Source organism: Sceloporus undulatus, chromosome 6 (genome assembly GCF_019175285.1).
Source record: "Sceloporus undulatus isolate JIND9_A2432 ecotype Alabama chromosome 6, SceUnd_v1.1, whole genome shotgun sequence".
NCBI classification, from domain to species: domain Eukaryota; kingdom Metazoa; phylum Chordata; class Lepidosauria; order Squamata; family Phrynosomatidae; genus Sceloporus; species Sceloporus undulatus.
This window is the reverse complement of record NC_056527.1, coordinates 99865300-99927160: the sequence shown is the minus strand read 5'-3', so window position 1 is coordinate 99927160 and position 61861 is coordinate 99865300. Positions and strand designations below refer to the sequence as shown.

General features: G+C 38.6%; 5 protein-coding genes across 5 annotated transcripts; 1 reads left to right on the top strand and 4 right to left on the bottom strand.

The window, feature by feature from the left end:
* Positions 1 to 2737: 2737 nt before the first annotated feature.
* On the bottom strand, positions 2738 to 3673 carry LOC121934591 (olfactory receptor 5V1-like). Its single transcript, XM_042475195.1, has one exon. It carries the CDS (start codon positions 3671 to 3673, stop codon positions 2738 to 2740), a length of 936 nt encoding a protein of 311 aa, XP_042331129.1.
* A 9480-nt stretch (positions 3674 to 13153) lies between these two features.
* On the top strand, positions 13154 to 14086 carry LOC121933678 (olfactory receptor 2AP1-like). Its single transcript, XM_042473661.1, has one exon. It carries the CDS (start codon positions 13154 to 13156, stop codon positions 14084 to 14086), a length of 933 nt encoding a protein of 310 aa, XP_042329595.1.
* Positions 14087 to 17597: 3511 nt separating this feature from the next.
* Positions 17598 to 43305, bottom strand: LOC121935124 (cytosolic phospholipase A2 gamma-like). Its single transcript, XM_042476276.1, has 16 exons — positions 43200 to 43305; positions 41788 to 41840; positions 40269 to 40312; positions 38148 to 38259; positions 36539 to 36681; positions 36076 to 36274; positions 34800 to 34917; positions 33742 to 33882; positions 32871 to 32912; positions 30906 to 30944; positions 28427 to 28555; positions 23672 to 23713; positions 22067 to 22159; positions 21586 to 21740; positions 20472 to 20643; positions 17598 to 18921 (listed from the first exon to the last, which is right to left on the bottom strand). The coding sequence occupies exons 2-16, from the start codon at positions 41788 to 41790 to the stop codon at positions 18770 to 18772; spliced, it is 1584 nt and encodes a 527-aa protein (XP_042332210.1). The 5' UTR covers positions 41791 to 41840; positions 43200 to 43305; the 3' UTR covers positions 17598 to 18769.
* Positions 43076 to 46769, bottom strand: LOC121933677 (olfactory receptor 6B1-like). The gene is made up of 3 exons (XM_042473660.1): positions 45851 to 46769; positions 43745 to 43848; positions 43076 to 43156 (listed from the first exon to the last, which is right to left on the bottom strand). Exons 1-3 carry the CDS (start codon positions 46767 to 46769, stop codon positions 43076 to 43078), a joined length of 1104 nt encoding a protein of 367 aa, XP_042329594.1.
* An 8001-nt stretch (positions 46770 to 54770) lies between these two features.
* Positions 54771 to 57136, bottom strand: LOC121934176 (olfactory receptor 6B1-like). Its single transcript, XM_042474403.1, has one exon. The coding sequence runs from the start codon at positions 56553 to 56555 to the stop codon at positions 55554 to 55556; it is 1002 nt and encodes a 333-aa protein (XP_042330337.1). The 5' UTR covers positions 56556 to 57136; the 3' UTR covers positions 54771 to 55553.
* Positions 57137 to 61861: the final 4725 nt, after the last annotated feature.

Below are 61861 nucleotides of genomic sequence, written 5' to 3'. Positions count from 1 at the left end.
TAAATTGAAAGTAAAAATCTATCAGATCCATTGGATCTTGGGTCAGCTCTGATGAGAGATTGCCAACAAATACCAGGTGCTGTAGGATAAATTTCAGAGGAAGGAACTGGCAAAACCACCTTGAGTTTTCCTCACACACTAAGTAGAACAAAAGTAATGTCATCCTACCTGGCCAGTGAATGAAGAGATGTACTTCAGCATTTTAGACTGACTTCCTACAAGAATGCATTTCTCTGTTGTCTCTATTCTCTTGTTCTCAATGCTATAAGGAAACTCTCATTCTGAAAGTACTTACTACCAGCAGCCACTCACATATTTGCATGCACTGAACAGAGCTTGCTCAGCTTACTCCCAAGGGGTGATATGTAAGAAGAATATAATTGTTAAAATAAATGTAGGTAATGACATATTTGTATACAAATATATATTTCCAATACAATGCTTGTCATTCTCCAGGGAGGTTGTCTCAGGAGTAATGGTCTTTTCTTTCCAGTCTTTTCCTCATCATTACCCTTTGACAATAGACAGCAATTTCTTCAGACAACTATCTCTGCAGCTTTACTCTGATGGTATGAGCAGCAACTAAAATGGGCACCCCAAAATAAGGTGCCCAGAGTTAGCATTAAGGAACCATTTTAGGTTGGTAGATGAGTGATCACTGATTCCTACAGAGCTCCCTAGTCTTTCTCAAAAAAACAGGGATGTGTATTCCACAAAGTCCATCCTACACCTTTAAAACATCTTGCTTCCTTTAATGATCTGACAGGCCATTCAGTTATATATGTAGAACAGAGGGAAAGCATGGCATTTTGTCCTTCATCTCAAGCAATGCTGTTTCCTTTCCTACGCTGCATTTTTAAAATTGCCTTCCTAGTCAGCTTCAGTATATTGAATGGAGGTGAGCACCAACATACCTTTTGACTCAGGTAGCAAAATATATTGGATTAGGCCTAAATGTGACTTTAATCTATTTACCAAAAAATCATCCCAACCCTTTATGAATGGTTCTAGACATGCATGCAGTGTAAGTATCTAGTCCAAACTGAGTGAGAGTATGTTATCCTGCTAAAGCAGAGGGGAACTCTTTCTTGTTCAGTCCACAAGCTGCAAGCATATCCTGGTTTGTAGATATTTGTACAAATGGGCCTTTGTATCTCCTGGGATTTGTCTGCCAGACCCCTTCCCTCATGGATACTAAAATCTGTGGATGTTCAAGTCCCAGTTTATATAAAGTAAAATGGTGTCCCTTATATAAAATGGCAAAATCAAGGCTTACTTTGAGATTTTTAAAAAATATTTTCAAGCTGTGGGTGGTTGAATCTGTGGATACAAAATCAATGGATACAGAGGCATGACTGTATAGACTGAGCCACTAGGGTGAAACTTTAGAACTTAATAAATAAATACAAAAAGGAATGGAGATGTGAAAAGATTGAGCAAAAGAGTATATTTTTATACAAAACAGCCCCCCAAATCCATCATGTTTATTACATTTTTACAAAAAACAAGTTTATTATGACGTAGGTTTTGCTGGGCCCAATCCACTTCAACACATGCAAACTGGAATTCTGTTATGTGTGCAAAATGGATGCCCTTTCTCAGGTGCTGGCACACAATGCAATCAGTGCTGAGATCCACTGCAGACCTCCAGGAGTGTCAGTGCTGCTCTAATCATTGTGTGTCTGGCTATAGGGATGTAGCTGCAGAAGGAGGATCAAATCATAGGATGAAATCCTATACAGAAGGCAAGAACAACTCTCTGTTCCAAGACTGTTTTTCTGGTGTCCATTATCCAACATGCTTAGATGTCTCTATTGCCGCAACCACTCCTACTGAAGCTCTGGATGGGAAAAACTGGGCAGGAAAGGGAGATTTCTGACGCCATAGATCCTCTCTCCCCCTTCTGCTCTAGCTTCCTTCTCTTGAGGTTGAAATGGGTTTGAAGTGCAGTCAACCAGAATATCCACTCAATCTTCTCATGTGGATAAGAAGATGAACTCCAGGTGATGTTTCAGCCAGACAATAGTGACAACACCATTAATAACATATGGCCCATAGAGAGGGTGTTAGGAAGACTCTGGCCTACCACTGAAAACTGATTCCCCACCACTGCTATACATTTTTATGTGTGAGCAAGTCCTGCTTGAACTCTCTGAGGGTTTGGGAATATCCTTTAAACTGCTTTTCAGTTACACAGAAGTGCTGGTATCAATGCATACATAACAGAAAATGCATTAACATTTATTAAACTCAATATTAATTTTTTAAAAAGTATAGCTCAGCAGAACTAACTTTACATTAATAACCTGACAAAATGAATACATTTCTACCCAGTACTGCTGCAATGCAGATAACCTCAGACAACATATTCATTAGTTTAATTTCCCTTACTGGAATGGCTATAAAGTTAAGAAGAGAAAGGCAGCCAATTCAGACAACAGATGCAGGGGGGTGGCAAGCGGAGCCAACAGGAGCTGGTAGAAACTGCTGCATAAGCCACATATAGCTGGTTGTTTCCTCTAAGCTAACCTGCTGCCCTTGAAATGCTTTCCTTCTGCCACTGTTGAAAAAATATTCCATTGTTAGTTTGCAAGAACCAATCAAACAACTTTAACAATACTGAGATTATACTTTTCTTACACCCCCCCCCCTTCCTGGCCATCTTAAAATCTCCACATATTAAATATATGTCATAGTGTAAGAAATGTCCACTTTGAAGAAGCCTAATTTCACTTAGTCAGATGTTGAAATTAAATCCTTTTGAACACATCCTTCTCAGAGCATCATTTATCTCCTTGCTTCTCAAACTGTAAATGATGGGATTGAGTGTTGGGGTGATGATGGAGTACAGCAGAGCTAGAAATTTATCATTTTCGAGACTGTAGCTAGACCGAGGTCTTAGATACATGGTACTTGCAGACCCATAGAACAAAATGATGATGATGAGGTGTGAGGAACAGGTGGAGAAGGCTTTTTGCCTGCCCTTGGAAGTTGTGATTTTCAGAATTGTGCTGATTATGTGTATATAGGAACCAAGGATCAGCAGAGATGGAATCAGAGTAATTAGCATCCCAGCCAAAAAGACAGTGATTTCATTTATGGTTATATCTCCACAAGCAAGCCCCAAAAGTGGAGGGATATCACAGAAGAAATAGTTGAGCCGGTTGTCCCCACAGAAAGGGAGAGCAAATATCAAGCTTGTCTGTCCTAGTGAGAGCACCATCCCACTGACCCATGACCCAGCCACCAGCCAAACACACAGCTGCTTACTCATGATGGACAAATAGCGCAGAGGGTTGCAGATGGCCAAGAAGCGGTCATATGCCATGGCAGCTAGAAGAAAACATTCTGTGGTTCCCAGAAAGAGAAGGAAATACAGTTGGGCAGCACAGCCAATGAAAGAGATGGCTTTGTCTTTAGAAAGAAAGTTCACCAGCATCTTAGGGGCCGTGACAGATGTATAACAAATATCTACTAAAGAGAGACTGGCAATAAAATAGCACATTGGTGTATGAAGAGCAGAATCAAGCCTGACTGTGATACTTATTAAGGCATTCCCCAGCAGAGACATAGTATACATGATGAAAAATAAAATAAAGAGCACCCCTTGCATCTCTACGTTGCCAGTAAATCCTAGAAGGATAAATCCAATGCTTCTGTTCTGACCTTCCATGAGCCTAGGATTCTTTACCTAAAAAAGCAACAGAAGCAACAACAACAACAGCAATAGAGTGAGAGATGACAGGTTTGTAAAAGTGGGTAACTTGGTTATGGATTTATATTTAAAAAATCAACTGATCGTGAACTTTATACATAATGCATAAATTATCTGCATGTGAATCATGTTTTGAATGAAATGTGGGTTATAAATTCAATAAATAAATAAATGTGGGCATGATAATGTATTTTTTGCATGTAAATTTAAAACTTGAACATACTTTTGTCATGTCCCAGAAGATGCTTCTACATAGACTCTTATCTGGTTTATTTCTAGAGACAGTAAAATCTGTCAGTTTCACATTCATTTGCATTTGAATTATCTTAAACCTCAACTTATTTCATGCAGAATATAAAGGATTTTGCAAATATTTGTACATTCTTACAAAATGAACTGGAATTTATTCTACTCCTCCCAAACACACACACTTGTATTAACCAAATTCAATACATTCAGAAGGTCATGTTGTACCTGCCTACAGTGTAGCTGTTAGTGATATCAAGTTCAACAGTGGAGAAGAAGGGCTGGAGACAGTAATTCAGCACAATATGCTGGAATATATAGTGATTCAAACCCAGACTTTTATGAGTTTGTCACTCAAAGCCCCAGTTTTAGATGAACAAATACATCAGTTTTTGTTTCAATATATTTATTTTAAAGAAAGAGAAAAAGAAAAAAATCTATCCATCTGCCTATTTATTTCTTGACTGTGAAATCCTTTGAGAATCTTGTTACTGTAAATTCCTATTTAAAAAAAACTGGCATGAATTCTTTATTTCTTCTATCTTCTATCTTCCAAAAATGCAGAATACTCTACTTGCTTCTGTCAACCTAGCAGTTCAAAAGCATTTAAAAGTGCAAGGAGATAAATAGCTACCACTTGGATGGGAAGGTAGCAGGGTTCCATGTGCCTTGGTGTTTAGTCATGCTGGCCACATGATCATGGAGTCGTCTTTGACAACACTGGCTCCCTCAGCTTAGAAATAGAGATGAACACCACCTCTTACAGTTGGCCATGACTAGACAATCTCATCAAAGGGAAAACCTTTACCTTTTTACCTATTTGATCACATATTTTCTTTCATAAAAAGAAGTATTAAGGCTAGATGTATGCAGATATAATTTCTCAGTAACTCTCCCCTATCCAGTGTCCACCAAAATCCAACGACAGCTTCCTATATTACATTTCTCCTTCTGTGTGCTTTAGTGTGCTAATACAGAGTATTTCAGCTGTGGATACACTTTAGAAAGGTTCTTTACAAAGATAAAGCCATCTTAAAGATGAAGCCACCTTTAAGACCATCATCAGAAATCTGGGTGAAAATAAAGTTTATGAAGTTCCTACTGTGGGAGCTTTGAGGAAAAGAAACCACATCCCAGCCCAAATACCAGAAATGACAGACCATCAAAAGGGGCAGATCAAGTGTTGGGAATAGAGAAGGAAAGACAACAGACCAGTAACCCATATGAGCAAAGATACCAGGAGAATTACAGGCACCAACCTATTATTATTATTATTATTATTATTATTATTATTATTATTATTTAAAAGCTTTATAAATTAAATAGTATTTTATTGGCATTTGATACAATTAATAACTTTAAATATATTAGGTTATTTCTCCTATTATCCCAAACTCCAAATTCTGGCTGTTCAAAAACAGGCCTGTGTAAACTGAAAGAAATTACAAGGAAGTCAATGCTAAGCCTTTCTCATTCTAAGCTAGAAGTGAAGGATGGGAATGAGTGAAGAATCCCTGCCATGAAAGAAGGTTTATTCATCTCATTTTTGAAGACAATGGGGGCAAGGCGGGGGGGACCCTGGAACAACCAAAATTGATTGTTCATAGTTGCCAGCTATCCTAGTCAGATACAACATGCTCCATTCCTCATTTATTAGATTATCAACCATTCACTTGTGTGTTAATTAATAGCTATAGATGGATTTTTTATCAGTAAACCTCATTTCTAAATGTTTTAATTAATGGCAAATGTCAGAAAGGATGCATGCAAAACTGATAGGCCATCTCTTTTGAAATAAACTTGGTTATCTCTTTTCGGTTTTGAGAAATTCATTTTCAGAGCACTAGAATTTATACATAGAAAACAAATGTTCAATATCTTTCAAAACTATTCCAATGAACAGACAACACTTTCCCTACCTTCTAAGCTTTAGTGGAGAATTTCCAACTACATAATCATCGACGACAGCTTGTTGTGAGGAAGTACATAAAGGGAAAAAGTGTTTCTCACAATGCTTTGCATGGTACATTTATTGCAGGCATACTTATTATCTCTGCAAATCTAAAGGGAGGTGAAATTCAGAAGAAGGAGAGGAGAATACTGTCTTGGGGATTACATCATTCTTCTCTCTTTATTGTACAATTGCTCCACTGTAGACTGCTATCAATTTATATCCTGGGTAGGCCACTACGTTACTTCCAGATGTGTTTGATTGTAGGAGGCACCACTCCTATCTGCAAGGCTGGTTGCAAAGAATGGCACTGGGGAATCCTGTTCAGCCTCTTTGATATTGTGCTGAGGGGTGCCACATGGTTCCATTTTGCCTTCCATATCTACTTCTATATCAAGCCATGAGGAGAGGTTATTAGGAGTCTGGGCACCGAGTACTATCTTTATGCTGATGACACTCAGTTCTACTTCTCCTTGTCATCCAAGTCAGCTGGGGCTGTGAAGGCGCTGCAACAGTAGGCCTGTATGCAGTAAAGGGCTGGATGAAGCTGAATCCCAATAAAATGGAGGCAGTGTGGATTGGAAATTGGGCAGATTATCTACCTGGATGGAGTTATACTTCGACTAAGAGCAGCTGGGAGACGGGTGGTGGTTCTTTCATACAAGAATGATTCCAAGTATTTTGAGTTCCATGTTGGGAGAAAGGCAGTACATCAACTAAATAAATATCCTCCTTTGATGAAAGACATTATGATCAGTTCAGTGTAGCATAAATATCAACTGGTGGGTTTACATTAAACAACCCATGCAGAATTTGAATAAAGCATTATGTAGATGAATCAGTGGGCAATGATCATGGTTGACAATCCATTGCGCAGTTGCAATGCACAAAGGAAAGACATAGAGGCAATGCACACTGAAACACTACTGTAATGCACTATGACATGCACAATGGTCCACAAGTGCAACACAGCTTATGATGCAGTCAGATGGATGCAAACATTTCAAATTGTCAAAAAAATTCACTCCTCATACATAGCACAACTCCTATCTACATATATCATCACTAACAGGGTGCTGTCTATGTTTGAGATAATTGGTTTTGTATAGATTTTCTTGAAAAAAAAAGGTCAAATTGGGAGCTGGACAATCACAACATCAACAGTTTCCCCAGTGTGATATCTCAGTATACTGAGACACTATACTTGTGGCAGATGAGAAAATAGCTGAGTGTTTTGTAACTATCCCCAGCTTTTTATCACAGTCCCAATGAAAATTACAGCCACTTTGCTTGAGAAATGGATAACATACCCGCAAACTCTCCCAATTTGGCAGGGAGAGTGCCAATTAATAGTCTGTCATCACTCTGCTTTTAAAAGGCCGCAGTTTTTCCTTCCTCCTCCCACTTTCCACTCTGTCCTTAATTCAGGTGCTGCAAGCAGAGTTCAAAGTGCAAAAGTAGTCTGAACTCAATTAACTGGAGAGAGGGAGGAAGGGGAAGAGAAGTGGAATTTTGCCCTTCCCAGTACGCTTAGACAAAATCGACCTTCTGCGGCATCTTCATGTTTATCCATTCTTTCTCATTAAATACTTTTGCCACCCACAAAATATTCTGAAATAGCATGGCCACAAGTGTCCTGGCTTTCATTTGGGAAAAGCTAGATGGAATATGTGGGATATATCATACAATATTAGTTAAATATGCATTACAATCTCTTCTATCCTATTTCTCCTTTGGAATACATTTCATTATATGGAATACATCATTTTTGATTAGTTGGTTTTTAATCTTATACTGTTTAATCTTTTTTTAAGTGGGGGGGTACTGTGTATATATGGTTGTATTTTAACTTGTATTTTAACTTGCTGTACGCCGCTTTGATTGCTCGGCAAAAAGTGGGATAGAAATAGAAAATTTATTATTATTATTCTTTTATTTTATTATAAGTCTGGATGCAGCATTTAAACTGGTGGCAAGAACAGCAGGAGCAGCAGGAGCAGGAGCAGCAGCAGTACAAAAAGCAAAAAGATTACAAAAAGTAAAAGCATTTACTTTTTGTAAAAACAAAACAAAACACATTATTACTTCATGAATTACATTGTACTATCCAATTTCCTTCAGTCTATGCAGCAGATATCAAGAAAGGTACTCTTGGTAGTATGTTCTCATTTAGATCGCTCTGTTTACTGAACCTGAGATTTGACCATTTCTCTTTCATTTCCCATATATTTTAGAAGGTCATTGTGTGTTGGCATCCTTGGACTTTGTAGCAATGGCTATAGATAAATAATTTTAGAAGGTAGCTGTGTGTTGGTATCCTTGGACTTTGTATAATAGGCCCTTTGTGGGCTTGGAACAGAACTCATTAAATTAATGAATATGTTCTCATTAACAATGAACCCTCTCCCTTTGTATGACTTCTGAAATGTGTTTTAGCAGAAATGTTGCAATTAGCTCACTAGATTGTGGAGAAATAAATCACAAAGAATGACTATGTTGTTCACTTCAGAATTAATACCATTATATGAGGAACGGAGCCACCAAAGAACTTGTAATGGATTGAAGTGCTGCTGAAATGGAATCGTAATTAGTATTTTGCTCCTTTACTTTGACCCAGTTGTCAGTCTCATTTCTCTCACCATGGACATAACTGGACACTTAATAGCGCAGGTTTATTTTTAGCTGGTGCTCTTCCAGTTTATTTTTTGTCTGCTTCATCTCAGAGACTTAAGAAGAGTAACATTGCCTCCCCATAATGAAGCTGCCTCACACCTATCAAGATATGTCAGGATTTATGTAGCATTCCAAACATTGTTAGACTGAATCTTCTATGAATTGGCTGTGCTGGGTAGGTCTGCAGGGAGATGAAGTCCATCAACATCTGAAGTCATAGTCTCAGAACACATAGGCCAAAAGAAGTGACTTCCCACCACTTTGGGGACATGACATTTAGATGATGCATGTCCCCAAAGCAACCAGAAGCTGCGTTGAGGTTGTGACAACTTTAATTCCTTTTTAAGGGGGGGGGGGGGTAAGAAGTATTATTATGTACTGTTTATTATGTATTGTATTAGTTTTGTTCTGATGTGTAAGCCACCTATTTTAGTAGAAAAGCAAGATACCATTAAAAAATTCATTTATTTATTTATTCATTATTCTTTTCCATGATATATTTACAGCCCATGTGATGTAATGGTTTGTGTGTTGGACTACAACTTTGAAGACCAGACTTTGATTTCCCACTCAGCCATAGAAACCCACGGCATGATCTTGGGTGAGTAACACATTCTCAGCCTCAGAAACCCCATGATGGGTTCACCTTAGAGTTGCCATATATTAGAAATGACTTAAAGGCAGACAAAAACAAATAATATGTAGATTCCACATTTTGTTGAATGAACTCAAGGTGGTAAATATGACTCTGATTGTCCTGATATAACTCTCACAACAGTACAAAGATAGCACAAGATGAGGGAGAAAGAGAGAGACTGGCTGAAAATCCCCAGTGATTTTCATGGCTCAGTGGCAATTTGAACATGGCCTTCTTAGGTCCCACAGTTACACTATAGAAAAGTATCAAACTGGCTGTCACTGTCTCAAAAATAAGCATGGGTCCCTGCATCAAAGACCAATGCTAGTATGATTGATGGGAGTCTTCATAAGAATCTTTAGCGAAGACTCTCATTATGCCTTAATGACTGCCTGCAGATGCCTCCACTATATCAACCAAAATGGTTTTTACAACAAGACTCCACTCTCCATAACTGCCATCTGCCGGCCTGAGAGGGAGTTCACCAGGCAGGTCCAGCTCCATCAGGGCTAGCCTAGAAGAAGGAAGAGCCCTCCCTCCAATCCATCTGCTTTGGTCCAGGCCTTAGAGGGAGAGAAGAACCACTGGACCTCATCCCCTTTCCCTCCACCATTCCATTCTCCTTTTGTTTCATGTCTTTTAGATTGTAAGCCTGAGGGCAGGGAACTGTCTGATTAAAAATAATTGTAAGCCGCCCTGAGAGCCATTAGGGCTGAAGGGCGGGATATAAATACCTAAATAAATAAATAAATAAACCATTAAAAATAATAAATACACACACAACAACAACAACAACCACAAACCAAAACAAAATAGAAGTGGTCCATATTTTATTAAGCTAGTTGACTGAATGTCAGCCAAAATAGAAGAAAACAAAGTAGACATGATAAATCTGTTTGTTGTTGTTGTTGTTGTGCACCTCAAGTCATTTCTGAATTATAGTGACCCTAGGTGAACCCATCATGGGGCTTTCTTGGGAAGATTTGTTCAGAGCGGGCTTCCCATTACCTTGGAATTCTCAAATATAGCCTACAGCACCTAGTATTCACTGGCAGTCTCCCATCCAAGGACTAACCAGGGATGACCCTATTTAACTTCAAAGAGCATGTCCCTTTACAGTATTTAGGCCTATTATGGATGGTAAAATCTTGTGATGCATTATCTTTTTTTGGTTCCAAGGCAATGGCAAACCTACTCTGAACAAATCTAATAATCTAGTTGGAGACCGCTTTAACTACCCTGGTTTAATGCTAGGGAATCCTGGGAAATGTAGTTTATTGTGGCTCCAGAGGTCTTTGACAGAGAAGGCTAAATGCCTTCCAAAACTAAACTTCTCAGAATTCCCTACCATTGATCCAGGGTGTTAAAATGGTCTCAAACTGGATTATTTCTGCAATGTGTTTGAACCCAGATTAGTCTGGCTTTAGAGAAGCTTCTGGTTAAAGAAAGTTACCATAAGTGTTATCTACATAGATGTGTATCTACATACGACAGCACCACTTATTTACCTGTTATCTTTCCATCCTATGGAATCCTGGTCTTTCTAGTTTAGCAGGGTACTTAGAATTAAATGCTAGAGACCTTTAATTTGACCTGCAAACCCCACCCACCCCCCTTAACTACAGCACTGGGCCTTTCTAGAATTGAATTCTAAATATTTCACCAAATTACAAATTCCAAGATTCTGTAGGTAAATCTTGAAATGTATAGTTTGGTGAAATATTTAGAATAGGATGGAACCATGACACTTTGACCTTAGATTCCCTGAGTTCAGTCTGCAAAAAGAAAGTCTACCAGGATGTCTTATGGGAGTTTGTTGTTGTTGTTGTGTGCCTTCAAGTCATTTCCAACCTATGAAGACCCTAAGGCAAACCCATCATGGGATTTTCTTGGAAAGATTTGTTCAAAGGAGGTTTGCCGTTGCCTTCTCCTGAGGCTGAAAGCACGTGACTTCCCCAAGGTGACCCTGTGGGTTGCATGGCTCAGGCGGGAATTGAACCCCTGCTCTTCAGAGTCTCAGTCCAACACTGAAAACACTATGCCACAATGGCTTTCCTTATGTGGAATAGCTTATAGACAAGAGATATGTTCTGTTTGGTTGCAGAGTGCCAGAGACTACCATATAGAGGATATACTCTTTCTGTGAGTAAGAGAAGAAGAAAGAGAGAGACTCTATGTTAAATATGTAGCTTGCCATTTAATATTTCTAAGATTTTTATGCACAGGGTGCTGGGTAAGGGAAATCCATATTGGCCTTTTACATGCTGAGAGGTGCTAAAATTCCTCCCAATGCTCAGGCATGGTAGAGTGACTCAAATGGCAATTTTTCATTTCTAGACCCTTCACATACTATTTAATGTGTTGTTGCTGCTGCTGCTGTTTTCTTGTTAATGCTTGCTGAATGCTGAAGGGATGTCACACTGTTTAATGCATGGCTAAATGTCACTACTCCATAAATCAGGTCTTTGGAAGGGGGGGAGACCACCTGAAAATTATTCTGACTTGAGAAATATGAAATATGAAAAATCTTATGCTCTGAATTCTGCATGCAGATATAGAAATAAAGAGTATGTCAAGCACCTTACAGTAGTTTTTCTAGATGACAACAGAATCAGAAAATATCTCTCATGGCAGCTCGGTATTTCAGCAAAACAATTCGTCTGAGATTTTCATTTGTGGGGCTGATTGGGGTAAATTGTAGGGCTGATGATGTATAAATTCACCTCCACTATGCTATTATTGTTTATTGTATTCATATGTTTACTCATTTTATATCCTTTTTATTTAACATTTATAGAGTTCTTATACAGTGTGTTATACAGATTTTATTGCATTTGTTGTATTTTGAGATGGCTCAAGGGCTAATCAATAAATATTGTTATTGTTAGACAACAGTAAGAGTAGCTTGAAATTTAATAAATGGTTTGAAAAACAATGAAAAAAACTACAGAAGAAAGGCGGAAGGGGTCCTATGTGGACTATGTCAGCTGAGCTTAAACCTTATAGAAATTCATCGGATAAATTGATGGTAATTCAAATTTCATTTATTTCAATAGGACTGTCATGCCAGTATATTTCTCTGCATCCCAATCTAATCAGTTTTATATGATCACTACACAATGAAGCAAAAGAGTAATGGCAACATAAAGGCTGATCCTTTAAAAATGTTATTAAGTAAGAAGTATTCCCAGATTTCCATATTTCTAATATATATTTCTAAAGACATCATTTAGATGTTTATGAATGCTCCTTAGTTACAAAACTTCCATAGCATCTCCTAACCCACACACACCCACTTCTGACTTACTGGACAGCAGCTACTCCGAGTGACAGGGGTCTGTTCACCTGTCAATCAAAATGCAGCAGAAACAGGGATTGTGAATACAATTCACTTATAACTGCATAACTCCAAGTTGCACATTTATAACTGTGATTGTGAATTTCAGCCCATATTATCTGCCAAAAATACAAGCAAAGACGAATCATAAAAATATGGAAATTCTTGATTCTATATAAAAATGTGACAAGGCATTAGTGATCCTTTATCTACTAGATAGATAGATAGACAGACAGACATTTTAAATCAAATTATTTGTGGGGGGGGGATACAAAGAAGATGACATAATATAGAAATAGCCCTTCCATAAGTATGGTTGTCAATATTTGATGGTTTGAAAAGCATATGACTATACAGTAAAGGTATTGGCAATTTAGTCAGTCCAAGGATGGGGACTTCTTAATAAAATAGGCTGTACTCTCATTTGGAATCACTTTATTATTGACTGGATGGTAAACAAATAAGGAACCTTAATCAATAATTATTTATATTTTTCAAGCAGTTGAACTTTGAATGAGGATTTGAAATGAACCATGATTTTCCTATTGTTTCTGCATTACAGTTTCCCTAGCTAAAATGATGACAAACGTGGAAATGAAAAATCAAACAGTGATTACAGAATTTATTCTTCTAGGATTCGAAGATCTCCAGCTTCTACAGATACCCCTCTTCCTACTCTTCTTCTTCATTTACCTTTTGACAATGGCCGGAAATCTACTCATCATTGTACTCATCATAATTGATCGACATCTTCACATTCCAATGTATTTCTTCTTGGGGAACTTATCTTGCCTGGAGGTTTGTTCCAGTACAACCATCCTGCCCAGGTTGCTGGCTAGTTTCCTATCTAACAATAAAGTCATTTTGATTAGGGAATGCATGATACAATATTTTTTCTTTGGTAGCTTTGCTGGTATAGAATGTTATCTTCTTTCTGTAATGTCTTACGATCGATATGTAGCAATATGCAAACCCCTGCATTATGCCACACTCATGAACAACAGGTTCTGCAGAAACATGGCATTTGGATCCTGGTTAAATGGCTTACTTGCCAGTGCCATTGTAGTTTCGTTAATGTCACAACTAATTTTCTGTGGTCCAAATGAAATCAACCATTTTTTCTGTGACTCATCTCCAGTTCTAAAACTCTCCTGCAGTGATACACATCCTGTTTCTATGGCTATATTCCTTCTCTCTTCCATATTTACATTTCCCCCTTTCATTCTTACTTTGACTTCTTATGTTTGCATTATATTAAAAATCTTGAGAATCTCCTCTGTAGCAGGGAGGAAGAAGACCTTCTCTACCTGTTCTTCTCATCTCCTTGTTGTGACTATTTTCTATGGGACTCTCATGACTGTGTATGTGCTGCCTGAAACCAATAGCCTGATAAATCTGAAAAAAGTCTTCTCTGTCTTCTACACCATTTTGACACCATTGATTAATCCATTTATTTACAGTTTAAGGAACCAAGAAGTCAAATTGGCCATGAGAAGAATTTTTTATAAGCTTTGGACCAAAGGTTGAACCAAAAAATCCCCAAACAAATGGTGGTTGTGAAAAAGCCTGAACTGGTGAACAGTGTTATTCCATGTATACAGTTGGCCCTCCACATTCAAGGATTTCAGATTTGGGCTTTTGACTACTTGTGATTTTGTAGCTGCTGCTTAACAGGGTTAATCTTTTCACACACACCCTCCTCACCCTTCCTTCAAGCCAGCCAAAACCAACAAGAATCCCTTCTTTGCCAAACCTTGCATCCTCCCCATTTCCAAAGATCTTCACTTTAAATCCGATGTCTGCAGCCACCCCTGTGAAAATCCAACTTGTCCCCCCTTCTCCTCCTTCACTTCTCTCCTGGCCAGGCAAAAGCATCCCTTTGTGGGGATGGCTGCAAATATCAGATTCAGAGTAAAAAGACTTTGGAAATGAGGAGAATGCAAAGTTTTTCAAAGTGGGAAGGTACAGTGTTGCTTTTGCTTGGCCTGGAGGGAGAGAGAGGTGGACAGAAGGTGGATCCTTTCCTGCTAACATCAGATTGAAAGTGGAAGCACTTTGGGAATATGGGAGAGGTTATGTGTTTTAAGGTTGCAAAGTGAATTATGGGTGGTGCTCTTGGTGGGAGAGGACTCTTTATCATTCATACTGAAGGAGATAATATATTCATGTGGCTTTTTTTCCCCACTTTGTCCCTTAACCCCCACGAATGTGGAGGCATGACTGTATTCATATCTGATTGTAGCATTACATAACCTAAAGGAGATACTATCATTCAACTCCAGAACCTCTTAGCCTATCTGCGCAACACTAAACAAAATTAGAATTCCTAAATACTTTTCATTTTCTGTTTTTATCCGTGTCAGTTTTTCATCAGCATTGTATGTCAGGTTTAGGAAACATATAGACTTCATTGTATTGTTGAACTTCATTTACCATAATCTCAAGACAGTGTAGTATAGTGGTTTGACTGTTAGACTATGACGTTAGAGACCAGGGTTGACCATGTGAACCTACTAGATAACCTAGGGCAAGCCACACTCTCTCAGCCTCAGAGAATGGTGATAAAAAAACATCAGAAGAAACATGCCAAGAAAACCCCTAATCATGTTGCCTTAGGGTCACCATAAGTGAGAAATAACTTGAAAACACACAACAACAACCCAACATATCCAATTGAGAGTCATGAAAGGAGTTCAGTGCAGCCAACATCTGGAAGAACACAGATACCCTCATTTGTGTATATCAATCATGGATTGTATGTAATCCATTAATGTATCCTGGCTCTCCCATGGATAGGCAAAATCCTGCAAAAGGGGAATTAGCTGATGAGATGTAACTATAATGTCTCTTCATCCTACCCACAAAAAGTCTACCTTTGAAGCCTCTCATACATCCACACAAAGCCATTTCCAAGACACTGGGAAGCAGGACAGTGTCCAGCCCTGTTCTGGTCATGAGGATTGCTGGGACAGACAGCTGCAGAGACCTCTGTAGACTTCTGTCAGGATCCTATTCCAGCTACCTGTCTCAGTGTGACCTGGACCAGTTTCAGGCAACATTCGTGTCATGTAAGCAGCATGCCCCCAATGCGACCTGAAGCCAGTCATTTTGCCCATCTGTTTTGGGCCCTGGAGAGGTCTGGAAACATCGCTGCTCAGTGCTCTCTAAAATGGCTGTATTAGAAGGTGAGGCTGAGAGGGTTCAAATGTAAGATTTGGGAACACTTGTCATCATTGCAGTTCTGCAATGACTACAATTGTGAATTGGAATATCTATAATGTCACATGTGAGGCTTGCAACAATGCAATTACTGAACAGGATTCTAGCCAATGTTTCAAGGACTTAAGATTTTTGTTTATCAAAAAACCAACACGATGTGAAACAGCCACCAGTGAAGACAGAAATTAGAACATGTTAAAGAATTCTGAGTGGATCAAATCCATTTAAAAGAATCTTGCCCCTCAGTTAAATATTGCTTACACATGACTCCCATCATTAATGTTATAAAGTCCTTTTTTGATCCCAGCAAATCCACGGGATGGAAATAAAATAATAATAAATGAATGCGTTTTGGGGTTATATGTGGTGCTGACCCAAAGATTCTTCTTTAGAGTGAGTGATCCCCTATGGCAAATATTAAAATAAGATCAAAGGCTATTCTGATGTCTATTTACCAATTTTAGCTTACAACTTTCAGACCATATTTGCTGCCATCTGGTGGACAAGTTGCTGTATTTCTATATCTAAGCATATAGCAATATCCAATGAATGCATTATTTATTGTATATTTATGAAGTTCTGGACTTCTTTTACATTGATTTCTCACATGATTTAGCTGATGGACAGTAGTTCATATGACTTTAGGGAATGATCCATTGATCAGTTTCACACCCTTTCTTCTTTTGCCCTAAGAAGAAACCACACAGATTGCTTTCCTTCTTCAGCTGAAGAACACTACCAATTCTTACAATGTTTTTTTTCTTTAAAATCTTACATTTACAGAATGTTTGGCAATGGAGTCTATAGAGGGTCATCACTATGGTGGGGTGGTCAGAGGCTGCAATGGCTTCAGGACCAGGTCCCGACAAACTCAAGAACTGTACCAAAAACTGCAATTCTCTTAATGTGTTGAAAGGAAAAAATCTGATGTCATAAATGTGGAGAAGAGCAAAACTGATACATACTACTCCATCCTGATTGATAGTTGTGAGAAATCCTGAACTGGCTAAGAGTGGTATTCAGTGTATCAAAGAATTCTAGTTCATATTTGTTTGATGTTGTTGAACCTCAGTTTCCATTAGCTCAGAGCAACACAGCCAAGAAGGAAACATGAAGGGATCTGAAGTTCTCCCCGGCAACATCTGAGGGGCCACAGATCTCCCATTTTTGTATATATTATTATTATTAACCTTTATTTATGAAGCGCTGTAAATTTATATACTGTATCAATAATGGAGAAAATATGTTGCCACTTCCATGAATATTTTCAATGCTTAACCTTTTAGATAAAAGTTTACCAGAATCTTCTTAACTAGAACCAAATTCTGATAAAGATAGAAGTTAAAACACTCTAGACAGCTCTAAATGGATCGAACCTCTTTGTAAGATCCCCCCCGCCCCGAGATATTTCATATATATGAATATCTTCATTAACCCTACATCCCAATTGGGCCTCAGTGAATCCATGAAATAGAAATAATATAACAAATATTAATACAATTTTGGGGTGTATGTACTTCTGATTTGGAGGTTACATTTGGGGCAATCCTCCCCACAGTAAATATTACTTACCTATAGATCACTTTATTAACATTATAAAATATATTCTTTTCCTTGATCCCAGAAAATCCAGGAGATGGAAATAAAGTAATACATTTCAATAACCATATCTATACACTGCAGTGACCAGCCTCAGAGGAAGGCAAAGGCAGACCCCGCTTTGAACAAATCTTGCCAAGGAAGCACTGCTAGATTCAATTTATGATTGCCAGAAGTCAGAAACAATGTGAAGGCACACAATAACAGAAACACAAACACATTAATTAGGGAATATTTATTGAGTTCTAGAATACTTTTGCACTGATTTTCCATATAATTTAGCTGATGAGTAATAGATCATATGAACAGCAGAATTGGAATTCATCCATAAACTACAGTCCCTCAGCAATGGATTGAACAGGAATAATGGCTTCCTGGCTCACTACAGACATTGCAACACTATCTGACCCCATCCTCAGGAAGACATCCTACATTTATGTATTCTCCCCTTCTATAGACTAGTTTCCAAAGCCAAACTGGTCTTGCCTCTTCATTTCCATACACATTGGCCAGTTCCCAATATCTTTGTTCACTAAAAACCATCATTAAAACTGGACTTGCTATTTAATTTCCATACATAAAGGTTTTTGAATTTGAATTGACATTCTCACATATCAATGGCATATATAAGTCTGTCCCTGTTTTCCACTCTACTAAATGCATCTGAGGAAGTCGACTGAAGTCTACAAAAGCTCATGCTGCCAACTTCTTTCTTTCAATTAGTCTCAAAGGTGTTATAAGATCTCTTTATACATGACTAAAAGTTGTTCAGAAATGAATTATCTACATATTCTTCTAGTAACATCAGTTTATATGGCTTAACTTTTGTAGATGAGACATGCTCCATCTGGTGGCCAACTTGTAAGAAACAGGAAAACACTGTTGAATATGGAGTATTCCAGGGGATCTAGACTACTTAGCAAGGATTTCTCATCTGCTTTAGTTAATGATGTGCAATGGTCATTTTGCTGGCTCCTCTATGTAACAACATAAGAATAGCCCGTCGCTGAATATGGATGTTGCAAAAATGTTCTATTTCCTACAGTCATAAATCCACTTATAAAGTTGGGCCTGGACCTCCCCAAGTGAATTCTGGCCCTTGTTTGAAAATGGTTTAAGAGAAAATGTAGAATTGTCTTTGAACATTTGAAAACAAGGAGTTGCATCCAGTTTTAGTCACGGATGCACTGACAGTAAGATTGCTGACGATAAAAAGTCCCACATGATTTTTTAAAAGTATGTCCTTAATAAATATGAATAATTTTGCATCCATCTCACAATATGCCAGATGGAAAAATTAATAACATGACAAATAAAGCTGAGTTGAGCTTATAAAAGGCTTAAGAAAACTTTGGCTATAATCCCAGGATCTAACTCTGGGATAAAACACTATTAAAGAATGGATACATTTTTAATGGCCTGCAGGATTGTTCCAGCATTGTTCCTCACATTTGTTTTTGCTGCTTCTAGAAGATCTTTGATTTCCTCTTCCGTGTAAGAAAGATTAAGGGTGGAATATTTTTCTCTCCATTCATCTACTTTATCTTTCAAATAAGAGACAAAAAGAAAAGTAAGCAAGCACCTTATTATGCAGTTTGAAAAGTCTATTAGAAATCCCATTTCTAGTCCCAATTAGATATGCTGAGTCATAAGCCATCATTCATATATGTCCCACTGGCTCAGTTGGTCTACTCTAATTGAAATTAGGAAGTGGAGTCACCACTTGGTATAACATTATATTTAAATACAACATTATGTTATTAATCCCACATAAGTGTTGACAAACCAAGTTCCTTTCCTTCAAAGGTTCTAACCTGGATTTAACCTTATCTGATTAGTTTAGGTCAGAGTAGGAATTTTGTGGCTCTCCTGATGTTGTTGAACTGCAACTCCTAGCAGATCTAGACAGGATAATCAATATGTGAAATGCTAATAGTTGTAAGCCAACAATGTCTGGATGACTACACAATTCCCACCTTGACGTAGTTTAAAAGGGAAGTTCAACTTATCTGAAAAGATCACCGTTATCTTGTAAAGTATCTTTCTTAAAATTTCATAAGTCAGTTTCCCAACTTGGCAGGACCACAAAAACTTGCTTTGTACCTAAGTAGTTATGTGAATAATGGAATCATGGAATCAAAGCTAGAAACAATCCCAAGATTCATCTTGCCCATGCCTCTATCAATGCAGGAATCCACTACTAAACTGTCTCTGAAAGAGGGCCATCTATCCCCTACTTAAAACCTCCAGTGTCTGCTACCTTGAGGTAACATTGGTTCAGGTTCTCCCCTCTAAAGCAGCAAAAACCAAATTTACTCTTTCAAAATTTTAAATATGATTTCAGTATCTCCTCTCAAATTTCTCTTCTCTAGGCTAAACCTGAATAACTCCCTCAACCATTCCACATAGGACTTTTCCCCCTGAATTTTTACTATTTTGTTTGCCATCCTCTGAACATATCCCAGTTTGCTGATATCCTTCTTAAACCATGATTTCCAGAAGAGAATACATGAGGTAAGATCTGACCAAAGCTCTTTTCCACAGAGTAGATCTATCACTTCCTCCTCCTTCTCCTTGCTCTGATCACAGTTCAACCTCCTCTATGATTCATTATTTTTAGCCTCTCCTCCACAACCTCCTGGCCTTGTTCTTAGCTTTAGCCTTTCTGAATGCCTCCTACAGAGTCTGGCTATCATCTATACTCCTCCACAATTATTTGTTTCTTCTTCCACTTCTTGTATTTCCCCTTATAAAATCCTCATTGGAATTGTGATTCTGCCTTCATTATCTACCTTTACAAAATGCCCATCTACCAAGAACTCTGATTATTTTAACCATGGGATGTTATCCAATGTTCCCCTAAACTTATTGAGATCTACTTTCTTAAATTCCAGAGTGTGCATCTGTGTATGCTTAATAAAACCTGAATCTTCCGGGTTCAATCCAGAGTTAGACTGCACCAAAAACGATCCAGATTTAGCCAAGCTTAGAAAGATCCACTGAAATTAATTCAACTTAATTAGTAGTGACCATATTCAGTCACATTGATAAGTGTGTCACTTATTTAGGATATCCAAAACACTACAAAATTTACCTTTGCAGTTCACTTTATTGAAGAGTGGGAAATGCATGACAACTGGGGCATTGTTGCTTTGAAAGATGTAACAGTCAGAAGGGTTGTCTTGACTCTTGTCCAGCTCTGAGGCATCGATATCAGGAAAGGGAATCTGACTTTCCTTACAATAAAGAGCTGCTTGTTTGACAGTCTGTGGAAACAGGGAAATGTGGGAAAGTCATATTTACCTTTTTACCTTAGATGAGCTCACTTTCTAAGAAGACTACACTTCCATGCAAGGTAGGAAGATCTCTGGTCCTGCCACTGACACAGGAGGAGCCACAGATATCCCAATACCACTAAAGCACTCTCAAGATATAACTGTGTGATTGTCTGGACTACAAGGGCAGACATTTCACTGTCTGGAATGCAATATGCACCCTTCCCACATATCAGATATTACATAAACTACATTTAGGGAGCATCTAGTGCAGTTTGACACCACATTAAGAGTTGTCACCCCAAACTATGGAATCCTGGGATTTGTAGTTTTACAAGTTCTTTAGCCTTCTCTACCAAAGAGTGCTGGTGCCTCACAAAACTACACATGCCTGTAGGGTCAGAAACGGTAAACTCATTCTGCCAAATGGTAAGGCTAAACCCGGAAACATAACTCTCACTGAATTCTCACATACCTTGTGAAAGGCCCAGCAACACTGGGATAACAGCATGGTTTATGCATAAAAGTTATTGAGGACAAATACAGAAGTGAAGAGAGGCTGCAGCAGTTTGCTTTTGTCTGAGCAACTGGGATGGGCAAGACTCCCTCCCCTACTCCTGCTAAGTTAACTGTGTGCAAATTACTTTTGTATTTTTAACTCAGTTTGCAGCAACTGAAGAAAAGAGATGGCAAAGGGGAAAAGTGGAGGAGGAGGGAGAAACTGGTGTGGGTTTGGGGCTGAGCAAACCAGGAATTCTTCCCTGTCCTATGTTTTAAATTGATACAGAAAATAATACATTACACTATTGATACTCATTGCTTTTCTTACCCTTTATGCTCATATCTGGGACTGTTCCTGGTGATATTCCCCTATAGGAGTACTAGTTAAGCATGCAGCATAAATTAAAAATCACAGGATCACTACAAACCTACCTCAAAAGGATCTCCCTCACTGAAGTCAAATGAGAGAATGAGTTTGACCTCTCTCTCTGGACGCAGGACAAGAGGGTAAGCAGAATTGATGGCTAAGCCAGCATCCACCAGCTGAATGTCTTTCTGTACTATCAGATCCTTGTCATTAAGGCCACCTGGAAGGAGAGATTGCATTATTTCCTTGAGAAGGTATTTCTAGGAATCACTTGAGCAAGGAATAGAGTCAGTCATATTGTATAATCCCTTCAGCAATGTCCTGTCCTGGGACCATTGTAAACACTACATTCAGCATGGTGTGTGTTCATTTAAAATACCCCTGCATTGTAATTTTCACATTCTAGTTTTCAGCCATCTCTCCTCAGCACTCTTGCTACGTATTAAAACTGGACATCTGTAACAAATGGCCTCCTCTCGTCAAAAAAGGCTCTCTACAGAATAACATTTAAAGTGCAGTGTGTTTGTGTGTGTACATGTTTCTTACTGAATTTGTAGAGATAACTGGAGATGGTCCCCCATTTCCATTCAGAGATGCAAGTGATGGTTTTTCTCAGAATTCTCAACACATCCCATGTGCCTAAAGTAATTGAAATGAACAAAATAAAGGTAGGATTTATCATTCATGATAAATGTGTTATTATTTTTTTTAAAAAGAAGCTACCCAAAAGAGAGACCCATCATGGCTGCTGCTAAATGCATAATAGCCTAAATCCTATTGCTGTTACTACAGCAGAAACATTTGAATCAACTGCATTGACCCATGTGTTGACTCACCATTCAACAGTAAACTGATTGGGTCCACTTGAGCTTTGTCTGTATGGGCCAAAATGCCCATTTCCCCCTGTTCTGCCATGGTCCTATTTGGACAACACATGGGGCAAACCCTAGTTCTAGTGTGAGCAGTCAGGAAAACATCCAGCATGTTCTGTACCTGAATTGGGGCATTACAGCCTTAAAATTTAAAATAATATATCTGTTTCTCTAGATCTTCTGTTTCTGCCACCATGGGTCACCCATTCAGAGGTCTGAACGAGGTGTTAGTATGATTTTAGTAGATGTAAGGTTGTTGTTGCATTATCTTGTAGAAGGTTGATGAACGATTAGTATTGTTGGTTTGCTTTATAATGTTCTGAGTGATGTTTATTATTTACATTGAACTTATAATAAAGAATTTACTAATAAAAAAGAACAAGGTGTCCAACATGTCACTGGGCATCTTTTTCTGACCTTAGAAGCAAGTCACCCATGATGGTGGTAGTAGACATGCTGGATATCTCAGTGGGATGTGTGTGCAGACTGTCACTGTGTTATAGCAATAGAAGACCAGGTAAGGGAAGCAACTAACAGAATACTAGCCATCATAGAAGTGTGGTTTATCACATGGGTTATCCCATTTGCATAGGGAGTTGTCACACCACTATTGGTAAGTGCATATTATACTCTCACGGACACTCCAGTGATGAGACTCCCTTTCTTCAGTACTAAATGAACAATGGGATGAAGGGACTGTAACCCTGTTCTGATGTGCAAACTGTTTACAATAAACATGCATACAATAATGATATGGTAATGAATGGATTTGCTCCCAACCTATGCATACTCTCTGGATGGCCCAAATAATCTTTCTTTGTGTAATTGCCCAATCCTGCTTTTTTGGATTTCCCAAACAGGTGGAACAGAACCCTTACCACATACATTTTTAGATAAAGCACTTGGTACAGATATTAAATGTACACACTCAAGGGAGATTCTTCTGCAACTGTGCTGCTGAGGTTTGGAAAGGGCTGATGCAGTGATTGCTTCAAATGTATTTTGCATAATGAAAAATAAAGATATAGGGAGAAGAGGTGGAAAAAAACAATTCAGAGGATTAAAACCAAACAGAATTTCAAAAAGCAGCAAACTGAAATTAAACTATTCCTTATAGGAACTAGGGGATGGTATATCACAGAAACCATTTTTTAATATCTCAGAATCTATTTTTCATGTCATCTCACAAGTACTAAATTCCCATTTCAGAGCCTGGATTTTCTGACTGCTTCACAAACAGAATATTTCAGGCCAAGGATGCTTTAAATTGTATACTCACTTCTTTTTGTTTCTTCATGGATGATGTGTGGAGATGTCCTAGCTATCAAAAGCAAAATAATCATACAAAATTAAAGGATAAAATGCACTGAAATGGCTACATTATCAGGAAGTGATATTGTCTTTCTTGTACAACAAGAATAGGCAACATGTGGTAATAGGTGGGGTGTGTTCCTAAATTGGGTTGCAGGTTGTTTTGCTGTAGCCTCCCACTCCAACTACACAAGTTGCCAGTCTCTATCTTGTACAAGTATAGAAATGTAAAACTTTGCTTATTTTTATCCCACATGCAAAAACAAAAGATTGCAGCATCTCTCTCACCTGCAGTGCAAGAATATGAGTGTTTCTGCCATTTGCGAGCATCATTTGTACTTTGGGACTTCATTGGGGAAAATTCATTTGTCCAAAAACACACATGACTTAACTCAGTCTGTGAAAAAGGGATATTCTTCCCATGATTTAAAAAGAAGGACTTTAGCTCTCCATTCTCATCATGCATGTTCCATACAAAATTAAATTCTTTTAAGTCTTATTGATTTCAGTTGGTGAGTTAAAGATGGACTCCTAGCTTTTTGGTTGAAATAAACAGAAGTCAAATATGTTTCACTTTGGCTGGGCTGTGTCCTCATCAAGATATGGCAAAAGATGGGGAAGTGGGGAGAAAGTAAAACTGTGAAGAAGAAATGGAAGACAGTGGTAAAGGAATAAATATCAATATTTTACAGCCTGGATTTTCAACTTGGATGTGTGCTTTTGGGCTAGTCCCAAGGTGGGCATTTTAATGGGATTGGGAGCACATTGCATTTCCACTCCAGCATAGGCCTCACAACTTTTGATATTTGATTTGTGGAGCCACCACAGTTAGTGTTGAAATTCTTCACTACTCCCTCAGACTAGCTCAGACAGAAACCCTTATAGGATGATCTCCACTGCTCAACATAATGTAAAGGTTCTGCAGAAACAACTTCACTTTGGCTCACTACCCTAAGGACTCATGGTTGTGCTTTGATAGCCCCCCTGAACAGCCATACTGTGACTAGTGGGGAGTGTTAAGGGGCATTGGAGAAGCATCTGACTATGCCCCATAGCCAGATACTGACCAATATGATCTTCCACCAAGATCTGTCGGGGCCTTGGTGAAAAAAGATACCAACCTCCCTAACAAACCAGAAAGACATATAGAGTCACCTTAGGGTTGCCATATATCAGAAACAACTTGAAGGCACACAGAAACAACAAGGTGGATGTACATGTACATATGTCACTAAGAAATGGCAGACACATTATTTTCCCATACCACCATATCCTCTTAATTATGATGTTCGGATCAGGGCCAGCTGTGTCCTGTGATTTTCAACTGCTTAAAGCAAGAACATGAAAACTCTTCACAAAATGTCTCATTCTCAGTGAGGTAGGATATCTTAGACCATTCAGATATTCTGTTGAGATGAGATTGCAACAGAAGATTCTGTAATGCACTGTGCAGATATATTGTACCTGTTCCTAGGATCTCAAAGGATATAATTACCAACAAAGCTGGCTTTAAGCTTATAGAAATTCTTTCTTTGCATGGCTTGCAGTGCCTTAACGGAACCCATTACGATCTGACATCAGGTCCATATACTTATGTTACCAACAGGGGAACAAGTACAATAGATTATGTAATAGTATCTGCAAATCTGGTTCCTGATATTTGTAAATTTGAAGTTATTAGTCGTGTTGAAAGTGATCATTTCCCATTGTCATTATTATTTAATACTGGGTCATTTCACCCCCCTTGTACTCCCCAAAATTTAAATCTAAATTTAAATCTAAATGGAATTCATATAGGAGAACAGAGAATACGATGGTCAATTAATTTGGGCATCTCAGTCCATCAGATGCTGGAGAGTATTACCTTTAAGTCCCTACAATCAGCTATTTTAAACTCCACTTCAGATATTTTACACATTTTTCAAACCATCATTCAAATGCTTAGGCCCAAGTTGGTGAGTAACAAACAATTTAATCCCAACACGGTAGCAACTAACAAATGGTTTGATTTGGAATGTCGAAATGCTCGGAAAGCACTGATGAAGTGCTCTCGGCAGGCACTTAGAAACAACGACAATATCTCTCCTGACATCTTAGCCTCTATGCGGTCATCCTATAAGGCACTTTTAAAACACAAAAAAGATGAATATATTAGAACACAATGGAAACAACTAGCACAAGCTGTTACAGAAAAAAAATGAGAAACAGTTTTGGGATATTACTGCCTCTGGCATGAATAAGATTAGACCAGTTATTGTTGGACATATTACATCACAACAATGGTATAGCCATTTTAGTAAACTCTATGGAGCTACAAATGCAGAGCATCACTCTTTTTTTGATTTAAAAACTGCCTATCTGCCTCAATGGCCCCCAGTTTCAGAATCTGAGATAAAAAAGCTGATTGCAGCTCTGGCATTGAATAAAGCCCCAGGAGAAAATATGATGCCCCCAGAAATATATAGAAACTTTTCTGAATGGTGGGCTCCAATATTAGCTAAGGTGTTTACCCAAATCAATAATACTGGGATAACTCCAGTAGGCTGGAAACAGAGCGTAGTTGTCCCCATATATAAGAAGGGAGATAAGCAAGATCCTAATAACTATCGGCCCATAAGCCTTCTGGACGTGGATTCTAAGCTATATTGTAGATATCTATTAAATAGACTGGAGGATTGGGAATTTAATAACCAGATTATTCATCCTGAACAAGCTGGATTCAGGGAAGGCCAGAGTACTATCGACCACTGTTTGACTCTTTATTATTTAGCCCAGAAAGGAATTGAAGGCCCTACAAAACATCTGTTTGCTGCCTTTATTGATCTAGCAGCAGCTTTTGATTCAATTGACAGAAACTTGTTATGGCATAAACTGGCCAACACTAATATAGACAACCGCTTATTGTTTTTGATTAAGGAACTTTATACCAATACAACAGCAAGGATAAGAGTTGGTACCTCTGGCTCACTAACTGATCCTATTCCTATAAATAAAGGAGTTAAACAAGGATGCCTCTTGGCACCAACACTTTTTAATCTATATTTGAATGACATCATTCCAGCACTTTCTGGCCCAGAATTTTTTCCACCTACACTTGGATCAAAAAAGATCTCTATTCTGTTATATGCTGATGACATGGTTCTAATTTCACTTACACGTATAGGTCTGAGAAGGTTACTTTCCAAGCTAGAGGCATTTTGTTCCAAGGAAAAGCTTGTTATCAACTATAATAAAACTAAGGTAATGGTTTTTGGGAAAAGACACTCTGATTTTCGTTGTTCTATTAATGGTCATCAGATTGAACAATGCAGAGAATTTAAGTATCTCGGCATTCATTTCACAGAAAACCTCTCTTGGAAGCCCCACATAGAAGCTAGTAGAGCAGTAGCTGTGAGATCAATTGGAGCAATCCTTAGATTCTATAATCAGGCAGGGGGTCATCTAGTTGCACCTACTGTCAAAATATACCAGAGTAAAGTTATAACCCAGATTCTTTATGGTGCTGCCGTGTGGGGTTGGGATGATTCCCAAATGGTCAAACTGGAGGCCATCCAGAATATGTTTCTCAGGAAATTGCTCCTACTTCCACCTGGCACGCCTGCAGCCTTGGTCCGGGCTGAGGTTGGCCTCCCTTCCATTAGAGCTCGCATTCACTTTACTTTACTTAATTATTGGAGATCTGTTAAAGATTCTACGCTTAAGGTTTTTCCTAAGTTGTGTTTTCAATATTTATCAACCTGTAAAGTCTGGAGCTCAAGACACCAGAGGCTGCTTGAATTATATCCTGCTCTAACTGAAAATTCTTCTAGTTTGAATTCAAGAGAGAAGCTCCGTGAATATATTTTTAACCATGATGTACATCTGGATAGAGTGGCTATTAATAATTCGAAATTTTCCAATTGGTTTAGATTATATAAATTGGACCATCAGATGGCTGTGTATCTAGGGAATCTTACATTTCTAAAGCTTAGACAGGCTTTTACAGCTCTTCGCTTCCAAACAATGCCCTCAGCCATGATTGACGGTAGATATTCACATACACCTAAGGATTCCCGTTTATGTATTTGTGGAGCCCCAGAAATCGAGGATTTGCCTCATTATTTGTTTTCTTGCCCACTATATACTGGTCCAAGAGCAAAATTTATGGGATCTATTCTGTCCAATTTACAGTCTAATACCATTTCTGAAAAGATTTTTTATCTCTTGTCTGATATTGATTCTAAGGTAACTTATAAGGTTTCATTGTTTGCCTCAGCAGCAAACAAAATTCGGGCAAGGGTAATAGCAGACATTGCTGTTGATTGTCAGGGGGATGACTTTATCTAAACTTTGAAGCTGTTTCTGGTTTTTTTTAAAAATGTTTATAATGATTCTTAGGTGGATGATCTTACCCAAACCTTGAAGTGGTTTTTTCTTTTAAAGTTGTTTTATTTAATTGATTGGAAGTATATTATGTATTAAAACTGGATGCGATTTGATGGAATATTTTATAATTCTGAATTGCTGTTATTGGTTTTATATTTTATATTTTATCATGCGAATGGCCTTTGGCTTATGCATTAATAAAGATTGATTGAATTGAATGGATATATTTTTATTAGCCCTATACCCTTTGCACATCTGTTATTACCTATGAACAGTGAGCAAGAGCCATTGGAGAAACTCTGCTAATGTGTAGGGGTAGGGTGAGATAATAAACACTTATTCCACAGCTGCTACTTGCCTTTTAGGAGCTCCATCAGATTTCTAATGTGTTCATTATAGTATTCATGTGTCTTGTTTTCTATGGCATGCACCAGAAGCTTTATTACACATGAAGCAGAACGACAGTGCAGACAATGACATCCAGAAACTTAAAAGAGAAAAGACAAAGAGTGTCAGCCTAATGTTGTTAGCTATGATGTGATCTATAGCAAAGTTTGCAGCTTCTGTTCTTTGACCAGTCTTCCATCTCCTTGATTTCACTTAAGAGCATTCCACCCAAGTATCTAACTTCCAGCCACACTCTCCTGGTACCATTGCCATCTTCTTTGGATGATCATGGAATGATACTTTTGGCAGAATAGAAGCTCTCAAAGGTGTCTAGGAGCAGAAGACAAATGTATTAGGGACTGTCTCCAAGATGGACAAAGATAGCTGGAGGTAGGATGCACAATTAAGGTTAAACATTTTTATAAGCTGAGATTTCTATCTTCATTTTTTTATAAAGAAGATACAAGGGAAGAAGAAGAATTGGAAGAGGTGGAAGAAAAGGAAGAAGAAATTGTTGAACATCCTGACTCATACTAGCGAGAGAGTGAGCAAAGTACTATTGATTCATAGGGCTGTGGTGAATGTGTCTGTTTCTCCACTTAATCCTTATGGTGATGCCCCATTCTAGCCTAAAGGCCTCACTTAGCCTGATCTCTGCCTGAGAATTCTAACTACCCCTCCTTAAAACTGCCAATACCAGAATGCAACAGGAGGCAGCTAGAGCAGTTAAAGTGGAATAGTAGCACTATAAGAGTATAGTGTGATAAACACCCATGTCTCAGCTCTCATCTGCCATCACATGGCAACTCAGCTTATGTTTCCCAGGCTCCAGCTACAACCAATGTATTATCTATAGTTATACATTGGGCCCTCTCCATATGCTGGGATCCATTCTGGATCCCTTCGCATATGGGGAAAAACACGTACGCTCAACCCCCATTGGCTGAAGTGGGGGAGTGCTTCTGTGTTCACGCATGTGCCATTAATTGCCTGGTGGCTTAACCTTCCACATAAGGTTAAAGCCGTGTATGGCCCACCTGCATATGGCTCAGGCGCACTGTATATACTATTATCTGCTTAATCCAAATCTGTCCTTTCCTCCTCTATAGCTCTTCAGAATATCATTGGTTGCTGAGTAAAACCAAACTGAGCACAAGAGATGGACTTCAATATATCCCACCAAAACCCATCTTGGGTACCCATAGCTAGTCCTGCTAGTTTCCCTAGCTATCTTCTTATGATTGGGTACAATTCTGCTTCTTTCTATAAGAGATAATGTAGTAGGCAAGTGATAAATGGATATCTCTTATAGAAAGGTTTCTACCTTTGACCTGTGGGATCTGTTTTGTTGTTCACTAGAACTCTAAAGCCCACCAACTGGAGTGGGATGCAAAATAATGGTTTTAGAAGGTAGCCACAGAACTGTAAAACAATGTGTCTTTGCAGAACAGATACTTAGCCCAAGAATTTCTTTTCAGTACCAAAACTGAAGTTCATACTAGGGATGACCCATAAAGTAGTCAAAAGACATGTTTCTCAAGAATCCCTGAAGAGAAGAAATCTGGACTAGTGAGATTCTTCACAGTTAAGGATTTCTTTTACACAAAAAGTGAATGTGGCTGTTTTTCAAAGAAAACAGGATTTTCTGTATAAGAAACTGCATTTTCTGCATAGTATAATAGCATTATCCATGCAGAAAACAATAACTCTGTATAGAAATATTACTTCTATGTAGAAAATGCTGTCCCTTGCTTTTTATCCCCAAAAATACAAGGTGCAAATTTTATGCAGAATAAGTCTCAAATTTTGAATAGATTTCAAACGTTGTCCAGTTTTCCAAGAGTTTCTTGAAGTCATAAGAATACTGCTAAAAATATCTTTAGAAGAAAATGGGCAAAGAATTACATCCCTAACCTACAGACTTATATATTTTATACACATATCTACTTCTGTCCTCAACTGAGTTTTCAGAAACCTAATTTAGAAGGGAAATGAGACTTTTTGCTGCAATGTACAGATTGGGAAGCCTTTGCTGATCTGTTGCAAATCACTTGAAGATCTTTATCCTCTGTGTTACCCAGTAGATTCCAATCTACTTTCCACTTACTCTTGTAACTGTGTGGGTGGATGAAGCGGACTGCAATGTTTCCATTCATCTATCTCTGTCCCAAAGTTATCTTGCAGCCTGTCAACACATCCCTGATAACACAATGTTTTCCTAACTTAAATATTGACCAAAGCTATATCCTTGCAAGCTGACCTTCCCACCTGTGACCCTTTAATCCATAACAGAAATATATTTACTATGCTAGCTACAACAGGCATAACCACATAGCTTTGCAAAATTCAAATAATAAAGCTCTCTCTCTCTCTCTCTCTCTCTCTCTCTCTTTCTGTCCCTCATTACCCCCCTCTTTTTTCAGAAATTTCAAGGAATGTGGATGTCTTACCTAAATTTTCAGTTCCAGAAATCAGCTGCTTAATAAAATCTGAAAATATGATTAGTGAAAATATCTTATTGAGTAAATATTTCTTAGCATTATAACAGTGTAATATAGAGTTATAAGTGAATAAAGTGACATGGCCCTTGGTATAGATTCAATGCTTCAATGCTGCAAGATTATCTTTTAATTAGATACAGTTTAGATTGATTCTGGAACCTTATTAATGTCATTGCCTTCAAGGAAAATAAGTCAAAATACATAAGGAGTGGGCAAGTGCCTTCCAGATGTTGTAAGGTTCTAACTTCCAGCAGAGTCAGCATTACTAATGATCAATGGGAAAAGATGTGCTATATTAGGTACGTCATGCAAATACATGGGCAAGTTAAGAGAAATGCATAAATATATAGACAAATTTCAGTTTGGGAAATAAACACAGGATGTCTATGATCCAGAGAAACCCTGAAATTGTCACATTCCAGCAATAGAAGTAATTTTGTTACTGGATAAAAATAAAAGTCCCGCGAGTTTAACAGTATCAACACCTTGAAGCTCTAAAAGAAAAAGAAAAACCTGATATTGGGCCCATACAGACAGGCCAAAATAAAGTTGCTTTGGGTCACTTTGGAGGTATGCTGTTTAAATGATGTGCCAAAGCCACGCTTCAGTCCTTAGCAGCTTTATTTTGGCCTGTCTGTATGGAATCATTTTTTGTAGTTTGGGACATGAGTCCAATGAGAATTCCTGTCTATCATGGAGCAAAAGAATGCCCCAAAACAACACAATTGGGAAGAAATTGTGTTTTGAAATACACAAAAATCCAGAGCCATACCTAGGACAGAAAGCACACTTACATGTGAAGTTAAATGAATATATACTATATATATCATAGGATATGTTTCTCTCCTATGAGGTAATTGCACACCACCATGAAAGGCCACTGTTAGTATGACATAGAGCATTGCTCCTTAAGATATCTAATGTGAAAGACCAGAAGGCTTTTATCTCCCATTGTGTCTTGGACCAGCACCATAATTGTGCCCAATGACTGCAACTATTACTATAGTGGCAGATGGTTGAATTTGATTGTAAATGGCAAATGGTTGAATTTGGAAACATAGAGAGTACAGACTGGCACTTTGTGCCAGCCTGACTGTGTTCTAGGGGTGAAGAAGGGCTGAGCATTTACACACTCGAAGCCCTTCTTCCTCTCCTGGGGCACCATCTTACCACATGTCTGTTTACACGGGGCATGCCACAATGACGTCCCACATGCGCCATGCCCAAACAGCAGTGCATACAAGGGGCATCATAACTCCATGCCGTGGTGATTATCGCGCCCCTTCTACAGCACAAAAATAAGCCCCTTTTCAGGGCTTCTTTTTGCTCTGTGCACAGGCTGTACCATGTGGTTGCCACGTCCTGCTTCCAAGGCTTGAAGGGGCGGTGTTGAGGCGCCCATCTGTCAAGCCTCATCATTTTTATTATGCAAAAGGAAATATCCCATAATGCCTACTTAGTAGATCTGCTTCTTTTGCTTTTTTGAACAATAAGTGATTCTGGGGGACTGAAATGACCCACTGTAGTTTTTGTTCTAGGTTAAAATATTAAGTTGTGCCATAAATCTTGTGCAAGGAGAGGGAATTAACATTTATCTAAATTTATTAAACATATTTTTGTCCCACCCTCGCTATAGAAGAATTAGAACAGAGAACATGAAATTTCCCACTGAAGTAGTGATCCGACTGAAAGCTTCACAGCTTAGCGGTGAATGATATTGCTTGTAGAGAAGTTGTGTCACAAATGGTGAATCCCACCCCATATAAACTATGAAGAATTTTCCCCCTTCCTATGGTTCTTCCTATTTCTCTGCACACAGGGTGCAAGGTCTAGTTCTCTCTCTGTGTGAGTGTGTTTCTCTCTCTCTCTCTCTCTCTCTCCCTCTCCACTCTGGAAGTATTAAATATCAAATACCTTCTATTGCTGTGGGACTTGCAATGGCACTTCCCCATAAACCTGAAAGAAAAGCAAGTTAATGTGAATTGCAAGAAAGTACTATGTTTAGAGGCAGACATGAATGTCTCATGCAGTAATGGCTTATTGAGTTTATTTTTTTTAAAATGAATCTAAAAGTTATAGAACAAATGTAAACTTGGGATAAAAACAGGGCATTGAGGGTCAAAGTTAACAAATGGAAACTTGGATTAAATTTAATGAAAAAGTTTCAAGTTTTGCAGACATTCAGCAAAAGAGAAATAATGTGGCTAGATGAAATGTCATACGATCCCCATTCCATGCATATGTTTAGAAAGACAGATGTAAAAATTACACACGGCATACTTGAGAGGGTTGAGAAAAATAAATGAAGCAGACAGATTTTTTTAAAGGAAAATATTTCTCAAATTCAGAGAGAAACTAATGAAATAAGTGAAGCACCACAATCTCTGAAATAGAATTCAGGCCATAATAATTAAGTAATGGATTTGATTCAGTCCAAGAGAAATTCTAGGCATGACAACTCAGTAGTATTACTGAAATAAATTGGATCACACTCTTTCAGTATGTAGATCCCCATAAAGGCTCTTGCCACTTACTAAGCAGGGATGTAACTTTTGTTCTCATAGACAAGAATGAATAATTTAGCCATTTTGTGCCTCACAGCAAGAAAGTTGTCAAATGTTTGAATATTATTTGTAGTATTTGTAGCACTTATTCTGTGCTAAAGGATAAACTATACAGTTTATTAGAAGAGAAAGGGATGCATTCACTTTCTTGTGTTATGTATTTATACAAAGTTCCACTGAAACTCCCATTAAACCTATTAAAGAATTCATTATAGAATTACCTCTCAAATAGGAAAGGCTTTTTTCCTCCTTAATTTTCCTCAGTTTGCCATTCTCAAACACGCTTCCAAATAGCCTCATATCCACAAATGCTCCAGAATGAATGAATCCAGCCTCATCAGGAGTAAATTCAAACCATATCTCTTTAGAAGATGGAAGGGAGAAGAGGAGAAAGAAGAAATAAATGTGATTGGGAAATTCCAGAAACCTTTTGCTTTTCCTGCATTAGTCTCTCTTTTCTTTGTCAAGCTTTTGCATTATATCAGCATGACATTATATAATTTCACTAATTGTGTTGGGTTTTCCCCCCTGAATCATTGGTCCAGAACAGATCGCTGCCTGGCACCAAAATTAGGGTTTGGGAGAACGGAGCAACCGCACACTCCCAAACTCTAGTATGCACCGGTGGCCACCATGGGGGCCTCCATGGTGACGCACACACCGCACAGCATGCAGACATCGCTTGCAGGAAGTGGCATCATGGCAGTGCCCTTTCCCGTTTACAGCACCACAAAAAAGAAGCCATTCTAGGCACCTTCTTTTCAGCAACACATTGTTGCTACACCGTTTGGTGGCTGCAGAAATGATGCGGGCCAAAGACGGGCAGCACAGAGCCCCGCCTGTCTGTCGAGCCCCATTCTTCACATAGCAGTCAATGGTGTAGACATGTCTACTGTTTTTAGACAATTATAATAAACACAAAACAATATCACTGAAAGGGTGCAACACAGAGAGAGGATATGAAAATATACAGATATGATTCAAGCACAGTTAAGGGCTTTAAAGTCCTGTAGAGCTCAGTGGGAAAGTATAACATTGAGCCAAAACACATTGCATAAACAATCCAGTTTGAGACTACTTTAACTGCCCTGGCTCAATGCTAGGGAATTCTGGGACATTTAGCCTTCTCTATCAGGGAGCTCTGGTGCCACCACAAACTACAATTCCCAGAATTCCCTAGCACTGAGTCAGGGCAATTAAAGTGGTGTCCAACTGGATTATTTATGCAGTGTGTTTTGGCCTCTGATGACTAACAGTCATATACATGTATTACCATTACCTGGGTGAATTTTAGAATTATCTGCTAATTTGCTTGAATCCACTGCTGCATAGATGGGGTAAGGCACCTTCCCATGCGAAGAAACTCTCCTTTCTTCGGACAGCTTATGATCATCCAGCTGTAGAGAAAAGAACACATTAGCAATTGGAAAGTAGCAGGCTTTTGCCTCTCAATGCTAGCCCTGGGTGGATAATCTACAAAAACATGAGAATGACAGTGAAGAATTTACTCCCAATAAAGTGAGTGGTGAAGACATAGAAATAATTAAAGATTTTATATATAAAACTGAACACTAAAATAAGAATTGTCTCAGCCATTGTATCCCGCATTACCATGTATGCATGCAAGAGCTGGACAATGAAGAAGGCGGATAAGAGGAGAATGAAAGCATTTTAGATGTAGTGCTGAAGAGGAGTGCTGAAGATGCCATGGACAGCTAAGAGGACAAACAAATGGGTCCTTGAACAAATCAAGCCAAAATATCTCTGGAACCAAGATTATCAAGCTGAGGCTGTCATACTTTGGCCAGATCATGAGAAGACAGGATTCATTAGAAAAGATCATTTTACTAGGAAAGATAGAAGGCAATAAAAAGAGAGGAAGACCACACACCAGATAGATAGATCAGGGAGGTCACGGGCATGAAATTTCAAGAACTGAACAGAACAGTGGAACACAGAGAGTCTTGAAGATGTCTGATTCAGAAGGTTCCCATGGGCTGGGAACCACTCCAGGACCATTAAGAAGAATGAAAGTTTAGTCATTAATCAAAATAGAGACTGTTGGCAAGAAATCAGAAGAAGGTAAGATTTGGAAAGGCAGGCATGAAAGAAATAATTAAAATCCTTAAATGTAAAAATACATTATTAAATGTCAAGTTAGAATGATCTTTGCCATAGTATTTCTGATTTCTATGTATGACTGGGAAAGCTGGGAAGTGAAGAAAGCTGTCAAAATCAGCTCATTTGAAATGAAGTGCCATGGACCATCAAAGCCACTAATAAATGGGTACTTGGGCAAATAAAAGTTGAACCATCAGTAGAAGTCAAAATAACTGAACTGACACTCTTGTACTTTGGGCACATCGATAGATACCATGACTCACTGAAAAATATAATACAGTAATGCTTGTAAAATTGAAGACAGTAGGAATGGACCATATTAGTAAGGGACTGATTCAGTCAAGGAAGCTATGGCCCTGAGTTGGCAAGACCAGAGCAGAGCTGGACAGATTTTCCTGCAGAAACAACAGCAGGAATGATATGATATTACTCACCTCATGTACCATTCCATAGACAATAACATTACCCCATAAATCAGTCAAGGAGTATGTGTCATCTTTGCATTGTTCTACCAGGGCATCAAGGGCTTTCTTGGGATCCCAGGCTGTATTTGTAAGTTTGTCACACAACTTCTTTTCCAAAGTGGGAAGCTGTGTCACCCATAACTCATGCTTGTAGATATATGACATGCACCTTGAAAAATACAAAATCCAACAAACAGGGCTTAGAAACAAATCCTTAAAATTACATTGGAAAGTACATTTGAAATTTGCTATGCATTTTGTATCATCACTGGCCACCTAAGCAAGACCTATATTGCCTATAATGACTAGAACTTTTTAGAAGAATGTTTTAATGGACATGAGAGGCGATTTTATCAAATCATTGATTTCTCACTGAGTCAATCTGACATCTCCATGTGCCAACTATATGCCAAAATAACTCAGTTCCACTTACCAAGTAGAGCCTGATACTCCACAGAGATACATGACAGCATCCAATAAACCTTGTTTCTGAAGTTCCACCAGAACACCTTGCAGTGCAATCATGGCCCTCAGACCTCCACCTGAACCTAATATTGCAATATTGGGGACACTGCTCTGTTGGAAGAGGGAGAGAAAGAAAAATCATCATCATCATCAGCAGCAGCATCTTCCTTCTTCATTATTGTGTATGAGTTATAGCAAATATTTTTCTAACAGTACACCAAGCAATTAAAAATGATGCATTGGTTGAGTTCACCAATTAAAACTTTAACCATCATTGGGGTGAAGCAGATGGGCCAAAAGAATGGGACAGAGAAAAGATCACTGCAGCCCTGATTGCTCTGGGATCACAGCAACCGGATGGCCTGCTCCCAAAGTGGGCCGCTGCTGCAGTCCTGAATACACTGCCAGCAGGAGCAGCTTTTTGCTACTCCTTTTTCCGGCAGCTTCAGGCCACCATAACTGGTCTCAGACTGGCTTCTAACTGCTTCGGGGACATGCATCATCTACACACCGTGCCCCCAAAGTGGCTGGAAGCTGCTTTATTTGGCCCATCTGTTTCTAACATCTCTCTTGATAGCTTTTTGAGCTGCATTGCTAATAGATTATACTTACATCATGAATCTCAAAGCTATGAATATTCTATACATTGTTTTTCCACTAAAACAAAATAATACATAACATTATGCTAAACACATACATTGTTTAGATTAAATAGTTTGTCATATATGTATAAAATATAGATTTAAGATTGCATCCATGAGGCTCACTTATATTCTTTTTAAAACCATGTGAAATATTAGGCACAATTAACTTAAATCCTGTTGATTTAAAATAAGAAACTCAGGCGGGATACAGACCGGCAAAATGTAGCGTGGCGGCGGCAGCAGTAGGGTTCAGGAGTACACACCATTCAGACGCTCCCTAAGCCTAGTACGTACTAGGGTTAGCCTAGTGCATGCTGGTGGTGGCAAAATGGCAGCACCCCGTCTACACGGGCGCCGCCATTTGATGTGACGGACACTTTTTGCCATTGGCACACTGCGACGTCTTTGTGGCTTTTTGCGGTTCCTTTTTGCTGCACAAGGGAGCCATGCGGTTTGTCCGCTGCGACTCCCTCACAAAGCAAAGCAAGACGCCGGCAGGCCACCCTTTTGGGATGGTCTGTACCCCGCCTTAGGGAGTTAAAGATGGCCATGATCAGACCAGGACATCAGCAGCCACACAGCCCTCTCCCAAAGCAGGCCACTACTGCAGGCCTTAAGCTGCATTGCCAGGAGTCAGGTTAAATTGACTCTTTTTTGCTCCAGTTTGTGGCACTGGAGTGGCTTCAGGCTGCATTGGGTACATGTGTCATCTAAACACCACACCTCCAAAGTAGCCAGAAGCCACTTTTTAGGGCCCATGTGCTTCGGGCCTTAGTGTGATTTAATCTAGATCTAATTGGGTGAGTTTCAGTATTTGGATTTCTTTATTCACTGGCTAGGGATTTCATATTCATAATCAACCTCATTGGCACCACCGCATTCTTTAGCATAAGACACATTCATTGGGTGAATACATAGACTGTAGATTTTTACCATAGTACAATTAACTCCAAGCTTCTGAAGACAATCCTGCACATTGGCTTTTCTTCTGCCAATTGTTGCTTTTTCTTTGTCTGATATATCTCTAGAAATCCGGATTGTATCACTAGGTTAAGGAGAAGGAGGAAGGGGAGAAAAAGAAGAGTTAGCATCACCATCATCCAGGTGTGCCTTCCACCACAGTCATCTTTCAAAGGTGGGGATAGTCTACTTGGAGACTTCAATTATTGTAGCAACCCTGAATAAAAGTACATTTTTTGCTGTTGTTAAGTGGCTTCAATTCAACTTCTGTTCATGGTAACTGCATCGGCACAAAGTTTTCACAGAGGGTTTGCCACTGCCTTCTTCTTAGTTTCTGAGAGTGTGCCTTCTCCAGTCATCCAGTGGGTTTCCATCCTTGAACGGGGATTTAAACCATAGTCTCCTGGTTTCCTAGACCAACACTCAGCCCAGTACACTATGTGGGCAAATTTTATTTAGATAGTAAAATTACTAGGGAGAGATGGAGAGTTGCAGAGATTGACTATTTGTGTACAACTTACAAATGACATACTAAGTCCATGCATCAGATGTCTATTTCTTCTCCACTGTCAGAACAGAACTAACTGCAACTAAGCTGGGAGACCAGTGGATTGTAAATAAAACAAGTAAATAGGACAAAGTGTGCTTTTCAACCAAATACAAGAACAGGTTGCAAGGTTATGTCAGAAGGCAATGGTATGGTTCCATATTGACAAAAGCACTAACTACAACCACTGGGTCCATTTCCTACATGTTGAGGCTATCAAGAGAAAACTTCCAATGTTAGTACAATTAATCTCCTTACAGGAAATACTTAAGTTAGTTCTTGCTTTGCACAAGGACAGTCCTCAGTTTCTGCATGCAGCTACTGGTTTTGCAAGAATAACTCTGGTAATCATTAGTTAGCAAACAGCATCTGGATAAAAGTAAGCTTTCGTTTAAACCAGATACACACAACCTCTGCCCTTTACTGTTGAATCCAAGCTAACAGCTATGTTTAGCAGCTCAAGGAAAACCCCAGTCTGTGGTCTTTTTAAAAAAAGGAAGGTTGTTATGTTAGGCACTCAATAATATAATATTTGCTGCTAATGGACTCTATTTGACTCAATAGGCACAATGTGATTTGGCCTGAGTGAGAAAAACAAGAGTACTGTACTATTTAATGATAAAAAATTTAGATACTTTGCTAATACTCTGGTTCTATTGTTTCATAAAGTACCTTTCCAGTGACTACCTACTAGATTCAATAGGGCCAGAGAAAACTAATGGGTATCTTTTGTGAGATACCTTGTGTACTGTTCAGACATTAAAATTTGTGTCATTTAGATGGCATGCAATTATGAGAGCAACTTTTATCCCCAAAGTATGCATGTCCACTAATATTAAAATCACTCCGCTAGCTACCAATTAGTTTTCAGGCAAAGTACAAATTGTTGGTTAATACCTTTAAAACCCTCATGGGCTTGAAGAATGCAAAAAAAAATAAAAAGTCCCCTAATCTTGCTAATGGGGAGAGACCATTTGAAATTTTCCATTCTTGTATGACAGATTGAAACAAGCAAATTTTCCGATCCCAAGTCTACAAGTGGCAATCCATTTCAAACTTCATAATACACATGGAGTCAGGTATAAATGGAGTTGGGTATAAATATAACTGGAACAATGGTTAGGAAAATATTTATAGCCCAAACAATAATTGCTGTCCAGTTTGGACTCTCCCATGCCTAGAGGTACAGGAAAAAAATGTTAGAATATCTGTATGAGGAGGGTGACTTTTCTAGACAGCTACACATTGATTTAATTGTGTTTGTGCACACTTCAGAGTTATATGCAGTTGTCTTTTGAATTTTTCATGTGTGTGCATACTGACAGAATCACAGACAGACATATTTTCAGAAAATGTAATAAGAGCCCTCATGTATGAATTTCTGATTGCAAATTGTATTTATTTATACATCTGGGTTTAGAAACTGAAGAATTGACAGGCATGTACAAAGAGGGGGAAAGCTGGAAAGACTAAATTTCTGACTCATCTCCAGTTTCATGTATGTTAATCAGATGGTAAGATTGTAGCACATTTTTTATTTGCATTACCTCTTCTTAAAGGCCAACATGTCTTCATTAAGAGTCCCATTTTCCTTTAAAAATATGAAAGATAAAAATATATGATGAGGCTCAGCTATCCAATTTGTGTGGCACATGATCATTAAATTTGAATCTGGTTTTAAATTGTTCTGTTAACTCTTAATTCAATTGGAGTGACGTCATCTGATTGGGTATAAAGACGCGGCACAGACCGCCCCAAAGGGGCCGCTGGTAGCCGCTCCTTTTTCCGCTGGATTGGGGCCAGACACCCCTGGCCCTGCAGAGGAGAAAGGGGCAGCCGCCGCAGCCCCTTTCTCCTCTGCATCACAGGCATGGCCCTTTGGTTGCCACGCCAACGATACAGAGGCCCAAAAGGAGCTCCATTTCGGAGTTCCTTTTTGTGCTTCCCTCAGGCTGCAGTAAGCAGCCTGGAGCGGCACAGAGACATCACAAATGCATCATTCCATTTGGACGCAGCGCATGTATGATGTTATTGTCATGCACCCCGTGTGGATGGCACCACATAACGATGGCATCATCCACACTACTAGAGTTAGGGAGTGTGCGGTTGGTGCACGCTCCCTAATCCTAGTATCATGGGGAGCACGGCGCATTTGGGCGGTGTGTACCACATCAAATAAATAGATATAAATATGAAGTCGTTGCATGCAGTCTCAAGTCAGCAATGTCATTTTCCAGATGTTTTATTCAATTTGCTCCCCCTTCTTCTTCTCTCTTCCTCCAAATCAGTCAGCATTCTGTGACCACTCCTCATTGGATTATTTTTGGGTTCCTTTATAGGAACTACTACTGCTATTACTACTACTTATTATTATTATTGTATAACTTTTAACACAAACTAATTCACAACTAAAAACATAAGTATTCAGAAAAAAAATAAAGAAAATGAGAAAAATACAAATAAAACACAAATAAAACAAAATACATGTACATATATAACCAAAACTAAGCTAAACTAAAATATATATTTACTAAAACACAAAAGGGCTCTGATCTCCTGCTCCAGAATGTAATATGAGGGGAGGGAGGAAAAGCAAGACAACATTTATTATTCTACTATTACAATTACAACTAGATAATCTTATTAAATTTATAAGTAGGCATAGCCACAAATTCATGCATTGTTACATTTCATGTTCCTCAAAAAGTCCAAAGTTTTCATTTTTTTTAATTCAATTGCTTTGTCTTTTAAAACCCACATAAGTTTGGAAACTTCAAATAACTCAGCAGCCTTAACTATCCATATACTAACATTATGGTATCCCATGTCTGTTGATGACTGCATGAGATGGCATTTTGGCTACCAACCATAATTTCAAGCATGAGTTTGACATTAAGATATAAGACTTTACTCTCTCCCTAGTTTTGTGTAAGTAAGGTAGCTATTGACTGACTTGATGCAAGTTTTAGTCTTAGCCACCATTTTGATTTACAAAGGTAGCAAACAAATAGTTCTTTCATAAATAGCAAATGAGGCAGAATGGTTCAGCTTGTATGGATTTCTTACCATTTCTCTTCCTGATGTTATTTTCTCGAGTAACTTACAGATTTCAGATGTCTCTGTGACAAAGTAGAGAACATTTTCAAAAACTCTCCCATTGTGTCACTAGACATAATCATCTCAGCAATTCCCAAATTACAAATTGTGTGATGATGGTTTTCCCAATAATCCCTTCTGAGTTTGGAGCAGAAACAAAAAGTTAACCACAAACTGCAATATCACACTGCTATTTGAATTTAACCAAAACCAGGCTTATTAGCTAATTACAAAGTGCAAATCCCTACTATCTGATTATCTAATGTATTGCTATAAAACTTATGGATATGGAAATACGAGGACAGGGTTGAACATCACTGCTAGGACAGCCAGTTCTGTGCTCAATAAAATATGTGTCAATTAAAAATGAACAGCATTCAGAATCCTTTAAAAAAAACCTGTACACTTTAATATTCCAGATCAACATGACCAAGTCCCTTCATCCCAAATAGCCCAAATGATCCCCTGCCAGCTATAAAATCATTTTCTGTGTCACCTGGAGCTGTTCCTACTCAAAGTCCCCATTTGAATTTACCAGTTTACTAATTATTTAGGCACCTATATTGGTCAATGTGTGGGTCTACCAAAAATATAATGGGGAAAAAACCTAGAGCATTCCCCATCACTGTCTGAGGCATCTCTGTTATCCAGCATGTAACTTTTCCTCTGCTTCCTCCAAGTTCTAATATCTTTGTGTGAAATTTTTTTAAAAATGCGCAGTCCAAATTTCCCAGTGTCGTATTGTCAGTTATTCACGGCCTGCATTATATAACCATATCTTTATTTGTTATGAAATACAATTATATTGGTCTATCCAAAACCAGAATTGTAGCTGAACTTATGAGAAGCCAAAAGTCTCAAGCAACCCTCTGAGGCCTTGCATCACATCAAATGTGCATCAAGAATAGCAATCTCCTCCCCAAATTTGTCTCCTGGAAGCCCACAAACAGAGCCTGAATGCAATAGCCTGCTCCACCCCTCTTCTCAAGGATGAAACCTATTGAGTGATGACTCTGGAAGCAGTTTTTAGTTTAACCCAGTGGTCCCCAAACTTTGGTTTTCCAGACATTTTGAACTTCAGATTCCAGAGTTCCTGACTGTTAGCTAACCTGGTTAGGGCTTCTAGGAGTTGAAGTCCAATGTACCTGGAGGACCAAAGTTTGGGAATCACTGGTTTAACCCATCTGTCAGAAGTGCAGCATTACTCTGAACACAAAAATAAACACAAATCCACATGGAAAGATTTTATGTGTGTTTGTCAAATGCTCCACTGATAGCTATCTTTACGGTTATAAGCTGCTGTTCTGTTACTATAATCACTGTTAATCATGATTATAGCCTACTCAAAAAGAAAGACAACAACCAGAAACAGAACTACTCACATTGTCCTCCTAGGCAGAATTTTCTCCAATATGGCTGAGAGGTCTGAATGCTATGGAATATATGGAATGGCAAATGACCCTAGTCATTTTTATTCTCACCAATGGTTGTGGTTTCTTTCCATATAAGGCAAGTTGTTTTGCAAACATTTCAGAAAAGCAGTGAGCTACGTCAAAGGAATGTTTGTGCATATTTTTAGTTGCCTTATCAACCAGGGACAGTCCCTAATTTTATGACACCTCTTTAGTAAAATGCTGGTGTTACATTGTCAATACATGTGGCTTTATCTGCGAAGGTTCTTTTCAGCTGCCAGACTTTCAGTTCGAGGACTCTCACCTCAAGGTTGTATATGAGGGCCATGTGCATCTTCTCTCATTTGAATTTGTACCTACTACTTACCTCACACAAAAAAGTCCTTAGTATGGTGACATAATTTCTTCCAGGTATGCACTGAATGGAGGTGATACTATTGGTTTTGCATGGGAAACTATCAAGAAAAACCTCCCCTTCCAACAAGGACAGGAAAAAAGTAATGGATTTAAATAACCCATAATGCCTCTAGTTTCAGCTTGTCCACTGAAACCTGTAGGTTATAATAGTGCAATCTCTTTTTCTCACTCTGCAAAAACATCGATTGATAGTCTCTGAAAGACAAGAGGCCAGAGGTCTCATGAAAGTGGCCATGTACAGGAGATGGCTAGGAAGACATTTTGATACAGATAAACAGCTCCACTCTGGAAGATGAATGAGAATCTTACACTAGAGGATTCCTGGTTTCTTGATATTACAAAATTCAGTAGTTTCTGGGAAGATATCACAAAAGGGCCCTTCAACAAATGCTCAGGTGGGCTTTTATGACAGAGCTGATCTGGTGATGGCAGTAGCAGTAGCAGCAGCACACATAATTCCTCAAAATACTCTAGACCTATGTTGTGTAAAAAGCATTGTGGGGGAATAAAATGGCAACATTCAGAGGAATGATGCCAAAACCTCAAACCGCTTTGTACCGGGAAAAAGGCAGGATAAAAATAAAAACAACAACAACAACAACAACAACAACAACAACAAGCAGTGAGATCTACCAAGAGCTGGGGGCTCCTGGGTGTATTCTATGCTAATATGAGCCCTAATTTCTTCAAACTGGCACCATAAAAACTGCAAAAACAGCAATAAAATGAGAGACTTTCAGAAGCTTATTCAGATCTTCCCAGCAGGCTGAATTCTATTGTTACTGCTTGGTTAGTCTCCTTTCTTTTTTTGACACGTTATTATTGACTATTGTTGCCTCAGTAGTCAGGTAAATGTGCATGGGATGAAGTACACAGATGTCTGCCTTAATTAAATGTATTTTATTTAGTTATTTATTAAAATATTTACATCCTGTACTTTATTAAAAGATCTCAGGGTATCATACTATTAAGATCAGTTTAAAGGGCTTCAAACAATGTAATATTTAAAAACAAAGCAATAATTTAACTGATTAAAAGCATTACACAAGTTTCACAAGTTAAAACAGGTCAAACAGATTAAAACAGGCAAGCTACCTTGGCTCCTGTGCTGATAAAAGCTGGGATATTATATCAATCAATCAATCAAGCTGGAGTTGAATTCATGGAATTGATTTCATTCCTATAAAAGATGCATAAGGGAACCATCCAGTTTGACAGTTGCATTGGTCAACCATCACTTGACTGGATATTGAAAACCACTTCAAACTTATAAGATGTAATAGGCTACTGTTGAAATGGGAAACAGAAGATGAAACAATAAAGCACAGTATGGTCATATGGGCCCAGAACATAGGAAACAATATTGAGTTCCAAAAGTGGGAGAATATATGAAGCAAGAATCTGAAGTACATCACAAATCAGGATATAAAAGAAAATGTTTATAATATGATATATAGGTGGCATTTACTTATTCTTATATATAAAAACTCTAAATCTAACTGTTGGAAGTGCTCCTATGTTACAGGTTCATATTTCCATACATGGTGGACATGGTCTAATAAGAAAAAAATTGATAAACAGGATGAATATAAAACCTTTTTTTAAAAAAGCCCTAATTCAATGTAAATTTACTCAAGGATAAATACAAAGATGGTTTAAAGGAAAATAAAAAAGAAAACTAATGTAAAAAATAGGAAAAACAAAATTATTGTAAAGTTTGTGGGAATAATGGTCTTAAGATAAAAGAATAAAAATCTAGAGAGAGAGAAAAGTGAGTAGAAGGGTAGAAGAAAGCGACATTTATGTTATATGTCTTTTAAGAATATATGTCTTTTAAGAATATATGTCTTTAATGTCAGATATGTATACGTTTATGTGTAATGTGTATATTCCTTATCTGTCTATGTATGGTTTTGTGATGGATTGGAAATAAACATTAAGTTAAAAAAAAACCTTCAAATTATGGAATGGCCTTTAAATATGTTGAACCTATTTAGGAAAACAACAACAACATCATCAGTTTTAGTGATTACTCTGAAAGCATTATGAAATTACAAATCTCACAACAATTACCTCAAAACCTTTCTATTGAGTTTGGTGGATCCTCTCAAGAGGAAAGTACTTTGCAGTTCATTATGGAAGCATTCTATTTTATTGAACATTGGTCCCTTGAATTCTTCTGAAATGTGGAAGGTTGCCAATTTCTTTTCTCAGGGCTGCCTTAAACTCTCTGTTTCTCAGAGTATAGATGAAAGGATTGATCATAGGAGTCAGGATTGCATAGAAAACAGAGAAAATTTTGTTCAGATCCTTCATTGAACTGCTCTTTGGTAAGATGTACACAACGATGAGAGTTCCATAGTAAATTGTGACTACAATAAGATGAGAAGAACAAGTTGAAAATGCTTTGCTTCTGCCAGTGGTTGAAGGGATTTTTAAAATGGTACAGATGATACAAACATAGGAGATGAGAGTCAGCAACATTGGTGGCACTGTGCATGTGGAACCGAGGACAGATATCAGTGTTTCTGTCTGATGGGTGTCACTACAGGAGAGCATTAACAATGGTGTGTAATCACAAAAGAAATGGTCAATTTCATTGGGACCACAGAATGTCAACTGTGAAGCGAAGAATGTTGTAAATGTGGTAGCTACCATGCTTATTATCCAAGAAGTCAAGGAGAGCTGAATGCACAGCCTGCTGTTGATGAGGGCAGCATAATGGAGTGGTTTACAGATGGCTAAATACCTATCATAAGACATAGCTGACAAGAGAAAACACTCAGTACAAGCAAAGGTACCAATGAAATAGAACTGTAGGAAACACCCTGTGAACGAAATCCAATTGTACTCAGTTATAAAGCCAATCAAAGCCCTAGGAAGAATTGTTGAGCTGTAGCAGGTCTCTAGAACAGATAGGCAACCTAGGAAAAAGTACATGGGCTTGTGCAGGTGATGATTAGTGAAGAGTACCATTGCTATGAGGATATTTCCAGCCATCGTCACCACGTAGATGACCAAAAACACAACAAAAAGGAGACTCTGAAGTTCAGGAACAGTCCTGAATCCCAGGAGGATGAATCCTGTCACCATTGTTTGATTAACTGTTTCTCTTTGTGCCATGGGGTTTTTGTCCATTCAGAAATTGCTGGAAAAGAAGTCACAACTGTAAACATTTAATGAATGCCAAGCCTTCCAAACCATACATTTTCAAATTTGATTTGTAGCCCTGATGGATAGCCAGAGTGCCCCAGTAAGGTGTGTCCTTGGTGAATTTTTTTTCTGGTGCATTTTTGAAGGTTGATTTATGAGAGTCAATGGGCTGGATCTAACAGACATTAAAGGATCCACTGAAGTCAATGAGACTTACATTAGTAACGTAAGGCTCATTGATTTCAGTGGATCCTTTAATGGCTATTAGAAATGTAAGTCCCATTGATTTCAGAGAACTACATTTTTACCTACCCCATTATTAACAATTTGCAAAAATAGAAATATTCAAATGTCATTGAAGCATAGAAAAATAAATATCACTTATATTTCTAAGATTAGTGTTCATTCTAGTCCTGTATACAAGTGGGCAGTATCTGATCTCAAAACCATATATGAAAACAGGCAGCATTATTATAGCGAAGCAACAATACCAGCAAATGCTTAAAGATACATACACACTCATGTTTGTGTATGTGAGTTCAGCTTGCCTGCCAACTTATGGTGATGGCTGACCCTGACAACCACAAATTAAGTCTAAAGTAATAATAATGCATATTCTTTATTTATTTGTCAAGACAGCCACAAGTAGTGCATATCTCCTCTCTCTCTGGCTTTGCTTTGTGAACGAAGATTCAGAAAGGACTCATTGGTATACCAAAGGGTGGAGGGGATATATGGCTTTCTAGTTATTATTGGACTGCATCTCCTATCAGCCCTAGTTTGGAAAATGGTGAAAAGTGATTACAGTTTCTAGTGGGCCAGACATCACCCACCACAGCTCTTCTGTCTTTGGTGATGCTTTGACTCTGACTGCCACAACATGAAATGTTCCCCAACAAGCCAACACTATTGGAAAAGGAAATAAACATTTGGAAAATCAAACTTCTCAGCACTGTCTCTGACTGATAGTATATTTGGTGGACTGATGAGGTACATTTTGTTTTCTAATGTGAATGTAGGTGAACAGTATTTTTTTTTTTTTTTTGGTAGCTTATTAACAATTAAGCAAATATCTTAACTCTCCCCTACTAACTATCCTATCTCTGCAAACGTCTTGTACTATCTCTGGCCATAAGTACATTTTGCACATTTCCCTGCACTTTGATGACATTTGGATTGAACTTTCTGACCAGATGTATTTAAACATTTGTTTCTACAAGTCAGAGTAGGGATTCTTCCATGCTAAGTGGGATATTAAGACAATGGAATGAGGTGTGATAATAAAACAACAAAGTAATGAGGCATGTATTAACATCCGTAAATCTATGAAACTGTATATATAACTCAATATAAAATGAAAACTCAGTAAAAACTCAGTATAAAATGAAAAATCACAACTTTGTACCCCCAGAGCCAGATCAAGATAGTTTGCTGCCTTGGACCAAGATGCAGGTCTCACATATTTCCATGCAAAGCAGCTGAACAAGCTAGCAACTGAATCATAACATTGGCAAAGAATGGTGCCTTCACTACATATGAGGAAAACAGGCTTCCTTAGGAAGAGCACAGGGCTGGTAATATGGCACACACAGTTCTGTCCTTCAAAACTTCACTGCTGCTGCTGCTACAAATTCAGCCTCATGCCCACTTACTATATGCTTAGACAAATGCTGCAATGCAATAGTGATCCAGATCCCCTCCAGTTTGTGTGAATATTGCAACACGTGTGCATAATTCCTGTTTGCGTGTGGCCTTGACTGGCTGCATCCCTTCCTGCTCAGTCAGAATCTGTTTCCAGTAGTGATTTCTTTAATGCATTGGAAGAAAGCAGATAGACAAGACTTAGGAGCTTATCGAACAAGGCTTTTAGAATGAGACTGGAGTGGATCGAAAGGGGCTAGGAAGGGAACAGAACAGGGAAAGTACACATTTTGCCACACGGGAGAATACCGCCGATGCTGCCAGAAATCCCCAATCCATTCTCCATCTGTCCCATAACAGCCAATTTTCAAGAATGATTCTGAACAGTTCTTGAAAATCCGCTGCTGTGAGACAGATGGGGAACAGATTGGGGATTTCCAGTGGCATCGGCAGCATTCTCCCATGCGATAATATGTATACTTTCCCTGTTCCCTTCCTTTCCCACCCCCTTTCCTTCCGCTCCAGTCCTGTTCTAAAAGCTCTGTGTGATAAACTTATTAGAAATGGTTCAGGCTAGCAGCAAGCATTACCACATGACAGCAAGCATTATCCAAAAGAAATGGTGATTTGGTGGTGCTTTCTGTTATCTGCTCCCAGAGACAGCTGCCTTACTTTCACTAATTATATGATGATCCAGTCAAAGTTACCTTTGACTATGGAGTTAACAAGTCCAGTATGGCTATCTACACCTGTTAGGATTTCAAGAAGAGACTTTTCTAAGTTCTGCTTGTATATAAAATGATATGGACCATAGTAAGCATGGATCTATAGAATAAATTCTACAGCTCAGATTAATTCCATAAAGATTTTTGTTCAACATTATTCCTTGAAAGATTTTGAGAGGCCCATTACCACGAAATCAGAAAAGTCCCAAAAGAGGTCAAGCTCTCAATCCACTGATTTTGTAATACCACTAAAATGTTCTCCCTGACACTCTCTCTTTCACACATGCACACACAAACCTTCGTACCTTCAAATAAGCTTCCACCTTTGGTGCTTTGACCTCTTTCCTCAGCACATCAGGAGAGCTAGATTAGATATGAATGGATCCTATAGTATTTTTCCATTTCTTCTACAGAACATTGAACAACAATTCTTTAATAAACGTACATGGTTTTCCAGCCGGTAGTCTCCAGCTACAGTTTTTATATATATATATTCATCCTTCATCTGAGAAGACAATCTCTCTGGATATCTAGTCCACCGGGAATTCTGTTATGCATAGAGGGCATTCATTTGAATCAAAAGAATTATGTAAGAAAACATGGACCTCTTTGTGCTTAAAATAACACAAGCCACACTTTAAGGGACACATACCCAACCTTTTAAATATCTTTTTATTTTATATTTTATTTTCCTCTCTATAGATGGCTGGAGGGTGGGGGTCATGTTAAATGTGCATGTTGCCATACCTAAATTTTCCCAGTGAGAAAATAACAGTCAGTAACAAGAGTTATATCTGGAAGTTAAAATGAGACACTTATTTGGTGTTTGCTTTCCTAGAACCTAAAGTTATTGAATGGAATTGATAGGCAATGGGTTTGGCAAAGACATGTACTTCCTGATACATTGAAAAATTCAGTTTCCATACCTTCTCAAATATAAAGAAGTGATGTGTTAAATCTGAGCCACACTGTATTTAACTATTTACAACAGGTCTGGGAAACTGTCATTGGTTAAGCGTCAACCATTAGAGGGCCACTTGCATTACCACATAACCCTACTTTTTCTTCAAAATTCCCTCAAACACTGTCTATGGGATATCAATCCAACTGCATCCCCACTTTTTGACGCCCCCCCCCCCCCCGGGCATTTTTAAGCCCAGGAAAGGCTTTTTTCCCCCCAAACAGGACGTCATCCGGAAGAAAACTTCAAAATAGGTCCACCCTAGACTAAAATGCCCTTGCTGTTGTTGTGCCTTCCAGTCATTTCTGATTTATGGCAACCCTCAGGTAGACTACCAAAGAGTTTCTTGGCAAGATTTATTCAAAGAGGCTTTGCCTTTTCTTTCCTCTGTGGCTCAGAGAGTGTGACTTGCCAAAGGTCACCCAGTGGGATTCCATACCTGAGCAGGGATTTGACCTCTGGTCATCAGAGTAATAGTCCAATGTTCACACCACTACACCCTGCTGACTCTCAAAAATGGTCAGAATGTGGCATAATTTTCCCCATAGCTGATAAAGAATATTAGGTGCATTTGGAGACAAAACAATAAAGGAAATAAATGGGGGGGGGGGCGGTTGCTGGAGTCACAGTATATCTCTGGGATGACATGTGATTCTCAGGCTTCATTTTCCCCATCCTGGCTTCATTTTTCCCACTCTGTCCTGCAGTGGAGTCTTCTTTAGTCTGCAGTGTGGACAAAGCAAGAGGTCCCTCCCCGACTACTTCTCCCTGCAATGGTCAAATCAGATAGATCAGCCTTTATATCAGACTGTTGGATTTTTTGTTTTGTTTTGTTTTTAACAGTCTGTCACCTGCTGGCCATATATCCCAGGGATGCCAAGTGCTCATATTTCTCCTCATACCCTGAACTTTAATGGGAAATACATGCAGGACTGGCTCTGATTCCCAGGTGAGCAGCAAGCATGGCAAATTCCTTCATGTGCCTGCTTAGTGGTCATGGAAAGGGTGAAAATCTCAGGATTTCAAGGACAGAAATATGGTTCCCTTAAGCTTCACTGAATTGCTCCTTCTAGTTTATTTCTGTTGCTCTATGGGTAGGACAGGGGAGAGGTGGGGGCTAGCCATGCTCCAGCCTTTTCCAAATGGTGACCTGCAGGAGGTTTTCACTACCTGCAAGGTCCACTTCCCCATCTGAGAATGAAGACAACTTGGGTGGTGCTCACCTGGGATCATTTAGCAGGCTCCTTATCCCAACACCCACCCCTCCAGTGTCATGTTGGCTTCTGACTTTTATGTCAGAACAGAAGCAATACGTATGACTTATCTGCACCACATAGTTCTCAGGATGAACTCTAATCATGCTGAAGGCCTAGTTTATTATATCCCTGGTACTATTTCATCCCCTAGCTCACTGGCAGTGAAATTTTGCAGCAGTGGGAAGCCACACCATACAGTCAGCTACTGTCAACTTTCATGTCTATCCACTTGTCTTCTACTCTGACTGGAACATTTATCACTGGCAATGCAACATCCTGAAGCTAAACCTCTTAGTGATGGTGCCTTACCACCTAGAAAAGATGGGCGCTATTGCAGCTGAAGGGAGAAATACTACCGTTATTGCCACTGTAATATCCTATGCTGTGTCTTAGTTGTGTTCTAGTCTGCTAGGCCTCCTCCCCTAGATTTAAATTGGCATTCTCTCCTGATGATGACCAAGAAACCAAGAAGGTTGATGCTGAAGCATGCCAGCATCTAGTTCATCATGAGGCTTATGTTTACATATGCTACTATGCTGTGTGTATTTGTGGCATTGATATGGATAAAAATAGGTAATTTACATGTAATACTCATCACACTACTGGTTTTTATTGGGTTTTTTATTTTTGCTCCCCCCCCCCTCAAAAACACTGCATTTTCCATTGGTGAGGTCTCTTATCTTTGTGCTCTATGATGTATTGATTTTTTTTTACCAAACAGTGATAGTCTTCCAATTTTTAAAAATCTATTACCTTGTTTGTTTTGTCAGTTAAAGATTTGCTAGATAGACATAACAGACTTATATAATGCCATGTAGGCTGCTGGTGCTTGAATCAGTGGAATGGGCTGTTACACTGGTGTGGTTTGCTTTTTCAGGTCTATACACCCAGGCAGGAAGAAGACAAAGAAGCCGATATTGGAAAAGAAAGCTATATTACAGGATCTTCAGCAGCTCAAAGGCTTGTAGGTAGTTGTCTTTCCTGACAGTGGTATGTTTTTTTTCCTTTGCCTTTGTTGTCACCAGTATATGCATGGCCATTTTGCTGCTGTCACTTCCACCATGATCACATCATTGCCATGATCTATGTCAGTATGGCTATGTTCACCAACAGGATTTTGGCTTTGATGTTGCAGAAAGTCCATTTTTAACCCACCTTTGCCCTCTGTAATACATGAAACAGCAAGCTATGCACTATCTTGTGTTTTTATGTTTATGCATACTTAGCTGTAAAATGTATGCAATGTTGAAGACAAAATGCAAGCACATTTCAGAGTTTTAATATATGAAGAGTTCAGAGAAAGAAGGTTGAAGTTTGAAGCATGGCAACTCTAGCAATTTGCACTGACATTTTTTTAAGCAGATATTTAAATAGACTTCAGTTCCTCATATGAAAGAAATAAATTAAGACAGAAATTAAGAAAAATAGGTGCTGTTCCAAGTAAATAGGCACAAATGAAGAAAATGTGCTGGCCTTACACAGCGACAGCTTAATTTATATTTGCCTACAAACAGTGCATTTCCCCCACACTTTTAGTCTTATTGCCCAGAAAGTAAAGGAGAAGATTCTGAGTGATTTTGAATACAAAACATTGGCCCAAAATAGATGGGCCAAATAAAGTGGCTTCCAGCCACTTTGGGAGTGTGGCATTTACATGATGCACACCCCCAAAGTGTCCAGAAGCCATACAGAGGACACACCAAGGCAGCAAGAGCCAGCTCAAAAGGGAGCAGATTAAATCTGCTCCTGCTGGCAGCCCATTTGAGACCACGGCAATGGCCCACTTTGGGAGTGGGCCATGTGGTCACCGTAGTCCTGGCATGATTAGTTATGAAGGAGATGGAGGCCGCTCTTTCTGGGCCATCTGCTTCAGGCCATTGACAACACTGGGCAGTCCTGCAACTGACTATCTCAGTTTCATAATCCTGTAGCAATCACATTGCAGTTATGAACAAAGATAAAGATATCTGGAAATGGAGCTATGCGTGAACAAATCTCACTCCTTTTTCCCCCCTGGTAGCACAGACTAATCCCATCCTATCCTACTTCTGTATCAGTTTCCTTTTAAAAAAACACTCAAAAATTTACACACATTTTTGTAGGTGGTCTTGCTTAATATACATATATTTACAAGGTTTTTCCTAAAATATGTAGCCTTTTATAAAAAAGGGGGGAGGGGAAATAAACATAACAAATATCTTTTTGTTGCTGCTGCTGTTGTTGTTGTGTACCTTCAAGTCATTTCCAACTTATGGTGATCCTAAGGCAAACCTATCACAGGATTTTCTGGGGCTGAGAGTACATGACTTGCCCTAGGTCACCCAGTGGGTTTCCATGGCTGAGCAGAAAGTTGAGCCCTGGTCTCCAAGGTTGTTATCCAATGCTCAAACCACTACACCATGCTGAGTCTAGATGCTTTTTTGTTTGCAATTTCACCTAATGTGCACATTTTGTAAACAATAATAAAAACAGAAAAGAAAAATAAGATGTGAAGGAATCTCAACTCCTTTGATCACTTTGCAAACTAAGATTTAGCACAATTGATTTGTTTTCTCATAACCATTTTGAAATATTGGACCAGGCTGAGATTGTGTACTCTACTGCCCATGGGAACTAACAACACCATATAGTCCCATGGGCATTCTTTGAAGTACTATCAGGATGCAGTTTTAAGTGAAAAAGCCACATGATGCTGCTGGTATATGCAGAGCTGCAAGAAACAGTTAAGAAAGACCTCTGAGCTGCACCATGGAATTAACAAGAGAAGCATCCCACATGCTTCCTTACATATGCTAACATTCCTTTAAGTTTCATTTCTCCCACATATACCTCAGCAAAAGCAATGAAAATTGCATTAGCTTCTCAGAGGATGAATAGACCCAGACCATTAAGGAACAGGTTTTATCTCAGAAGTAATATGAGCCACATTTCTAACCAAATAATTTAACTACAATACCTCACTGGAGTTGGGAATGTGGGAGAGCAGGTTTTTTTTCCTGGTGAAAACCAACTAGCTGTCTTGAGGACTGATACTGTATATCATATGCAGTTTTGAGGTCTTCTGATAGCAAAGACTAATCCCATCTCATCCTATTTCCATATCAGTTTCTTTTAGTATATCCCACTATTCTTCCACTGTATCTCACTCACTTTTCCACAGAAGAACTCATGGATAATGTATATGATTTTAAGGCATTCCCCGTTCAAGCTTGGACCATTACAATATTAACTTAAATTCACCTAGTTTATTCAGTTATGATCATTTATAAAGTAGTTGAAGGGATTCTTAATTGTAATGCAGTTAAAGTAATGCAAAGAATTTCCATGTTTTATTTATTTATTTATTTATTTATTTAAGTTTTTAATCTCTTTTTTAATAAATCAAAGCAGTTTACAATATTGTAAGTAAAAATGATACATATAAAATCAAAGGCTAAAGCCATACAGCGGTAATGAAAAAAAAATCATCAAAAGCTCTTGACTCATGAGAGGTAAGTGACTAGGAAAACACCTGGGCCAACGCAGTTATTGGGGGCCTATCTGGTCTCAATGAAGAAATTGTTCCATCCGGTGGATGTCAGAATAGAAAAGTCAGTCTTCCATACCATGGTTTTGGCAAATGAATGCTGGCTTTTTCTGTCATATTAGCAGATGTTTACTTGATGTATTGCATACTTACAATTCACTGGCTACATGTTTAACTAATTTTGACATTAGACTAACAATGGGATGAATTTCTAAATATTCTCATGCATAGTTCTAGGTACTTTCAACTTTATGCACAGGATAATTGCAATGTCGCACGGCATCGTGTGATAATCTTTGCCAAACTGTGCGATATTGACAGGGGCATCCCACTATGCTCCCATTTTTTTTGCCGGTGTGATAATCTCCATTGTTGTTTATTTGTCCATGATTGAACAAACAGCTTTCCAAATAGCTAAAATGTAAGATTCTGATCCCTTTCACATCTTTCTGTTTGTGTGGGTATGTCTGTGGGTGCTCTATTTAAGGAAACATTAAAAATATTATTGCTCACCTGCAATCCCCTCTACAATTTCAAGATTGTACTTCCTTGTTTTCACTTCACAATCTTTGATGAATAGATATGAATTGATTTCACAAGGCCTTTTGAAGATGAAAGTGGTCTGTGGTTTTAGACCATAGATCATTACTGGGATATTATATTTTGTTGACGTTGTATTCCCTGAGTTATTCTCAGTGGCACAAGTTTTCCAATCATTTTCCTCAAGGCATCCTTGAATTCCTTGTTTCTGAGACTATAGATAAAAGGGTTGATCATGGGAGTCAGGATTGTGTAGAAGACTGAGAAAACTTTGTTCAGATCCTTCAGAGTGCTGGTTTTTGGTAAGATATATACAATGGTTAGGGTTCCATAGAAAATTGTGACCACAATAAGGTGAGAGGAACAAGTAGCAAATGCTTTACTCCTGCCTGTAGTTGAAGGGATTCTTAAAATAGTGGTGATGATGCAAACATAGGAAGCCAGTGTCAGCAGCAATGGAGGCATTGTGCATGCAGAGCCCAGGACTTTCATCACCATTTCTGTCTGCTGAATTTCACTACAGGAGAGTCTTAACAATGGTGTGTAATCACAAAAGAAGTGGTCAATTTCATTGGGGCCACAGAATATCAACTGTGACGCAAAGGATGTTGTAAATGCACTAGCCACAATGCCAATTATCCAAGACACAAAGGACAATTGAACACACAATCTGTTGTTCATGAGGGTTGCGTAATAGAGTGGTTTACATATGGCTAAATACCTGTCGTAAGACATTGCAGATAGGAGATAACTTTCAGCTCCAGCTAAGAAGGCAAAGAAGTAGAACTGTATAAAACATCCAGTGAATGAAAGTCCATGATAGTTAGTTATAAAACTACCTAAAATCCTAGGAAGAATTGTTGAGGTGTAGCAGGTCTCCAGAATAGACAAGTTCCCCAAGAATAAGTACATAGGTTTGTGCAGATGATGGCTAGATAAGACTACTGTTGCTATGAGGATATTCCCAGCCATTGTCACCACATATATCACCAAAAACACAACAAAGAGGACAATCTGCAATTCAGGAACAGTCTTGAATCCCAGGAGGATGAATTCTGTCACCATTGTTTGATTAATGGTTTCTCTTTTTGCCATTGATAATTTCATTCAGTAACTGAAAAAATGCTGGAAAAGGAAGCACAATCATAACAAGTCAGCAAACATCATCCACACAGACCCATTATAATTCAAATATAAATAGTGCATTTGCACCTCCCACACTATAAAAAAATAGAAAATAGATGTGATCCAATATATTTCTTTGCAAGGTCATATATTGATAACAGTCACATGGGTTGCATTTTATATGAGGATTCCACTCCATCCCCTCTATAATTAAAATAAATTGTTGAGAGCTATTACGTGAGAGACAGAACATGAAAAATTATATTACAGAATATTATTAAAATTGTTTCTGAAGTCCAAAATGGTGCACTGCTGTATCCTACCTTATAGATATTCTGGCTCTGAAAATCTCACAATGGAATTTGCATAGTGCTTCTGTAAAACTAATGTAAAGACATACCAAAATATATTTCTTTGTAGTATTAAGACTATGAATACCTATAGTAGGTATTGGATGAGATTTAGATCAAATCATCTGACAAGACAAGACATGACAATACATGACAAGACAAGACAGAGTGTTATCTCATATTGGTCAGAATCCAACTGGTGACCAATGCCAGCATCAGGCTACCACAGGGTGCTTTGTGGAGTGTAGAAACAACAGGAGAAGTGGGGATGACAGAGAAGGTTGTTCTGTTGACTCCTTAGCTGTTCAGAAGCTAGCAGAAGAGTTTCCTCTCCTGAAGGAGATTGCTATCTCTGCTGCCCTCTCCTCATATATGCCATTTTAACCTAACTGCTTATCTCACCTATGCTGGTGAAGTTATGACAGACAACAGGACCATAGCCATTTACTGTCATGGAGAAAAGTTTAACTCCAGTGGAGGGAGGAGCAGAATAAGTTGAATTACTTGATTGTCTTACACTCAAAGCAAGTAATGACAATTTAAATATATCAATATAGTCTTGAGGTTTGCTCAGATCAGTGATATATCTAGCCTGCACTAGCAGCTGATAGCTTCCCAATGGAAAAAACAAAAGTCCTTTCATATCCTTGTCACTCCAGGCTGTTTTACATGGAAAAGCAACAGCCTGAATGGTCTGATCCACAGACTGTCTGCACAAACAGTACTTTCTTATTGTTTGTTTCCAGCTGCGTTCAGAGAGTAGAGTTTAAATGACACATGCCTCAAATGTGGCCAGAAACCGCACCGATGCTGTTCCATCACCAAAAAGGATCAGGAAGAACTGGTCCTTCCTGTGGCCTGGTTCAGGACCATGGTGGCTGTGGTCCTTTTTGCCAGCCAGTTACAGGCCATTGTGAAAGAAGACCACCTTATTTTGAATATGTTCATCTACATTAACTAAAGAACTGCTATTCAAAGCGAAAGTCCATGTACCAGTGCCAGTCCATGATAAAAATGCAGGATGAAAAGTAACAACTGTAATCAAGGGGAATAAATATTTTGCCAGCCCTATACACATGGGCTCACCTGACAGCTGATGATACTACACTGATCTAAACAGTGGCAGTCTTAATTTAAAAAAATTCAAGGTGCCCATTAAAATGTCTTGCAATTTCATATGACTATTTGAGAAATGTTCTGAGTGAGGATAAACTCCTATTATGCAAATTCTCTCTCCCTCTCTTTCATGCACACACACACACACACACACACACACAGAGAGAGAGAGAGAGAGAGAGAGATCTTTGTACCTTTAAACAAAATCCTGACACTCCTACTTTGAACTCTACTCTCTACATATCAGGCACACCGGACATGAATCCTCTGGTACCTTTCCATTTTCTCCATGCAATGTATCTCTGCACAAGGAAAAACCATGTATGATGTTCCAGCCTGGTGACACCTTGTACCTATTTATCTTTCTTCAAAGAAAATGTATCTCTCTGGGAACATTTGCTGCAGGGAATTCTGTTAAGCATCCAGAGAACTCATTTCCAATCAAGAAAGGGAGAAAGGAGAGAAAGAATTTTTTTTTTGTTTTTAATTAACATCTTTGTTCTTTAAAAGACTGTGATGCAGTCCCTGAAGGTATTCACTGGCATATGGATGTTTTCAAAATAAACAAACTCAGATGAGTTCCATAAAGGTTTTTGTTCAACATTCTTCCTTGAAAGATTTTGAGAGGCCCATTACTATGAAATCAGAAAACAGAGGTCAAGCTCTCAATCCACTGATTTTGTAGTACTACCAAAATATTCTCCCTGACACTCTCTCTTTCACACATGCACACACAGACCTTCGTACCTTCAAATAAGCTTCCACCTTTGGTGCTTTGATCTCTTTCCTCAGCACATCAGGAGAGCTAGATTAGATATGAATGGATCCTATACAACTTTTCCATTTTCACTACAGAACATTGGACTACAATTCATAGAATCATAGAATCATAGAGTTGGAAGAGACCACAAGGGCCATCCAATCTTACCCCCTGCCATGCAGGAATTCTCAATCAGAGCATCCTCAACAGATGGCCATCCAGTTTCTGTTTAAAGACCTCCAAGGAAGAAGACTCCACTACACTCCAAGGGAGTTTGTTCCACTTTCAAACAGCCCTTACTGTCGAGAAGATCCTCCTAATGTTGAGGTGGAATCTCTTTTCCTGCAGTTTGCATCCATTGTTTTGTGTTCTAGTCTCTGGAGCAGCAGAAAACAAGCTTGTTCCCTCCTCAACATGACATCCCTTCAAATATTTAAACAGGGGTATTATATCACCTTCACTTCTCTAGGCTAAATATTCCCAGCTCCCTAAGTCGTTCCTCATAGGGTATGGTTTCCAGACCTTTCACCATTTTAGTTGCCATCCTTTGGACATGCTCCAGTTTCTCAACATCCTTTTTAAATTGTGGTGCCCAGAACTGGACACAGTATTCCAGGTGGGGCCTGACCAAAGCAGAATAGAGTGGCACTATTACTTCCCTTGATCAAGACACTATACTTCTATTGATGCAGCCTAAAACCGCATTGGCCTTTTTAGCTGCTGCATCACACTGTTGACTCATGTTCAACTTGTGATCTACTTGGACTCCTAGATCCCTTTCACATATAGTCTCATTCAGCCAGGTGTTCCCCATCTTATATCTGTGCATTTCATTTTTCCGCCCTAAGTGCAGTACTTTACATTTCTCCATGTTGAATTTCATTTTGTTAGCTTTGGCCCAGTTTTCTGGTCAATTCAGGTCATTTTGGATTTTGATCCTGTTCTCTGGGGTCATCTGTAAATTTGATAACTATGCCAGAAGTTCTGTCATCCAAGTCACTGATAAAGATGTTGAATAGCACTGGGTCCAGGACAGAAAATGTAATCTCTCTGGGCACATTTGCTGCAGGAGATTCTGCATTTGGAGAACTCATTTCCATTCAAGAAAGGGAGAAAAGAGATGAAGAAAAATGTTGTTGTTGTTGTTGTTGTTTTTTAAATGAACATCTTTATTCTTTAAAAGATTGTGATGCAGTCCCTGGAGTATTCACTGGCATATGGCTTTTTTCAGAATAAACAAATAAACCATATCTTTTCCACCTGTGGTGGTGATGGGGGAAGAGGAGAAATGTATGAATGACATAAACCCAGTTCAACTAGACTTAATGGCCCTTGCGGTCTCATCAACTATGATTCCATGAAATATTGCTGCAACTTTACTGGGTATAGCTTTGACAGATTTTGGTGCCAAATAATGGAATGATCCCATGAGGGGCAGGATAGGTACATTATCCCCTTAGCTGGTCAGATACCTGAAGAGTCCTAACCCCAGCAACACTTATTGTTTACTGAGGCTGGCTAGTGGGGCATAAGCTCCCCTGGCTGCTGGTTCATTTCGGGCACAATTCTGGGCAAACATGTTTGTTATGACCTTTATAGCCCTATCGTGCTTAGGTCCATGTTATCTAAATGTGTGTGTTCTCCCTTAACAGCTTATCCATGCTTTTAAATCCTCTGAAGATTATTTGAAAAAAAATGTAAAAAAAAATGGTCAGACAACATGTTTTTTGAATGCCAAGAAATCCTGATGAGAAGAATCCTGGACTGATAAGAATCTACACTGTTATGGGCTTATTCTATATAAAACTTTGAACATGGTTGTTCTTTCACAGCAAATAGCATTTTATGTGCAGAAATTAATATTTCTGCATTAAAATATTATTTTCCATGTAGAAAATGCTGTTTCCTGCACAGGAAATGCTATTTTCTGCACAAAATGAGCACAAGTGAATTTTACACAGAATCGATTCTGAATAGTGAATAGCCTTCTAAGACTGTATGGTTCTTCGAAAATGTTATCACTGTAGGAAGAAAATTTCTGAAAGAAACTAGGGGCCCAAACAGATGGCCCAAAGGGTGCACTGTCAGGTTGACCCAAGGGTTGAGACATGCACATGGCACATGCCCCTGGATAGCTCTAAGGCTGAACGGAGGACATGGTGGGGCCACCAAACACCGCTCTATACCAAGTGCAAAAGGAGTGGTTTCTTACTGCTCCTTTTTGTGACCCATTGAGAACAGTGACAGCAGGCTCCCTTGGGACCACGGCATCTGGTTGCTGTGGTCTCATGGTGGTCCTGGGGTGATCGAGGCAGAAGTAGCCTCTGGCCACTCCTTTAGCCCTGTCAGTTTCGCTCCTTGGCAAAGCTCACTGCATTCTATTGTGCATCAATCCTATTGTGTAATGGTCATTTTGCCAACTCTGCCCTCTACTGGATATGGATGTTACACAACTGCACAATTCTAATTCTCACAGATGTTCTCTTTGTAAATCTGCTTACAAAAACATAACAGGATTCCAGCCACTTTTCCACTTTCCTATAAGTTGTGTTAATGAGCTCTGGCACCAATTAAAGCTTCTCTCCCAATGAAACTAGTAACTTGGGGAGCTGACTGATTTTTTTTAGGCATTTTCTCAGGAGTGAAAGAGTGAAATGTTCTCTCCTCTAGGGATACAAATCTTCACTTAATTTGGTCTTGAACACAAGAATGAAGAATTATGAAAGTTCCCCTGGATGAGACTGAGAAGCATTTTTTAAAATCAATTACTGAATGATGAATCAACACATTGGTAAATCCTATTGATTTTTAATGGGTCTACTTTAATTGGGACTAACGTTGGGATTATTATTATTTTATTTATATCAAACTTTTTACCCAGTAATGGAACTCAAGGTGGCTTACATCTTATTAAAAACAATGCAGATTAAAAACTATGAAAAACATCAATAAAATTATAAATATCACAGTTTAAAAGTTAAAATATGAAAGTCTGAAAGTCCATCACAACTAGTTTCTAGTTTCAACTAGTTTTGCTGGCAAAAGCAGAGTAAAGAGTGAAC

What these genes read in the sequence shown, in the direction of transcription:
- LOC121934591 (XM_042475195.1), bottom strand. Translation starts at nt 3,673, where the DNA reads ATGGAAGGTCAGAACAGAAGCATTGGATTTATCCTTCTAGGATTTACT.
- LOC121933678 (XM_042473661.1), top strand. Translation starts at nt 13,154, where the DNA reads ATGAAAAATCAAACAGTGATTACAGAATTTATTCTTCTAGGATTCGAA.
- LOC121935124 (XM_042476276.1), bottom strand. An exon ending in ATGTTGGCCTTTAAGAAGAG is followed by an intron (nt 38,260 to 40,268) that starts GTAATGCAAATA and finishes TCCTTAACCTAG; the next exon opens with TGATACAATCCGGATTTCTA. An exon ending in GGAGTATCAGGCTCTACTTG is followed by an intron (nt 36,275 to 36,538) that starts GTAAGTGGAACT and finishes GTATTTTTCAAG; the next exon opens with GTGCATGTCATATATCTACA.
- LOC121933677 (XM_042473660.1), bottom strand. Translation starts at nt 46,769, where the DNA reads ATGGCACAAAGAGAAACAGTTAATCAAACAATGGTGACAGGATTCATC. An exon ending in TAAGGCAGCCCTGAGAAAAG is followed by an intron (nt 43,849 to 45,850) that starts AAATTGGCAACC and finishes CTGGCCTCTTGT; the next exon opens with CTTTCAGAGACTATCAATCG. An exon ending in TGAAACTAGAGGCATTATGG is followed by an intron (nt 43,157 to 43,744) that starts GTTATTTAAATC and finishes CTTTTTGAGTAG; the next exon opens with GCTATAATCATGATTAACAG.
- LOC121934176 (XM_042474403.1), bottom strand. Translation starts at nt 56,555, where the DNA reads ATGAAATTATCAATGGCAAAAAGAGAAACCATTAATCAAACAATGGTG.